General features: G+C 43.6%; 2 protein-coding genes across 6 annotated transcripts in view; both read right to left on the reverse strand.

Moving 5' to 3' along the window:
* Window positions 1-38798: 38798 nt before the first annotated feature.
* NDUFA13 (NADH:ubiquinone oxidoreductase subunit A13) lies at window positions 38799-46333 on the reverse strand. The gene is made up of 5 exons (XM_063455366.1): window positions 46201-46333; window positions 44927-45005; window positions 44420-44491; window positions 40760-40829; window positions 38799-39042 (listed from the first exon to the last, which is right to left on the reverse strand). The coding sequence occupies exons 1-5, from the start codon at window positions 46292-46294 to the stop codon at window positions 38923-38925; spliced, it is 435 nt and encodes a 144-aa protein (XP_063311436.1). The 5' UTR covers window positions 46295-46333; the 3' UTR covers window positions 38799-38922.
* A 21270-nt stretch (window positions 46334-67603) lies between these two features.
* The window catches only part of GATAD2A (GATA zinc finger domain containing 2A), a 69792-nt gene continuing 65306 nt past the window's right edge, over window positions 67604-72089 (reverse strand). For 3 of the 5 annotated variants that reach the window (XM_063455358.1, XM_063455355.1, XM_063455354.1), the window contains exons 7-11: window positions 70929-71196; window positions 70194-70483; window positions 69760-69943; window positions 69391-69462; window positions 67604-69007 (exon numbers count right to left, since the gene is read on the reverse strand). In XM_063455358.1, the coding sequence (XP_063311428.1) occupies window positions 68880-69007; window positions 69391-69462; window positions 69760-69943; window positions 70194-70483; window positions 70929-71196 (942 nt within the window). In that variant the 3' untranslated portion in view covers window positions 67604-68879. The remainder of the gene's footprint in view (window positions 69008-69390; window positions 69463-69759; window positions 69944-70193; window positions 70484-70928; window positions 71197-72089) is intronic. The other 2 variants (XM_063455359.1, XM_063455357.1) reach the window with 1 other exon arrangement.

A 72089-nucleotide genomic window follows, 5' to 3' on the forward strand; every position in this document is an offset into this window, starting at 1 on the left:
TGTGAGTACCACGTACCGGCCTTCAGTGTCAGTATGTGTGCTCGTGATTTGGATGGGGCACCTTTTATGTATGAGGATCTCCACTCCATTCTTTTTATAAGGAGCTCTGGAGGTGTATGCTTTCGTGAAAATATGGTTTGTTAGCTGCGTTTTAGCTGAGCGTGGTATGTGGGATTCCTGTATGAATGCGATGTCTGCTTGTTGTCTGCGTAGCTCCCTGAGAAGTAGCCTGCGTTTGTTAGGAGCATTAAGTCCATTAGCATTTAGTGAGGTCAGTTTGAGGTCCATTTTTTGTCAGTGTGCGTCGTAAAAGTGTACTCACTCTGTGCCTGGTTGCTTACTGTAGGTCCGAGGCTCGTCCGTCTGCGTCCATGTTATCTGTGTCTTTTCAGGTGTTGTAGCTCCTCCGTAGGGGAGATGGTAGGGGAGGGGGGGGTGAGAGAGAGGAAAGCAAGAGAGTAGTAGGAAGAAAAAATATGAAGAGAAGAGGTAGTAGACGATAGGTTGTCTGCTACCTGAGAGAAAGCAATATACAATTTAGTATTGATCTGTGCGTTTACCGTTCACAATTCTAAAATACAACCCCCCAAGTGGTGGGTCGGTATAACAATGTATAAATACGATACTGTAACAAAATAATAATATAACAATTCCGGGTCTTACCAGTCGCCAGGAGCTATGGGGGTGTGCATCCACCGCGCTGAGGGATTCGCCTCAGGCGGGGTGGAGGCCTAGCCGCCTAGCACCCTGACGAGGCTCCCATTTATAACAAATACAACCTTAGATAGTAGGGTTCACCGGCTGTAGTTGGTGGGCAGGGTAGGACCGGGGTAGGCATAGGGCCTTTCGTTATCCTTCAAGGTTTTAGTATAGAGTTTGTAGGTGGTTGGTGTTATGTATGCTTGTTGTTGTTTTTTTTTTTTTTTTTAAATCTTTTTTATTATTATTTATTTATTTATTATAATTTATTTATTTATTTTTATATATATATCTATATATGTTTTTTCAATTATTTTTTTTTTTTTTGGGGGGTATGCTTGTGCTGGTTCTCCCATATCATGCCCGTGAGACACCGCTGTCCAAGGGCTGTGGTTAGGCAGTTGTGACTAGGTTGCCCCCCGCAGGGTGGGCGCCCAGGCCGCTCCCTGCGCTGGTATGGCCAGCAGGCCAGTGGGCGTCCCCCTATGCTGGTGGCTTATTGCCATGTGTTTGGGTGATAGGGGTTCCCATATAAACCCCTGTCCGTACGTTAGGTGGGCTGGTGCTTATATGAGTAGCCAGGTCGTCTCCCCCTCCCCCCCCCCGCCCATAGTAACAAAGTACAAATTACCCCCTTACTATCTTGTGTCCCGAACATAATGAGCTATCTTAAGTGCAATAATAATATGACAATGTAAAACTTAGGGTTATCAGCTGAAGCTTGCGTGTTTCATGTATCCCCGTTTTGTCCTTCTCATCTGGAGTCCCCTGTGCTGGGGTGGCGTGAGCCGCCAGCTCCCCACGCTTCTGGTAGCAGGGTTAGTCCCTCCATGTTGCTTGTGGGGATGTGGAGGTCCGCAGGAGCCGTGATGTCGACGCTCTTCAGGAATGCATGAACGTCCATAGAGGGTAGGAGGACGGCAGGCTTCGCGCCATGAAATGCAATTATCTTAAATGGATATCCCCATGCGAACCGTATTCCCTTTGCTCTGAGGAGGTCTGTGATCGGTTTCCATTCTCGCCTTCGCTGTAACGTGGCCGGCGCTATGTCCTGGTATAGCTGCAGCTCTACTTCGTTCCATTTGTATATTTGCGTTCTGTTGCGTTTCAGTATGGCCTCTTTTGTTTGGAAATAGTGCCACTTCATGATCACATCTCTGGGCGGGCTGTTGTTGGGGCCCTTGGCCCGGAGGGCTCTGTGGACTCTGTCCACTAGCCAGAGATGATCTGGTATGTCAGGCAGACCTTGGCGGAGGCAGTGTATAAGGGTAGTTTCCAGTTCAGCATCTGGTACAGACTCAGGTAGGCCGCGGACGCGCAAGTTATTTCGACGCGCTCTGTTAGAGATATCTTCTATCTCGAGTTCCATGTCTGTGATTCGCTGTTTCATGGCGTTGGAGGCTACTGTGGAGCCATTGTGTGCTATAACTATGCGGGCCATGCGTTGCTCTATGGCCGTGGTGCGGGCCCCAATGGCGGCGATTTCGGCCTTTACTTCTGCCGCCGTGCGTGCGATCTCTGCTGCTAGATACCCCTTTACCTCTGCCAAGGATTGTAGGATGGCAGCGTTGGAGGCTTCTGGGGGGGCATCCGACCATAGTTACATAGTTAAATAGTTACATAGTTAGATAGCTGAAAAGAGACTTGCGTCCATCAAGTTCAGCCTTCCTCACACCTGACCATGCGGGCGGGCTCTCGTCTCCTCTCTGAGATGCAGTCTGGTCTCTGTGTGCGCCACGTGCGGCGGGCCTCGGCGTAGTGAGCATTTCTGCTACTGAGACTGCCTCTCTGCGGCTGTGTTTGCCGGTTTTGCGGTACGGGGGTGCACCTCCTTGGGCTGAGTCAGGATCGGGTTTTTTATCGTGGTAAGTTGATGTTGCAGCAGGTTACAGGGCGGTATTGGGAGTCTCGGGTGCGGAGCTCCTTCTCTAGGCGGCCATCTCGTTCAGCGCTCAAACCACGCCCCCACAATTATTCTTTTAAGTATATTTAAATGTGGTCTGCATTACTATCATTCAATTTTGATATGTATCTTAAAATTAAGGTTACAATGACGTCATTTTGGCAGGAATATTCGAATTCCAATAATATTAATGTATCCTATATAAAGCATTGCAAGTCAGGTTTATGTTTTTACTATATTCTACTTGAAGAAGCCTGTTGTAGGCGAAACGCGTCTAGAAATTGTTTTACATTTTTTTTTTATAAATTATTATAATAAAGGAACTTTGGCCCTAAATACTTTAGTTTCCACATTCCTTTCCTATTTTTATTTTACTTTTTATTATTTTATCTCTAAGCGTGACTTTTTTGGTTTTCATCATTCTAAGAAACGCCAAAAGAATCCTTAGGTGGGGATTGTACCACCCATACATTACACACCGAGCAGTAAGGCCTGCTCAACATATTGTGAGTACATTTCATACTTTTTAATTTTATACTCCAGTAAATACAGTGAGCACTATATATTTTATTCTTTTTATTTTTCGGCTGGAACCATCGCTGGACTACTGAATTTCAAGTTGCACTCCATAAATCCTTGAGTGGGGATCATTCCACTTCACGCATTTCATACCAGAGCTGGGTTTTAGCTCTGGAAATTGTGAGTAATACTTACTTATATTTAGTTATATCCATATAAACTTACCTACTGTACCATTGGATTGACTTTTCTCTGCTTCTCTTCCCATATGGCTCACTGAAACTACAAGTCTACCTCTGTGACGAATTACCGCTGCTCTACAAGAATTTTACTTATTAATTGTGGACTATTATCCTGGACTTGGTTTTAGTTACTTAACTATTTTATGTGGGGGGCGGAGCCTGACCGCCGAGCCGCGCGGACGCAACTTACACAAGCTCCAGCCCGGCGGACAGAATTCGGGGCAAAAACGACGGCTGCTAAGCCAACTTACACCCGAGGGTGCACCACCCACGTCGGGGGTGCCCCAACGAACCCATCGGTACCACCCCGGGACCGATTGGGACCGGGATCACGGAGATCTAATCGCGGCCTACTAGGGCTGAAGCTGAGGAGAGGCGGCCGCTCTCCTCGGTGCAAAAGCCCACAAGCGAAGTATCAGCATACCTCCCCCCCCCCTGGACCGGTGGGGGACATCCCGGTCCCCACAGGACGTACTGACCTGTCGGGAAAGCTAGCAAATTGGCAGCAGAGCATAAAGGGGCAACAGGCCCACAACAACCGGCCAAAATGGCCGCCCAGCCTACACCTGGAAAGAGCACTCGCATTAAGACACACGTGTCCCCTCTGCAAATCTTTGACCTGCTTTGTGCAGGCTTTAAGGAGGCTCTAATCACCCGGGGGGCATCCCACCGACAAGCTGAAACAAGGGTGGCTTCGTGGATACGTCCAGCAGCGAGGCGCAGCCACTATATGCAGGTACCTCGAGCCTCCAAGATGGCCGTTCGGCAACGCAGATACCGCCGAGCCTTGAGGCAGGGCACGGGACCAAAACCCTCGGGCACAAGCTCACACCAGAACACAAGAAGCACCGGGATTATAAACCAAGCGACACACACACATCTGCTACCTGACCCCGGCGACCAGCGCAACTTGAAACACATCACCCCAGTTGCAGCAACATCACAAACGGCCACACAGCAGCACAACAAGGGGGGAACTACCAGAGCAGACCTCCGAGCCGGAGAAACCGGGCCGGGCCGGGCGGCCGAAAAGACGGGACTAAACATTACAGCATACTGGACCCACAGAAGCCACCAGCCCACAATCCGACCATAACTAAACTGGGCATCGGCTGAAACAAGCACTGGACTGAATACCTGTGGCAGGCGGACGCCGGCTGCACTGGACACTGAGAACTGTAGAACGCACACAAAAACCGGTGATATCCCCCCCCATTGACTCTCATATCTGCACTGTCTAGATAATTAATTATGGCCTGGAGGTTGTTGGTAGGATGCTTATGCGCCCGCAAGGTTTTTAGGGTATAAGCTGAGCATCTAAGGAAAACCGTTTAGGGTGCATAGTGAGTGGTGAAGGTCGACATAGGTCGTGTGCACACCTAGTATTTACTTGGTGGTGATCAGTAGGTAGTTATATCAGCTAGGTATGCTGATTGGTGTGCCCCCGGGTATCAGCTCGTTTGTTACAGGAAGGAGCACGTTAAAGTAGACGGGAAAAGGGGCAAGGGGGGGAGTAAATAGCAGGGCCTGGTAACTGATAGTCAGCTTACGGAGCCAGTTATTGGTAGCGGTCATATAGCAACTGAGATTGAGAGTACATAACATGTGTGGGAACACGCAGAAAAATAATACAATGGCAATATAAAATTATAAAATTACGAAATTATGAAAACAGTATCAAACATTGTTTGGTAGGTTTATAAACGGCAGCTGGGGCTGCAGTCCATGGTGTCGTCAGGTGGGTGAGTCAGGTGTGCCCGTTCTCGATCCTCTGGGTACAAATGGATTGATGTTAGCGACAGTCCAAGAATGGCTCCTGTCCGTTGGGGCCTTCTCTTTTGGTAGGCCGAGGGCCTGAAGGAAAGCCGGTGCTTCTGAGTTGTGTGTCAAGAGGTGTAGTTCGCCTGCTTTCTCTGCAATCAGTCGGTTCTGCCCCCATCTATATGTGATGGTATGTTCACAAAGTTGTTGTGTAATTGGTCTGAGAGACCTTCTCCATGTCAGGGTATGCCTGGAAATGTCTCTGAAGAAAGTTAAGTGAGCCCCTTCAAAGGGAACAGTGGGCGAGCTTTTCGTGGCACCCATGAGAGCCCCCCGATCAGAGTCCCGGATAAGTTTAATCAGTACATCCCTGGGAGCCCCAGGGGTACTTTAGGCGCTTTGGGGAGCCGAAAACAAGAATCCACTCCTATTTGCTTAGCTTGTTTAGGTAGCAGTAATGTGGCTATCAGCCTCCGGCAGTAGTGGGGTAATTCAGAGTCAGTGACTGAGTCAGGCACCCCTCGGATCTTCACATTCCGTGCCTTTGCCTTGTCTTCCAGAGTGGCTAATTGTGTAGTCAGGGTGCTGCATTGCTGTTGTAGTGAGCTCAGGGCCGCATCTGTTGCAGCCTGGGCCACCCCAATACTTTTAACATCGTCTTCTGCCATTTTCACCCTCCCTGTGAGCTTGGAGGTTTCCTCCCTTATCAGGGCCATGTCAGCCTGGAACATGGCTTGTATCTCCCTTACTAGAGCCTTAATATCAGCCTTCGTGGCTGGGGCTGAGTCGCCTAGCTCTGTGTGAGTCGCGGGCTTCGCCTGTACCTTAGGTGGAGGTGAGTGGGAAGCCGTCTGGCTCTCGTCGTCCAACGAGGGCGAGGTATAGGCCCCAGCCGGCGCCATCTTGCTTGGGTCCAGCCGCATGGTCGGGCGCAGAAAAGCTCCGATATCTCGGGAGCCCGAGCCGGGATCAGCCTTATACTTTTTCGTTTTCTTGCCCATGTTGAAGGGCACACCGGGGGCGTTTTGTGGCTTTGTAGAGTTGCCGTTTTCGTCGTTATGTAGAGTTTAGACGAGATTCCCGGAGGAGCTGCAGCAGGACGCGTCTAGCTCGCTCGGGTGCTGGCTCCGCCCCCCCGGAACAGTTTTTTTAAAGGCAGTATTACCTTCTAAACTCCATAATAATTAAAATAAAGTGTATAATGTTGTGTGTCTACTCTACAGCATTAAAAGTAAACACCTTGCCACCTGTGTATATATACTCCCAATATTTATTTCAAGAATTGTGTTAAACAATCCAAAATTCACAAAAGAATTAAAACAAAATATGCAAATGCTACTAACAAACTTGTTTTTTCTTGTTTCATATATGTGTATTCCCCTCCATCAATAAGTGTAACCATAGAAAAAGAACAAATATAAAAAGCACAAGTTTTATCAGTAATGAAAATCGAAATGTGATAATTCTAGTAGGAACTCACTCAATATATATAGAGCTATTATATAGAGCTAAATATTCCTGGCTCAAGAAAATTGGCAGATGGCGTCGGTAAAGTTTCACTACACCTCACAGCTTGTGTGCACAGTATTGTGGAAAGTCCTCAAAAAAACAACAAAAATTTAAATCTAGAACAGCAAGTAGTGTTGCCTGTAGGATAAGTAATATATGGAGAAAGCAGTAAAGAGATAATCACAAGAATTCTAGCCTACCGACCTGGTTCAAAGTGTATTAGTGCTCTGGTACAATGAGGTAACACTACCCATTCAAAGGTAGAACTGGAACACCAGCTAATGCAGTATAAAAGTACTTTATTGTAGCCAATAAAATAAATGGGAAAAAATGGTAAATTAACGAATCATAACAAATAAAAAAACAAAAGTACAATAGTATAGCTGCCCTCCAAGATGCAACTCACCATTTTCCTGCGGAATCTTCATTTGGTAAAATCCAGTCCACCTACATCTGTATTTAACTTTGCGTCCGTGCCTGAGATCTGTCACATGACCAATCTGTACACTATACACTACCTTCATACCTCCCTTCCAGTGGTGTGCTTACTTCTAGACATGTGCAATTCGTTTCGGTTCGAATTAAAATTCGGCCGAATTTCAGGTAATTCGGACATTCGGGTGCTTCAGAATGTCCGAATAGTTGGAATGCCGATGTGCCGAATTGCCGAAATCCCGAAGTGGCAAAATTACCGAATTTCCAAAGAGTAGTAGTGCTGAAGTGACGAAGCGACGAATTGCTGAAGTGCCGAAGTTCCGAAGTTGCCGAAGATCCGAGGTGTCAAAGTGCCGAAGTTCCGAAGCACAGTATTGCCTAAGTACGAATATACTTACCCAGTGAAAGAAGAAGAATTTTACACTGTATACAATTTTAAATAAAAAGTATACAAACATAGACAGGATTCAGCTGTAAGCATTTGCAACACTTACAACAATCAAGTAACATACATTCACATAAAATGTAAGTTACTTAGCCAGTCAGTGTAATGACAGGAAATTCCCACGGTATTAGGGAGCTATCTACTAAGAGGCTGAAAGAGCTAAATTGGCCTTTCAGCCAAATTTACTAATACTAAGTAAATATTACTTAGTATTAGTAAATTATGCCCCTACTCGCTAAACCGCGAGTAGGGGCATGTCTATTAAATAGTGAGAAGCCTGTTGCCCCCCCCGCCCCACCCCTGAGCGGCGGGTAGGGCCCTAAAGTAAAAAAAGGGGGGAGGACCTATTGTCCTCCCCACCGGCCCCCACCCCTGAGCGGTGGGTAAGGGCCCTAAATAAAAATTGGGGGGGGACCTAAAGTCCTCCCCCCTGAGCGGTGGGGACCCTAAACAAGAATAAGGGGGGGACCTAATGTCCTCCCCCTGGCCCCCACCCCTGAGCGGTGGGTGGGGGCCCTAAATACAAATTGTGGGGGGAACCTAATGTCCTCCCCCCTGGCCCCCACCCCTGAGCGATGGGTGGGGGCCCTAAATACAAATTGGGGGGACCTAATGTCCTCCCCCCTGGCCCCCACCCCTGAGCGGTGGGTGGGGGCCCTAAACAAGAATAAGGGGGGGACCTAATGTCCTCCCCCTGGCCCCCGCCCCTGAGCGGTGGGTGGGGGCCCTAAATACAAATGGGGGGACCTAATGTCCTACCCCCTGGCCCCCACCCCTGAGCGGTGGGTGGGGGCCCTAAACAAGAATCAGGGGGGGGACCCAATGTCCTCCCCCTGGCCCCCACCCCTGAGCGGTGGGTGGGGGCCCTAAATACAAATTGGGGGGGGACCTAATGTCCTCCCCCTGGCCCCCACCCCTGAGCGGTGGGTGGGGGCCCTAAACACAAATTGGGGGGGACCTAATGTCCTCCCCCCTGGCCCCCACCCCTGAGCGGTGGGTGGGGGCCCTAAACAAGAATAAGGGGGGGACCTAATGTCCTCCCCCTGGCCCCCAGCCCTGAGCAGTGGGTGGGGGCCCTAAATACAAATTGGGGGGGGACCTAATGTCCTCCCCCCTGGCCCCCCACCCCTGAGCGGTGGGTGGGGACCCTAAACAAAAATAAGGGGAAGACCTAATGTCCTCCCCCCTGGCCCCCACCCCTGAGCGGTGGGTGGGGGGCCTAAATACAAATTGGGGGGGCCTAATGTCCTCCTCCACGGCCCCCACCCCTGAGCGGCGGGTGGGGGCCCTAAATACATATTTAACCCCCCACCCCCCAGGTGACTAGGGGTCCAAAAAACTCTAGTCACCCCCTCCCCAAAAAATAAACTCCTACCTAGCCCCCTCACCCTAAAAATAATGAGAGGGGACCTTTAACTAAATACCTGTAAAAATAAATAAAAATAAACTTACCATTCAATGTTTTCTTTCTTCTAAAATCTTTTTTCAGCCCCAAAAAAGGCCAAATAAAAATCCATAATAACCGACGCAATAATTTTTATCCCCATATTGGGCAATAAGAACATGCACCTTTGGTAAAACTACCAGCTGTGCCATAGGTTCTTCTTTAACCACAAAAATGGTCTTGAAATGCTTAGATATAAATGCCTTTCTTGCAGAAAATTTCCATTCCCTTAACATAAGCTGTTGAATAGATGGATGAATGGGAAAGGATTTAAGTTCTCTTTTTTCCTGTTCTCCCGAAGATGATTGTTTCAAATCCATGAGGCTGTAAATGTCTTTAATGAGTTTAGACAGATACTGCTCCTGAAAGCATTTTTCCTTGTCAGAGGAATCACTAGATTCTTCAGAAGAATAGGCATTAGAAGAGGATTCAGAGCTCATATCTGGAACCTCTAAACATGCCCTCTTTTTAGAGGGAGGAGAACTTGGTTGAACTGAAGACTGAGCTGATAGCAAAGCGGCAACAAAAGGTCTGTTGTAAGCTGCTCTGGAACCAAGTCATGAAGGATGAGACTTCCACTTTTTTGGTTTCGTCTGAAGCTTCCTTAGCACAAATACCACAGGTTTCTTTTTTATACCAGTCTGGTAAAAGTCGGGTACATGAGGAACATATAAAATGCCTTGTTTTAACCATGCATTTTCCTTTTTCTCAAGGCTTATCCGTCTGCTCAAGGTTAGACATACTAGAGAAAGACAATAATAATGTAATTTCTTGTTGGATAAAGTAAAAATTGAATCAGGAAAGAGAACATTAAGGGATAAACTAAAAAGTCTTACCTTAATGGCCGCTGAGTGTGCTGGAGGGCAGGTGAGAGCACACTGCAACAGAGACTGCAGGTACCTGGCAAGCAGGAAGTTGCTGCTGGGTTTTATAGGGCTACCAGGTCCTAGTTCGCGAATGAAAAAAAAAAAGAGTGCAAAAAAAAAAATCCATCTTCACCCATGGAGGGCTCCGCGCAGACTGAGCTCTGCAGGGCGGGGGAAGGCTTATAAAGCCTTGCCCCGTCCTGCAATTAGGCTCAGAGCACTCTGATTGGTGGGTTTAAGTCATCCAATCAGAATGCTCTGACAGGTAAATGAAGAGACTGACAGGTAAGTCTCTACATTTACCTGTCACAGCACTCTGATTGGTTGGTTTGAAATCCACCAATCAGAGTGCTCTGTGTCATTTTACACAGCGTGGGAGAGTTCTTTGGAATTTTCTCACGCTGTGTAATTTGACTCATAACACTCAGGGGTGGGGGCCAGTGGAGAGGACAATAGGTCCCCCCCGTTATTCTTGTTTAGGCCCCAACCCACCGCTCAGGGGTGTGGGCCAGGAGGAGGACATTAGGTCCCCCCTCATTATTATTTAGGGCCCCCACCACCGCTCAGGGATGGGGGCCGGTGGGGAGGACCTCCCCCCTTTTTTTACTTTAGGGCCCCCACCCGCTCAGGGAGGGGGTACCCTTATTTATTGATTTTTTAACAGTGAGCAGCCACAGGCTGCTCACTGTTTAATAGACATGCCCCTACTCGCGGTATTGCGAGTAGGGGCACAATTTACTAATACTAAGTAATTTTTACTTAGTATTAGTAAATTTGGCTGAAAGATCAATTTAGGTCTTTCAGCCTTTTGGTAGATAACTCCCTAATACCGTGGGAATTAGGGAGTTATCTACCAAGCGGCTGCAACAAAAGTCCCGAAATGCCGGAGTTCCGAAGTTGCAGAAGTGGCGAAGTTCTGAAGTGTTCAAGTGCCGAAGTGTCGAATTGCCGAAGTCCCGAATTGATGAAGTCCCGAATTTCGGAATGCCAAACCGAGCCTAATATTTTCACCATGCACATGCCTACTTACTTCCACCAATCACAGTCCTAAATGGGCTTGCATTGTTTCAATATACAGTACTAAGCATATCATATTGTCATCGTTACCTGGGTGTTGATAAGAGAGTGTTGATAAACAAAGGAAAACTTAAAGGTTAAAATCTCCACTAACCAATGATTATAGTAATAAAAATATATACTATGTAATCACAATTACATACTCTATTATAAAGGGAAATAACATAAATATTTACAGTTGCAAGAAAAAGTATGTGAACCCTTTGGAATGATATGGATTTCTGCACAAATTGGTCATAAAATGTGGTCTGATCATCATCTAAGTCACAACAATAGACAATCACAGTCTGCTTAAACTAATAACACACAAAGAATGAAATGTTGCCATATTTTTATTGAACACACCATGTAAACATTCACAGTGCAGGTGGAAAAAGTATGTGAACCCTTGGATTTAATAACTGATTGAACCTCCTTTGGCAGCAATAACTTCAACCAAACGTTTCCTGTAGTTGCAGATCAGACGTGCACAACGGTCAGGAGTAATTCTTGACCATTCCTCTTCATAGAACTGTTTCACTTCAGCAATATTCTTGGGATGTCTGGTGTGAATCGCTTTCTTGAGGTCATGCTACAGCATCTCAAATCGGGTTGAGGTCAGGACTCTGACTGTGCCACTTCAGAAGGCGTATTTTCTTCTGTTTAAGCCATTCTGTTGTTGATTTACTTCTATGCTTTGGGTCATTGTCCTGCTGCAACACCCATCTTCTGTTGAGCTTCAGCTGGTAGACAGATGGCCTTAAGTTCTCCTGCAAAATGTCTTGATAAACTTGGGAATTAATTTTTCCTTCGATGATAGCAATCCGTCCAGGCCCTGACGCTGCAAAACAGCCCCAAACCATGATGCCCCCACCACTATACTTCACAGTTGGGATGAGGTTTTGATGTTGGTGTGCTGTGCCTCTTTTTCGCCACACATAGTGTTGTGTGTTTCTTCCAAACAACTCAACATTGGTTTCATCTGTCCACAGAATACTTTGCCAGCACTGCTGTGGAACATCCAGGTGCTCTTGTGCAAACTGTAAACGTGCAGCAATGTTTTGTTTGGACAGCAGTGGCTTACTCTGTGGTATCCTCCCATGAAATCCGTTCTTGTTTAGTAGTTTACGTATTGTAGATTCGCTAACAGGGATGTTAGCATTTGCCAGTGACTTTTGTAAGTCTTTAGCTGACACTCTAGGATTCTTCTTCACCTCATTGAGCAGTCTGCGCTGTGCTCTTGCAAACATCTTTACAGGACGGCCACTCCTAGGGAGAGTAGCAGCAGTGCTGAACTTTCTCCATCTATAGACAATTTGTCTTACCGTGGACTCTTTCTGGCCACAATAGTGATGGAAAAGTTGTTTCAAGGGGACTAACACCTGGACTGTGGCATGCCGGAGGGGGATCCATGGCAAAACTCCCATGGAAAATTACACAGTTGATGCAGAGTCTGGTTTTAATCCATAAAGGGCAAAAATCACCTAACATTCCTAAATCACAATGGATATGGATTGACACCTGACATATGACATATTGACACCTTGACATATGGATTGACACCTGTCCTCAGAGACCCTGATACACACTGACACAGAGCAGAATAGGGACTGTTCCCCCTACATAGGGTCACTTGGCAGATATGGATTGACACCTGCCCTCAGGGACACTGATACACACTGACACAGAGCAGAATAGGGACTGTTCCCCCTACATAGGGTCACTTGGCAGGTATGGATTGACACCTATCCTAAGGATCCCTGATACACACTGACACAGAGCAGAATAGGGACTGTTCCCCCTACATAGGGTCACTTGGCAGATATGGATTGACACCTGTCCTCAGGGACCCTGATACACACTGACACAGAGCAGAATAGGGACTGTTCCTCCTATATAGGGTCACCATTTTTAGCCCAAGGCAGCTCATCTCATCAGGCCTTTTTTAGTTGATGTATCGCCCACTGTCAGTCCCTTCGGGAACCATCCCTCATTCATCTTAATAAAGGTGGGGTAATCTAGACTTTTTTGACCTAGGCGACTTCTCTTCTCAGTGACAATACCTCCTGCTGCACTGAAGGTCCTTTCTGACAGGACACTTGAAGCAGTTCAGGCCAGAAGTTCTATCGCAAATTGGGATAGCTCAGGCTACAGGTCAAGCCTGCACACCCAGTAGTCAAGGGGTTCATCGCTCCTCAGAGTGTCGATATCTGCAGTTAAGGTGAGGTAGTCTGCTACCTGTCGGTCGAGTCGTTCTCTGAGGGTGGATCCCGAAGGGCTGTGGCGATGCGTAGGACTTAAAAAGCTCCGCATGTCCTCCATCAACAACACGTCTTTAAAGCATCCTGTCCTTGCCGGCATGGTCGTGGGAGGAGGAGGATTACTTTCACCTCTTCCCGTTGTGCTGTGACATCACCCTTATACGCTGTGTAAAGCATACTTTTTAATTTTTTTTTTTGCAAATGCTGCATCCTTTCCGACTTGTTGTAATTTGGTAACATTTCAGCCACTTTCTGCTTATACCGGGGGTCTAGTAGCGTGGACACCCAGTACAGGTTGTTCTCCTTCAGCCTTTTTACACGAGGGTCCCTCAACAGGCACGACAGCATGAAAGACCCCATTTGCACAAGGTTGGATGCCGAGCTACTCATTTCCCATTCCTCCTCCTCAGTGATCTCAATCCCCCCAGCCACGTACAACACCACGGGTACCAGATAGGTGACAACGAGCACCCTGGGATGCCTGTTGTGGTTGGTCTTCCTCCTCCTCCTCAAAGCCACATTCCTCCTCTGACTCCTCTTCCTCACAATCCTCTTCCAGCGTTGCCGCAGGTCCAGCAAGCGATGCTGATAAGGCAGTTTCTGGTGGTGATGGTGACCACAACTCTTCCTCTTCCTCTTCACGCTCATCTACGGCCTGATCCAGCACTCTTCGCAGGGCACGCTCCAGGAAGAAAACAAATGGTATGATGTCGCTGATGGTGCCTTCGGTGCGACTGACTAGGTTTGTCACCTCCTCAAAAGGACGCATGAGCCTACAGGCATTGCGCATGAGCGTCCAGTAATGTGGCAAAAAAATTCCCAGCTCCCCAGAGGCTGTCCTAGCACCCCGGTCATACAAATATTCATTAACGGCTTTTACTTGTTGGAGCAGGCGGTCGAAAATTAGGAGTGTTGAATTCCAACGTGTCGGGCTGTCGCAAATCAAGCGCCTCACTGGCATGTTGTTTCGCCGCTGGATATCTGCAAAGTGCGCCATGGCCGTGTAGGAACGCCTGAAATGGCCACACACCTTCCTGGCCTGCTTAAGGACATCCTGTAAGCTTGTGTACTTATGCACAAAGCGTTGTATGATCAGATTACACACATGTGCCATGCACGGCACATGTGTCAACTTGCCCAACTTCAATGCCGCCAACAAATTTGTTCCGTTGTCACAAACCACTTTGCCGGTATCCAGTTGCTGCGGAGTCAGCCACTTTTCCACCTGTGCGTTCAGGGCGGACAGGAGTGCTTGTCCGGTGTGACTCTCTGCTTTCAAGCAAGTCAAACCCAAGATGGCGTGACACTGCCGTATCCGGGATGTGGAATAGTACCTGGGGAGCTGGGGGGGTGCCGTTGATGTGAAGCAAGACACAGCATCAGAAGAGGACTCAGCCGAGGAGGTTATGGAAGAGGATGGAGTAGGAGGAGTAGAGGAGGTGGCAGCAGACCTGCCTGCAAGTCGTGGCGGTGTCACCAACTCCTCTGCAGAGCCACGCATTCCATGCTTGGCAGCCGTCAGCAGGTTTACCCAATGCGCAGTGTAGGTGATATACCTGCCCTGACCATGCTTTGTAGACCAGGTATCAGTGGTCAGATGGACCCTTGCCCCAACACTGTGTGCCAGACATGCCATTACTTCCTTTTGCACAATCGAGTACAGGTTGGGGATTGCCTTTTGTAAAAACAAATTTCGTCCGGGGACCTTCCACTGCGGTGTCCCAATAGCTACAAATTTTTTGAACGCCTCAGACTCCACCAGCTTGTATGGTAAAAGCTGGTGGGCTAATAGTTCAGACAAGCCAGCTGTCAGACGCTGGGCAAGGGGGTGACTTTCTGACATTGGCTTCTTACGCTCAAACATGTCCATGACAGACACCTGACTGTGGGCAGATGAGCGGGAACTGCTCAAGGCGAGAGACGGAGTGGCGGATGGTTGAGAGGGGGCAAGGAGGACAGCAGTGGTTGACGTGTCTGAAGATGCTGGACCAGGAGGAGGATGGTGGCTTTGAGTTTGTGTGCTGCTTGTACTCGTGTGTTGATCCCATAGGCGTTTGTGATGTGCGATCATGTGCCTACGCAAAGCAGTTGTACCTAGGTGGGTGTTGGACTTCCCACGACTCAGTTTCTTTTGGCACAGGTTGCAAATGGCATCGCTGTTGTCAGAGGCAGACACACAACAAAATGCCACACTGCTGAGCTCTGCAATGACGGCATTCTGGTGGTGGACACAGCATGCGTTGATTACGACGACCTCCCCCTGCTTCCAACTCGTCTCTCCTCCTCCTCTCTGTCTTCCCATCTGAACTTTCGCCCTGTTCTTCTTCTTGCCGAGCGGGCACCCACGTGACATCCATGGACGCATCGTCATCATCAACCACTTCACTTGTATCTGACAACTCAGCAAAGGAAGCAGCAGCGGGTACAACATCATCATCATCACACCATACGTCCATGTGTGTAATGCTGCCTGACTGAGACAGATCCCTGTTATCTACATCCTCTGGCAATAATGGTTGCGCATCACTCATTTCTTCAAACGGATGTGTAAATAACTCCTCTGACAGATAAAGTGAAGCGGCTGTGGTGGTGGCGGCAGGCGGGTGAGTGGTATCTTGAGAGGTGCCCGAAGCTAAGCTGGAGGAGGATGGTGCGTCAAGGTTCCGAGCGGAAGCTGTAGAAGATTGGGTGTCCTGTGTTAGCCAGTCAACTATGTCCTCAGAACTTTTCAAGTTCAGGGTACGTGGCCTCTGAAAATTGGGCATTATTCTAGGGCAAAAGGGAATCACAGCACCACGACCACGACAGCCCCTGCGGGGTGGCCTGCCTCTGCCTGTCATTTTTTGGGGGATTAGTGGTACTATGTGTGCAAGCTACTGTGAGACCAGATATGAGTGGCACTGTGCAGTGGCAGAGGTTGGCAGAGTACACGCTGTAGGCCTGACACCCGCTTGAAGACAACTAACTGCTATTCAATCTATAACAGTGAAAAAAGTTTTTTGTTTTTTAAATGCAATCTATTGCGACACCAGATAAGAGTGGCAATGTGCATTGGCAGAGGTTGGCAGAGTACACGCTGTAGGCCTGACACACCCGCTTGAAGACAAGTAACTGCAATTCAATCTATAACAGTGAAAAAAATTTTTGGGTTTTAAATGCACGCTATTGTGACACCAGATATGAGTGGCAATGTGCACTGGCAGAGGTTGGCAGAGTACATGCTGTAGGCCTGACACACAGACGTTTGCAGACAACTAACTGCTATTCAATCTATTACAGTGAAAAAAATGTTTTTGTTTTTAAATGCAAGCTATTGTGACACCAGATATGAGTGGTGGCACTGGGCAAGTGGGCACAGTATCCACTGTGAGCCTGACACAGAAGCTGGCAGGCAGGCAACTGCAATTACATTACACAGGAAAAAAAAGCAGACTGATGTTCTAGCCTTAAAAAGGGCTTTTTGGGGTGCTGTCCTTACAGCAGAGATCAGATGAGTCCTTCAGGACTGTAGTGGACACTGAATACACTAGCCTAGCTATACATTTCCCTATCAAATGAGCAGCAGCTACACTTTCCCTCCTCTATCTAAGAATGCAGCTTCAGAATGAATCTAAAATGGATGCTGTACAGGAGGTGGGAGGGTCTAGAATGGAGGGTCTGTTGCTGATTGGCTGGAATGTGTCTGCTGACTGTGAGGCACAGGGTCAAAGTTTACTCAATGATGACGAATAGGGAGCGGATCGAACCGCGCATGTGTTCGCCCACCGTGGCGAACGCGAACATACTATGTTCGCCAGGAACTATTCGCCAGCGAACAGTTCGGTACATCACTACTGATGAACAGCAAGGCTTTTGGAGATACTTTTATAACCCTTTCCAGCTTTATGCAAGTCAACAATTCTTAATCGTAGGTCTTCTGAGAGCTCTTTTGTGCGAGGCATCATTCACATCAGGCAAAGCTTCTTGTGAAAAGCAAACCCAGAACTGGTGTGTGTTTTTTATAGGGCAGGGCAGCTGTAACCAACACCTCCAATCTCATCTCATTGATTGGACTCCAGTTGGCTGACATCTCACTCCAATTAGCTCTTGGAGATGTCATTAGTCTAGGGGTTCACATACTTTTTCCAACTGCACTGTGAATGTTTACATGGTGTGTTCAATAAAAACATGGCAACATTTCATTCTTTGTGTGTTATTAGTTTAAGCAGACTGTGATTGTCTATTGTTGTAACTTAGATGATGATCAGATCACATTTTACGACCAATTTGTGCAGAAATCCATATCATTCCAAAGGGTTCACATACTTTTTCTTCAACTGTATGTACAACAGTGCTTAAGACAATAAACTATTTAGAAGAAGGCTCACTTTTTTTCCCTTGGGTCATGCAACCGCATTAAATGTATTAATGTCCTAAAGATCATATATTTAAGTCCAAATAAAAATAGAAGTAGTTATAAATAGATCTGAGGGTCGTTGCAAGTTCAAAAACGTGTGTTGTGACAAAAGAGTAACAGGAAAAGCACTAACATTACAAAAGACTATAAACTCTCCTAAGAGCTACTCGAACTAACATTACTGGAGTTCACCTTGTCCGAACACACATGCAAACACTCCACGTAAATGTCAAAGAATAGCCGCCAAGGAATTCCAGAGAAAATTGTCTTTTAGCAATAACCAGTACCTTGTACTTGGTAATTCTGTAACCTTAATACCTATGACCTCTTATGACATCCTGTACCATATTATGGAATTGCGATTTCTGGGCAAATAAAGTAGTAAGCACATTCTATAGAATGCATGCACTTATTCCCACAAATGATAGCAGGAGAAAGAGAGAGCAAAAAAAAAAGTCATACTAGGGTAAAGTTGAGGCTGAGAGAAAACAGACCAAAAGTACTGAGGACGATGAATGGTGCCACTCAGTTCTCTTCTATATTTAGAAATGTTCTGAATCAGCCTGTTTTTGGGTGGTGACCTGCTCTCTCATCTACACCAGATGATTTCGGCAAATTAAAATCTATCCTTCGCACTGCAAGCTTTTGTTTCCTTCAAATCTTCAAGCCCAAGCAGTACAGTGGTGGTGTGGCCAACATGTCCCAACTGAGCTTCCTCTATTCCTCTAGAGGGCAAAAGGAATAAGCAAGACATTTTGTATTCGTACTAAGCCTACGGAAGCAGGTGTCTATTCAATGCTTTGAGTGCTGAGTCCATAGTGTTTATCTGTTGTTGCTTTGAGTTTTAACTAGTACATTAAGCAGTATCATCACTTTACACTATCACACTCCATCATATCATTACACAAAGAGTTATTCAATGAATAGGGAATTCTCATGAATTTATAACGGAACTGTACATGTTAGTCCGAAATAACAAAATTGAAAACCTTCTCCAACTCAGTTATTTTGGCCTAAAATTTGTAATTTCCTTGGCAATTGCTGGTTTAATGAATAACACTAATAACCTATTTAGAACATTGCCCAGTACAACATACATACGGACTTCCCATATCTTTCTAATATATTCTTCAATCTATCACACAACCTTGCTAAATGATACATGCAAGTAAAGCCTTTGCAAACATATATTCACCTGTCATTTCAGTGACTGTCAAAAACACTCTTTGCCTGTAATTACTTTGTCACAAGCTGCATAAATTAGTCTGTTGTAAGTTAACGTTAAGTAGTCATAAAAGAATGTTGAAGCATAAAAAAAATAGTAATAATTATCCATGGCAACATTATAGAATATCCACTAAGGAAAAAATATATTTTTCGTTCCTCCAGTATCTTCAAAACTCTTACAAGCCCAGTGCTCACTTCATACAAAGCATTTTTTTTGTGAGCTTATTTTGCTTGCAAGTTGCAAACACCTTTTCAGTTACAAGATTTTTCAATAAAGATCACAAGCCCCTGGTCAGGATTTGCAGATACATCCGGCCGCAGTCAAATTGCAAAATCTGGACATTGCTCATAATAATATCAATGTTCCAACTGTGCAAAGCAGCATTGACTTGAGCAATCAGTCGACATTTGTATCCATATTAAAATAATTAAATAAATAATTTAAATGGTTTGACTCCTTACTATGGAGACTACTGGAACCAGTGCCAGTGCTGCAATGATGATGGAGCTTGGAATGTTCCCTTAATTTTATACTATCCTATGTCGCCAGTCAACACGCCACCACCAACAGTCTGTCTCCCCTGGAGGTATTGGTAACCTAGAGATTACACTCTGCATTAGCAATACCAATTCATACCAGCAAATGGCAGCTGACTCTCTCAGCCATTCAAAGTCCCCTATTGCTGCTTTGGCTAATACTTCTTCTTTATTATTTTTATTACCAGCACAAACCAAGAAACTTATGGTGGGGAAAAAAGTGAATGAAAACCCCTCCACCTGAAGTCAGCGGACAGTCAATAAATTGTTAAATACAGATCTGCACACCAGTCAGGTCATAAGACTTGCTTTTCCCAAATCTCAATTTTGCAGTGATGTTACTAACGCACAGGATTCTGGGTGGGCATAAGCAAATTAGTTCAACAAAGAATCCCAATTTTGCCTCATAATCCATTTTAAACATGGATTCCTTGAAGTTTATGTTTGCTGCATACAACTGCTTTGAAAAAAAAAAGTCAGTGAACCACTCACGGATAGTTGTTTCATTGTTAATGCAAATCATCAGCATAAGGTTGGTTAATGGCTTGCTTTTGAGGCATGGCATTACGTCCTCTTCCTCAGCCTAAGTAGCATATGGAAGCCGGCTACTGGCGACTATAATTTCTGTTAAACCACAAAACAGTTTACCAGTGAACATAAAGATGGCACCAAGGAATTCCAGACAATATAGCCACTGGATCTCAACTAGATGAAGTCATGACTGTGCCTCGAGTGTCCCTTTAATATAATGGGAATAAGGGGGAACATGCTCTTATTCCTCCACTCACTGCCCAGCGTTTTAGTGGTAAAAATAACTAGTGACTAGGCAGTTATTGCTGTCCAGTTGAAAAGGGTCCCATCCCATTAGTGGTGGAATGGGGGTTGTAAATAAATGGGGGGAGACATGGCACTGACCCTCCCCATGGTCATTGGGACATAGCCACATAGTTATAAGTGGGGAATGACATGTCATTGCCCCCCTCCCCCCCTTCACATGGGTGTTGAGGAGGAGCATTACTATAATAGTGAGGGGGTGGATATGCTTTTATCCACCCCTTGCCCCATCCATGGTAAGTAGGTGAAGGCTAAATATTATAGCTTGTGTAGGTAGGAAGCATGCCAATTATCCCTGTCCATGTCCCCTTAATTGATAGTTATTTTAACCTCTAAACTGCTAAACAGTGGAATCCCCAATGGTTACATTGGTGTCAGTCTGATCAGATTTTTTTTCTAACTTTTTTGCTGCAACTGGCTAGCAAGAGCAGGCAAGCCCACCCCCACACACGACCCCCCACACTCCCGATGGCTTCTTCTTTTGTTTAACAATTTGCCCATCAGCTGCTAATGCTGCCATAAGGTAAATAGTTCAGATTTAAATAAATTCACAGGTTAAATAGCAAGTTAATTGATTTACCAGATTTGCCAGTATCTGGGCAAGATCCATTAGAAATCAGGCATACATTTGTTGTTTGTAAATATATGAATCCTGTATTTTATTTAAGATTCCCAAGCAAAAAATAACTGATTTAAAAAAAAAAAAAAAACGCTGAATGATGCTCATTTTGGTTGAAATGGCTGAATTTTAGTGGGATTTGCTGTTAGTAAACATGAGAATGGTAGGAAACCCTGACATTTTAAAGGAATTGTGTTCATTCAAACAAAATATGGTGCTTAGTATATAGCTCCCCCTAGTGTTATTTTTTTCCCCCTCTTTGCAAAATAAACTGTGAATAGTATTTCAAGTTACAGTTCAACTACTATAATTTTCAAAGGGGTTTAAAAGCACTTTTCCCCCCGTGTACAACCAATGAGTTAATTGGGGGAACATTCCCTTCATTTTCACCAGTGTGATTTTTTCTAGTATCATAATAGTTGTTGAGAGGCAGTCCTGCTGCTACTTACTACCTTAAAAAATGCAGCCTTGTATAACTATGAGGGAGAAAGCCCCTCCCCTTGGTTAAAACCATATCTAGCTAGCTGAGTGCTTGGAGGCAGTTCAAGTGAAGGCTAGCTACCCTCCTAAATCTCTGGCAGGCAAAGTAAGGAGACCCTAAGTAAAACCTAAAGCATCCGACCCTTCAATACTATTGCTCCAATCACTATCCTCTAAGCAGAATGGAATAATAAATACCAGTATTAGAAAAAGAGTTCAGGCACTCCAATGTCTTCAGGCACCTTTATTAGAACATGTGGAACACTGCAACGTTTCAATTCCCAATGGAATCCACAAAACACGCCAGGCGAACTGTTTCACTCTCATCTAAGAGACATTACAAAATGACGAATGCTTACATTAAGGAGAACAATCCTATTTTAGCGAACAAACTCATTCGCTAAATAGTTTGCACAAATATAAGGAACGCGTAATACACAGTGGAACGCACGCCAGGTCGGTCATCAGCTTGGCTGCAGTGGGTGGACCCCTTGAAGCCATCCCAAAGACCGCAGTACCTGCTTCCATACTGGAGTTTATCCCCTATTTGGCTTTTTATCACTTGAAAATGTTTTTTTTTTTTTTTTTTTTTTATTCCCAGTACAATCAAGTGTTTAATTATACAGTAAACACTATAGGGTGTATTTTATGTTTTTAGATATGCTGAGGCACATGGTCAATTTCTTAAAAAGATATTAGCGTGTACGCTGAGGCCACCATGTAGACACTTATATTAATGCATATGGTCATTTTTTTTGTATCGTTACAGGTTTCATGTACTTCTTGAATTTATTTTAAAAAATATGTAAGTTTTTATTCCCAGTACTTCATAAAGTGTTTAATTATACAGTAAGCACTATGGATTGTATTCTATGTTTTTAGATACGCTGAGGCACATAGTCAATTCCTTAAAGACAGATTGTCTTTCACAATTTTAAGGTACGCCGAGGCCACCAAGTGGGCACATATTACTACATATGGTCATTTGTTTTGTATTTGACTAAATTACAGGTTTCATGTACTTACCTGTTGAATTGTATTTATTATTCTAAGTACTAGATCAACTTAGCAAACAAGCCAAGATTCAGCAACCATTCTCCCCTTGATAGTTGTGCTGCTGCAGCCCCATTGAATCCAACAACACCCACACTTGATTTGGACTTCATGGTACTTAGACTCCAATACGTATTTGGATTTGTTTTCTAATCTTTTTCTTTATTTATCCTATTTTAGCTTTAGATTGATTTATAATTTTACACTCTACTCCTCAATTCTGTCCCCCCCAATCATAAAATAGATGATTTTATTTCACGATATACCAACTGCCACTTTATTATTTTATCTCTTTCATACTCTAAATACTAGCTCCTGGATATTACACTAACTTTAAGCACTTAAATTGCGTTATTACCAATAGAACCCATGGATATTCTTCTTTCCCAGCTGGCATCAAAATGTTCTATCCCTCGCCTTTTGACAATTTTTTTTTTTTTTAAATCTTTCTTCCTTCTGGTTCCATGTAATTCAATCTGCCAGGATGTTTCATTGTAGAGGGCGCATTGTGGTTTTTGCCCAATTTACTATTGGAATAGCAACAAGTCATAAGACCAAGGACTCTCTTGTTGCTTCTCCTTTGGTGCAAATGTTCATCTTTTCCAATGCAAGAAGAGCTCTCAAACTTCCCCATCTTCTCTGGAGGAAGAGATTTTATTTTTATCTGAATAGAGGAAGCCTTTAGAAGCCAATCGTTCAGATACAGATGATGCATGGAATCCACTACAGAATCTGAACAAGACTCACTAGATTCGGGTTTCCATTCCACCACTGTACTCACAGCAGTGCTTAAAGACACATTCTTGTCCACTCTGGCACCAAGCATCAACTTAGAAGCCCCCCACCCCAGTACAAGAACCTAGCAAAGCAGCGAAAAACCCAGTAAATAAATACAAAAGCCAAGTAACTGCCAAACATTATTTTAATAAATTGGGTGGGAAATACATGCATTCCCTCTAATCCTAAAGGAAAAAAATACTTTATGTTAAGTAAAGTTTGAACTTTTCCCTCCAGATTAGAGGTAGTGCACAACAACTGGGATAAACAAGCCATCCCTTAAGGGCGAGTAAAATCTCACTTCACCACAGCTTGCAACACCTTACGCCCAAAAACAGAATCCTCAAAAGGCCTGTACGTCTAACCGACAATGCCTTCAGAAGGTACGAAGCGAGGACCAATTTGCTGCATTGTATATCTGGGAAGGCGATGATGAAGCTCTTAAATCCCATGAAGTAGCCACACCTCTGGTAGAATGATCCCGCCGTTTCAGAGGAGGAGATGTATGCCAGTACAATAGATTCCTTAATATTACTTGCTAATAAAGCCTTCAAAGCCATAAGACTCCTGTTTTTTCCCCTGGAAAAGGATGAACAGCCTGTCAGATTTACAAAATGAATAGATTTCGCCATGTAGAAATGTAGGCAGTGTTTAACATCCAGGCAATGGAATTTACGCTCAATCAGATTTTGTGGGTTCTGACAAAATGTGGGGAGAACAATTTCTTGATTCATATTAGATGAATTAGTCACCTTAGGAAAAAAGGAGGGATAAAGTTTCGGAACTACTATCCAAATGAAAAAAACAGGAAAGGTGGAGAAAAGGCCAAAGCCTGAAGTTCCCTCAGGCGTTTTGAAGAAGTAACCGCAAACAACATCTTCAGGCTGACTGAATCCAAGGGTTCAAAAGGAGGTTCATACAAAGCGGACAGGACAATGTTTAAATCCCAAGAAGGAACCAGTTCCCGGATGGTAGGAAGCAGTCTAGAAATTGCTTTAAAAAAACCCTGAAGATAAGAGCATCTGAAGCCAAGTCTCGAATACTAGAAAAAACGAATAGCCGAGATATGTACTTTAAGGGTAGCAGGATGGAGGCCTTTAGCAAATCCTAGTTGAAGGAATTTCAAAATCTGAGGAACAGAGGCAGACAGGGGATGAACCCCCACACCAAGACACCACAAGCAGAATTTCTTCCAGATTCTAGTGTAAACCGTAGAAGTGGAATCTTTCCTAGCAGCTAATAGGATATCGATCACTTCAGGACTCAGTACCCTTGAATAGGGATCGACCGATTATCGGTTTTACCAATATAATTGGCCGGTATTCGGTATTTTCGGCAATATCGGTATCGGCCAATAGAGATACCGATATTGCCGATTATACCTCCTAGGAGCGCCGGGCTCATTACAAGCCCGGCAGTCCTGGGGGGGCAGCAGGAAGCAGTTTCTTACCTTGCCAGCAGCTCCTGCAGCTCCATGTCTAAATCTTGCGAGACCCGCGGCCGCAGAGCGTTGGCAACGGGCCGCGAGATTTACACCGGGGAGCTGGCAAGGTGAATAACTGCTTCTTGCCAGCCCCCCCATAGTACTTTCCAAGCCACCGGACCACCAGGGAATACTATATCCCCCTCTCTGGTAAGAAGCAGGGAGTGGGGACAACAACAAAAAAAACCAAAAAAAAAAACCATTTAAATATTTTAAAAAAATGTAATACAAAAATGCCCCCCCCCCCCATTTTACACAAATTACATCACTACACAAACACTGCATTACATATACACACACTACACAAACACACACTGCATTACATATACACACACTACACAAACACACACACTGCATTAAATATACACACTACACAAACACACACACTGCATTCACTATATATATATACACACACACACTACACACTCGCTGCATTCACTATACACACACTACACAAACTCTGCATTACATATACACACACTACACAAACACACACTGCATTCACTATACACACACTACACAAACTCTGCATTACATATACACACACTACACAAACACACACTGCATTCACTATATATACACACACACACCACACAAACACTCACTGCATTCACTATATACACACACTACACAAACACTCACTGCATTCACTATATATACACTCACTACACAAACACACTGCATTCACTATATATACACACTACACAAACACTCACTGCATTCACTATATATACACACACACTACACAAACACTCACTGCATTCACTATATATACACACACTACACAAACACTCACTGCATTCACTATATATACACACACTACACAAACACTCACTGCATTCACTATATATACACACACTACACAAACACTCACTGCATTCACTATATACACACACTACACACTCACTGCATTCACTATATATACACACTACACAAACACTCACTGCATTCACTATATACACACACTACACAAACACTCACTGCATTCACTATATACACACACATTACATTCACTATATATACACACACTACACAAACACTCACTGCATTCACTATATATATATATACACACACTACACAAACACTCACTGCATTAAATATACACACTACACAAACACACACACTGCATTCACTATATATATATACACACACACTACACACACTACACAAACTCTGCATTACATATACACACACTACACAAACACACACTGCATTCACTATATATACACACACACACACACCACACAAACACTCACTGCATTCACTATATATACACACTACACAAACACTCACTGCATTCACTATATATACACACACTACACAAACACACTGCATTCACTATATATACACACACTACACAAACACACTGCATTCACTATATATACACACACTACACAAACACACTGCATTCACTATATATACACACACTACACAAACACTCACTGCATTCACTATATATACACACACTACACAAACACTCACTGCATTCACTATATATATACACACACTACACAAACTCACTGCATTCACTATATATAAACACTACACAAACACTCACTGCATTCACTATATATACACACTACACAAACACTCACTGCATTCACTATATATACACACACTACACAAACACTCACTGCATTCACTATATATATACACACACTACACAACACACTCTGCATTCACTATATATACACACACTACACAAACACTCACTGCATTCACTATATATACACACACTACACAAACACTCACTGCATTCACTATATATACACACACACTACACAAACACTCACTATATATACACACACACACACTACACAAACACTCACTGCATTCACTATATATACACACACTACACAAACACTCACTGCATTCACTATATATACACACACTACACAAACACTCACTGCATTCACTATATATACACACACTACAAAAACACTCACTGCATTCACTATATATACACACACTACACAAACACTCACTGCATTCACTATATATACACGCACTACACAAACTCACTGCATTCACTATATACACACTACACAAACGCTCACTGCATTCACTATATACACACTACACAAACACTCACTGCATTCACTATATACACACTACACAAACTCTGCATTACATATACACATACTACATTCACTATATATACACACACACACACTACACAAACACTCACTGCATTCACTATATATATATACACACACTACACAAACACTCACTGCATTCACTATATACACACTACACAAACTCTGCATTACATATACACACTACACAAACACACACTGCATTCACTATATATACACACACACACCACACAAACTCACTGCATTCACTATATACACACACTACACAAACACTCACTGCATTCACTATATATACACACACTACACAAACACTCACTGCATTCACTATATATACACACACTACACAAACACACTGCATTCACTATATATACACACACTACACAAACACTCACTGCATTCACTATATATATACACACACTACACAAACACTCACTGCATTCACTATATATATACACACACTACACAAACACTCACTGCATTCACTATATATACACACACTACACAAACACTCACTGCATTCACTATATACACACTACACAAACTCTGCATTACATATACACACACTACACAAACACACACTGCATTCACTATATATACACACACTACACAAACACTCACTGCATTCACTCTATATACACACACTACACAAACACACTGCATTCACTCTATATACACACACTACACAAACACACTGCATTCACTCTATATACACACACTACACAAACACACTGCATTCACTCTATATACACACACTACACAAACACACTGCATTCACTCTATATACACACACTACACAAACACACTGCATTCACTATATATACACACTACACAAACACACTGCATTCACTATATATACACACTACACAAACACACTGCATTCACTATATATACACACACTACACAAACACTCACTGCATTCACTATATATACACACTACACAAACACTCACTGCATTCACTATATATACACACTACACAAACACTCACTGCATTCACTATATATACACACTACACAAACACTCACTGCATTCACTATATATATATATATATATATATATATACACACACTACACAAACACTCACTGCATTCACTATACACACACTACACAAACACTCACTGCATTCACTATACACACACTACACAAACACTCACTGCATTCACTATACACACACTACACAAACACTCACTGCATTCACTATACACACACTACACAAACACTCACTGCATTCACTATACACACACTACACAAACATTCACTATACACACTACACAAACACACACAGCTCCCCTGTCTAAACACACTTCATCCACTACATGTGGCATGTATATTTTGTGCATTTACCTTTAGGATTAGTTTATTTTTTCAAAATGGTAAATATACAGAATATCGGCAAGTTATCGGCTATTGGCCTGAAAGTTTATAGATTATCGGTATCGGCTCTAAAAATCAATATCGGTCGATCCCTACCCTTGAACTCAGGATCTGGTGTTCAGATACCAGGCTCTTAGTTGGAAGGTCTGAAGGGTTTTCAGAGGAACCAGATTTTGTTCCAGAATGTCTTCTGACATAGGCAGTTTCCAAAACACATTGTTGGATAGGTTCAACAGGATGGAAAACCAGAAGGGGAGAATTGCAGTTATCCTTGTTCTGTCCCTGGTGATCTTTTGAAGAATACGAGGGATGAGGATAACCAGAGAGAATATGTATGCCAGTGAAAAATTCCACTGAATTGACAAGGCATCCAGGAAGTCAGGAGCATCTGTTGAACTTATGGATGCAAATCTTTCCGTCTTCTTGTTCACTCGAGGCCATGAGATCTATCACTGAATTTCCAAATTTTGCCACCACCAACTGAAATAGAGAGACCAAATTCCCTGTTTCAGATGGTTCCTGCTGAGTGAGTCCGCCAGAACGTTCTTTACTCCCTTTAAGAGTACCGCAGAAATTGACAACAGGGGTAGTAGTTCTGACCAATGCAAAATGTGTGTATAGTTGTCCCAAAGGAACTGAACGTGTCTCTCCTTGCCGGTTCACATAGGCTACTGCCGTTGAGTTGTCTGATCTTACTTGTGTGTGATGACCTTCCAGAAGATCTTGTAAAGAGAGAATAGCCATACTTGAAGCGTCTATGAATACGAATACAATTTTTTTCATTGGAAAGACAGACCTTCAGATATGAAGTGAGAGGTCATCCATCAATGGAGCTTTGGAGAGCTGAGGAACTGGTCTAAGACAGTACTCTTCCGGTTCCAGGAAGAGAGGATGTTCCTTTGTAATATGTGCTTTGGCACAGTTTACGGCTGGGATTGCAGCCATGAAGAGACCCAGAAGTCTCATCGCTTCTCTTACAGTGCAACACTTCTTCTCTTGAAAGGTAGCCCTGAGTTTGATTATCTTGTCACCTGGTAAGAAGATCTTCATTTGAAATGAGTCTAGAATGAGTCCCAAAAACTGGGTGGTATGTGAAGGAATTAGTTCCGATTTTTCTTTGTTTATGATCCAACCATGATCCCGCAGTGTGATAAAAGCCCTTTTGACGTCTTTTAGATGTATTTTTGAAGACGAAATAAGGAGCCAGTCGTCTAGATAAGGGACTATGTTGAGACCTCTTGTTCTCAATTTTGCCGTGATGACCACTAACATTTTGGTGAAGATTCTTTGAGCTGAAGAAAGGTCAAAAGGCAGAGCCCTGAATTGGAAATGCCATAGATGTTCCTGATCTTTTAGGGCAAATCTTAAAAACCTTTTGCTTTATTCTGCTATAGGCATGTACAGATAAGCATCTTGCAAATTGATGGAACATGAGCCTGGTTATATTATGTGGGAAGCGGAAATGATGTTTTCCATGCGAAACTTTCGCTAACCCACTAACTTGTAGACTTTTTAAATCCAGAATTGGACAGAAAGAACCACCTGTTTTTTTGACCAAAAAGATTGAGTAAGACCCCCTGAATTCTTCTTTTGGAAGAATTTCTACCACATTTTTCAGCTACAAAGCCAGAACTTCTTGGAGAAGCACTGCAGCAACCTCTTTGGACTGAACTGTGGAACAAAGGAACTTGCTTGGAGGAACGTTGAGAAATTCTATCCTGTATCAGTTTTGGATTACTGACAGGAGCCAGGTGTCTGTAGTAGTCTTCTGCCATCTTTAAAAGAAATGCAGAAGTCTGCCAACTACTGGCATGACGTCAAAATCTGTTCTTTTTCTCCGGAAAATTCCCTTTTCTTGCCTGAAAAATGGTCTTCTTTGAATTCTCTTGTATGAGAACCTATGAAAGGAATCTCTATAGGGCTGTTTGTTTCTGTAAGAAAAAAAGGTCTGCTTCCTGAAAATCTTTTCTTTCCTTCAGGCAAGGCCTTGTTACCTTCGTATAGTGGCAGTACTCACAAGTGGGATGTTCCTTCCGGTCTTGGACAAGAAGCTCCCCCTTCTTTTAGATTTATCTCTGTGCTCCGCCTGCTGCCTCTATAAAGCCTGTAAGTCCTGACCACACACCAGTTCTTCTTGTCCCGGCAAACGGGACGGACAGATTTCCCCCGGTCTGGTGGAGAATGGTGCGATCAGCACAGGCTGCTGATCGAGGAGGTTAGTGCCCGATAGCTCCCCGGGCGGGATCTGAGTGGCACAGTGCTTCCGGTTTCGCGTTACGGAACGCGACCGGTTTACTGCTCTTTATGTGGCTTGCTCGTTGAGTTCCCGGGCGGTCTTTCTCGTCGCTTCACGCATGCGCACAGCGGTGGAACGCACGCCCGGGAGGCGTTGCGTTCCACCAAACACGGAATCGCGCTACTGCGCATGCGCAAGACTGTGTTGGCACCAAATTCAAAAAATTTTGATTAAAAGCTGTGCAGAACCTTTCTTACCCCAAGGGTGGGTGTCCAATTCTGGTTCTCCGTGTCTCCAGTGGTTTAAGGTGAGGTTTAATGTTTTAAACTCTCCTTTTATTTCACCTATGCTTATGCATGCTTCATTAATGTATTTTATTAATTTTACTATTCTGGTATTCCACAGATATGTCCAGCCCTATATCTCCGGATAAGGCAGATAAAGACAAGATGTCAACATCTGTTCCCAAAAAAGCCACAAGCAAGTCTAAGCATTTATCTTGTCTGGAATGTGCTGTAACTCTACCTGACGGATGTCGCAAAAAGACATGTAATCAGTGCGCTTCAGAATTACTGGAGAAAACAAAACAGACGGATATGGCATCCTTCCTGGGCTGGTTTCAGGAAAATTTGTCCCAGACATTTGAGTATTTTAAAGATTCTGTAAAGAAACAGCCGGCTATTCAAGATAGTCTGCCTAAAAAACGTAGGAGGAATAGATCTCCTTCTGTGTCTGACGTCTCGTCAGGAGAATGTTCTTTTTCTTCCCCTTCGGATATTTCCAGCCTGGCTTCAAGTGTGGCGGAGGGCTTCCCACCAGAAGAGCTGAAGAAATGTATTAAAGAAGTAACGATGGCTGTACAAGAAACTGAACCTACCAAGGGTAAGGTTAAAGGTTTCCCAATGCCTCCTAAAATTTTGGATGTCCTACATAGAGAATGGAAGAATCCGGAAAGACGGGCATTTATTTCAAAGCATTTTAAACTGATGTTTAAGCTACAGTCTGAAGACAAATGGGAAGATCTTCCTAAAGTGGATATTCAGATTGCCCAGCTGTCAAAGAAAACCACTATACCCATTGGAGAAGTCTCAGGTCTTAAAGACCCAATGGACAAACGAGCCGAAACTTCATGCAGAAGAATTTTCCAGGCCGCAGGATATCCGTGCAGAGCTGAAATTGCAGGTTCAGCGGTTCTCAGAGCTCAGAGCGTGTGGCTTCAAGCACTGGAAGATTTCCTTATGGGAAAATCCGATACAGATCCTTCCCATCTCATGTTCCTATTGAAGCTATCCAATGAATTCCTTTCAGATGCCTCTGAAGAGTTTCTTCGTCTATCAGCAAGAATCATGGGGTTGTCATCAGTAGCCAGAAGAGCACTTTGGCTACGAACATGGACAGCTGATTCTGCATCCAAGGCAGCCTTATGTGAATTACCCTTTGAGAGGCAAAAACTTTTTGGTACTCCTTTAGAAGACATTATTAAACAGATGTCGGATACGAAGAAAGCCCTACCTCTGGAACCAAGAACCCAGGGATATAAAAGAATTCACCTTTCGTTACCAAGGGCGGTTTCGCAGGTTTCACAAACATGGTGGGAACAACAGCCAGTGGTCTAGACAGGAATACAACAGGCCAGACAAAAAGAGGAAGTTTTGACGCCAAAAGAGTGGGAGGACGCCTTCAGTCTTCACTCACGAATGGAAAAAGAGTACTTCAAATGGGTGGATTATAAGAACCGTTTCAGAAGGTTACAAGATAAAGTTTTTGTCAAGACCTCGTCCATCCTTCCTTCTGTCAAGCTATCCTTCAAGGGTAAAAACAGAGGCTCTCCTAACAGAAGCACTCCTTTTAAGAAAAGATGTGGTAGAGAAGGTACCCAAACGTTGGGAATTTCAGGGTGTTTACTCACGCCTTTTCCTGGTTCAAAAACCAGATGGATCCTTTCGGCCGATCCTAGACCTGAAATGAGTCAACACCTGCATACCGTACCAGAAGTTCCGTATGGAAAGTATTCTGTCGGTAACGCACATTCTACAAAAGGGAGATTACATGGCAAAGTTAGATTTAAAAGATGCTTATCTCCATGTACCAGTTTCAGAATCTTCCCGGAAGTTTCTCAGATTTGCTGTTCTAACAAAAAAGCGAAGGATTCTCCATTTACAATTCAAGGCTCTTCCCTTTGGCCTGTCCTCAACTCTATGAGTTTTTACAAAGATCCTGGCACCCATAGCAGCAGTTTTACGTCTCAAAGGTATCTCGATTGTTCCTTACCTGGACGATTGGTTCCTGAAAGCTCAATCAAGGCAACTGCTAAAACTTCATCTCAAAATTGCTATGAAGGTTTTAAAAGATCACGGTTGGATCCTGAACCTGGAAAAATCCAAATTGACTCCGTCTCTGAGTCTAGAATTCTTGGGGCTTCAGGTAGAATCACATTCCCTATCTCTTTTTCTACCAATAAAGAAACAATTGAGGATTTTAAGAGCCGTTTCAAAGCTGCAAAAAAACCTAAGCTCAATCAGGGATGCTATGAGGTTACTAGGCCTCCTCACTTCTGCAATCCCAGCAGTGGCCTGGGCAAAGGCAGAATCAAAACCATTGCAATGGGACATCCTTTCCCAATGGACACGAAAACAGGAAGATCTAGACTCTGCCTTCCACCTATCCGAGGGGGTGAAAAGACAAATGAACTGGTGGAAAGACAGAAGCAACATCTCAAAGGGCCTATAGTTTGCACAAAAACAGTGGATTACAATAACCACAGATGCCTCCCAGACGGGTTGGGGCGCCCATCTAGATTCTCAGTTCCATCAAGGTCTTTGGAACAGAGAAGAGGCATGCGCATCCTCAAACTTCAGGGAGTTAAAAGCGGTTTGGAAGGCTCTGGTTTCCTTCAGCACGGTCATCACCAATCAGCCAGTACGGATTCAGTCGGACAATGCCACTACGGTGGCTTATTTGAATCACCAAGGGGGCACAAAGGTAAAAGCTCTACAAGAGCTCTGCTAACGCATAATGTCCTGGGCCCAAGCGAATCTTCTCGCAATATCAGCCACCCATATCATGCAGACGACCTCAGCAGAAGCCATTGGTCTCAGGCAGACTGGGCACTATCAAACCAAGTTTTCTTGAAGCTGGTTTCTCGCTTCGGCAGGCCAGAGATAGATTTGTTGGCCACAAGGAGAAACAGAAAAGAAACAGAAAAGTTCAAAGGTTTGCTTCTCTCAGTACAGGAGCTTACCCAGATGTCCTAGATGGTCTATCGATCCCTTGGAACTTCGACATGGCTTATGTTTTCCCTCCTATCACTCTTATACCACGGATTGTTCAGAAAATAAGATGGGAGAAGGCAAGAATTTTGGCAGTCCTGCCCTTCTGGCCGAACAGAAGTTAGTTTTCAGAAGTGGAAAACATGACCATCTCACGTTGGCATCTCCCAATTTCTTCTCACATTTTAGAGAATGTGACTCTTCCCGTAGAAACCCTGGAGATGTTTCATCTGACGGCATGGTTGCTGCAAGGATGATCCTTCAAGGTCATGGTCTTTCTGACCATTTATGTGATGTTTTGCTGTCCTCTGTCCGCTTGTCCACTTCGAAAATTTATTTCAGGGTTTGGATGAAGTTCAGAACCTGGTGTTCACTTCGTGGTTCAGATCCTGCCAAAGCCTCGATCCCTGTTATTATTTCTTTTTTACAAGAGGGGTTTGAAGCCGGCCTAGGGGTTTCAACGCTCAAAGGCCAGATTTAGGCTCTTAGTCACTTCCTGGTTCGTGACTTGGCCTCAAACATGCTTGTACGAACATTTATTAAGTCCATACGGTTGAAGAACCCAAGCTGGTTCCTTTTCCTACCTGGGATTTGTGTCTGGTTCTTCAAGCCCTTTGTGAACCACCGTTTGAACCGTTACTTCAAGTCCCCATCAAGCTGCTTACCTTCAAGACGGCCTTCCTGGTGGCTATCACCTCCGCTAGGAGAATAGGTGAGATCCGAGCTCTATCTTCTTCTCCAGAGTTCACCATATTTCATCAAGAAAAGGTGTTACTGCATCCCAGGCCTTCCTTTCTGCCCAAGGTTATATCAGGTGCTGCGATTAACCAGCCTATTATTCTGCCAGCCTTTTGTCAATCACCTACATCAGATCTGGAAAGAAAGTGGCATCTCCTGGATGTTAGGAGATCCCTGAAGATCTACCTTTGGAAGTCTCAGGAGTTTAGATCCTCAGATCATCTCTTTGTCTACTTTCAAGTCAAATATAAAGGTGGTGCTGTCTCCGGACCCTAGTTAGCTAGATGGCTGACAAATACCATCAGGTTGGCTTATCACTCCAAAGGAATTCCTCTTAAACTCCCATTAAAGGCTCATTCTACTAGGGCTATGGCAACCTCCTGGGCTGAAAGAGCAGCAGCATCACCTGAAGACATCTGCAAAGCGGCTACTTGGTCTTCATTACATACCTTTATCAAGCATTATAGGCTGGACATATTCTCATCATCTGAGGCTGCTTTTGGGCGTAAGGTGCTGCAAGCTGTGGCCTGCTGAGTCCCCACCCTTTATTTGTTACAGGGATCTTGCTATATCCCACTTGTGAGTACTGCCACTATACGATGGGAAAAACAGTAATTTTACTTACCGTAAATTCCTTTTTTCTTTGTATAGTGGCAGTACTGGCTTTCCCTCCTCTTTGTGGATTAAATGAATTTGCATTACTCGGTCTCCGTTTGGTTCTTTTTTATTACTGGTGTGTGGTCAGGACTTACAGGCTTTATAGAGGCAGCAGGCGGAGCACAGAGATAAATCTAAAAGAAGGGGGAGCTTCTTGTCCAAACCCGGAAGGAACATCCCACTTGTGAGTACTGCCATTATACAAAGAAAAAAGGAATTTACGGTAAGTAAAATTACTGTTTTTCTTTCCTTCAGGCAAGGCCTTGTTGCCTTCCGCCATACTCTTTAGTAGGTCATTTAGCTGCGACCCAAATAGTGTACCCTGCTCAAAGGGAAGGTCACACAACAAATTCTTTGAAGCAGAGTCATCGGACCAACTTCTTAACCATACTGCACTTCTGGTTACTTTAGCAAGCCCCATCGTTTTAGCCGAAAGCTTTAGTGCCTATGATGAAGAGTCGGACAAAAAAAAAATCTGCAACCATCCTGATATACCTCAAACGTTGAATGGGATCCTCCTTAGAATCCCCCAAATAAACTTTCTCTAAGTTGTCTAGCTATCATCTTTGGGCTTTAGCCACTGAAATAAGAGGCTTACTTTGGGCTGTTGCAGTGAAAAAAAGCTTTTTTTAAAGAAGACTGTGCTCTCTTATCCATCACATCCTGGAGACCACTCAAAAACTCCAATAGGAAGTGATTTTTCTCCCCATATTGGGCAATAAGAACATACACCTTTGGTAAAACTACTAGCTGTGCCATAGGTTCTTCTTTAACCACAAAAATGGTCTTGAAATGCTTAGATATGAATGCCTTTCTTGCAGAAAATTTCCATTCCCTTAACATAAGCTGTTGAATAGATGGATGAATGGGAAAGGATTTAAGTTCTCTTTTTTCCTGTTCTCCCGAAGATGATTGTTTCAAATCCAGGAGGCTGTAAATGTCTTTAATGAGTTTAGACAGATACTGCTCCTGAAAGCATTTTTCCTTGTCAGAGGAATCACTAGATTCTTCAGAAGAATAGGCATTAGAAGAGGATTCAGAGCTCATATCTGGAACCTCTAAACATGCCCTCTTTTTAGAGGGAGGAGAACTTGGTTGAACTGAAGACTGAGCTGATAGCAAAGCGGCAACAAAAGGTCTGTTGTAAGCTGCTCTGGAACCAAGTCATGAAGGATGAGACTTCCACTTTTTTGGTTTCGTCTGAAACTTCCTTAGCACAAATACCACAGGTTTCTTTTTTATACCAGTCTGGTAAAAGTCGGGTACATGAGGAACATATAAAATGCCTTGTTTTAACCATGCATTTTCCGTCTGCTCAAGGTTAGACATACTAGAGAAAGACAATAATAATGTAATTTCTTGTTGGATAAAGTAAAAATTGAATCAGGAAAGAGAACATTAAGGGATAAACTAAAAAGTCTTGCCTTAATGGCCGCTGAGTGTGCTGGAGGGCAGGTGAGTGGACACTGCAACAGAGACTGCAGGCACCTGGCAAGCAGGAAGTTGCTGCTGGGTTTTATAGGGCTACCAGGTTCTAGATCGCGAATGAAAAAAAAAAAGTTTCTCTTTAAAGTTCTCACCTGAATCTAGACGATCGTTTCCCGATGGAACGCAACACAACCTGTGCGATGTGTTCCATCCTAGGACCTCACAGCATGTGCGCTATGCGCACCCTCGCCATTTCTGGCTCAGATGTTAGACGGTATAAAGCACGGTGGAAGGCAGGCGCCCAGCTTGCTTTCCAGCTCTAAGGAAATAAGGAAGGACAGAGCCCACCTTGGTTCACACAGACTCACCTTTGTCCTGCAAATAAGTCACCAATCTACCCTGCAGAAGGCAGGCAGAGAAATTGGGTTTTGCTGCCTTGCTGGGTTCTTGCACCTATGGGAGAAAGAGTCAAGGAGTGTTTGATTTTTTTTTTTAGGTTCCCTGCTTGACTTTCCGATCCAGATTAGAGGAAATCCCAGTTGTTGTGCAGTGAATAGATTGCCAAGCGATCTGAAAAAAATGTAAATACAGAAAAGCAAAATAACTGTGGTAATTACTAAATGCACGAAGATAAAATAAAATAGTTTGTGTGTTAGTTTACAACCATAAACTCTGAATACTATTGTGAATAGAATTATTCATAAAACATGTGAACAGCAGAGAGGCTCGACGGCACTCTTCAGGGAAAATATGACGTTGTAGTGCAAGAGGTAAAATATTTTGTTGGATATATTTCAACATAGGACCGCAAAGAATGAAATGTTTTGTGTTTGAGTTGAGGATATATCATAATACAGCAGAGACATCAGGATTGTAAGAGTAATACACATTACATTGATAAAAGAAATTTGAAAAAAGGGACAGCTCAATGAAGTGGTCTGGGTGCTAGGTCCCTCAGGTTTTAACCCATCAGATGCAAACATAGCAGTTTCAGAGAAACTGCTATGTTTACATTTGGGGTTAAGCCAGCCTCTAGTAGACAGCCACTAGAGGCGCATCTGCGACGCTGGAGGCATATTATGCCTCCATTGCGCAGAGCGTCCATAGGAAAGCATTGACAAATGCTTTCCTAAGGACACTTTGAATGTGCGCGCGGCACTTGCCGCGCATGCGCACTCGGCTCCTGTGATGTCGGCCGGGGGAGCTGACGTCGGAGTGGGAGGAGAGGTCACCAGAACCGAGGGAGCCCGGCACTGGAATAAGGTAAGCTGCTGAAAGGGTTTTAACCCCTTCAGCGCCACGGGAAGGGGACCCTGAGGGTGGGGGCACCATAGTGTCAGGAAAACCGTTTTCCTGACACTATAGTGACCCGTTAAAAAAAAAATAATAATAATAATAATAATGGTTCAGTGACCAACATGTCATATACCTGATAGAGTGGCATAGGAAAAGAGATACCCTTTGACCAGGATTGGTCGGCAGGACATATGGAACAAGTTTTCCTCTGTTGTATTATCGCCCCTTTCTCTCCAATCCCTGCATGCGGAACTTCTATATTTATTGAACAAAGAAATTACCCCACAGGGGTGTAATATCATAGAAACCAAATGAGAAAAGAAAAAGGGGAAGGTGGAGATGGTGCCATGGTGATGAGATCGTTCAACTGCTCTATTTACTTAGAACACGTCCATTTGGATTCACATGTTCTTTCCATATAGACCATTTTTTGTGAAAAGGTGGGATAGTATCTCTCAGTCTGGCAATGAGCGGATTAATTATTTTATTGTCTATTATCAATGCTTTCACCTCCCTGAGAGTGGATACTTCTTGTTTGAGCCAGTTGGTCGCCTAGCATGGCTATTTTTCAATTCAAGTTTATAAAATAGCAGTACCTGAGATAATTGCTAACCTAATTGCTATGATTCTAATCCTTGCATATGGGATTTTGCTGCTCACCTCCACTTACACCAAAATGGGTTCACAATATCTTGGTTATAAAACACATTATAAGCTCCAGAAGAAGAGACATGAGTGACCACAAAAATGGTACTTTCCCTGTGCCTTTCCAAATGCACTATTTAATCCAACAAAGTATGAAAAAGTAACTACTCTCCATATGACAGTATTATAACAGTCAACCTGTGTTTTGATGTATACATCATGACGCAGCCATGTAGCATGATTTTTACTTTGGGAATGCTGCTGAAAATTTCACAAACTGACATAAATCCTGCAAATATACACAAACTAAATCAGCTCTCCACTACGTTCACATATATTTGTGTTTTCCCCCCAAAAAACATTTAACCTTAGTGATTTGTTTTACTGTGCAATATTGGCCACTTTATGAACATGTTTACGGCTTTTTGACTTAAAAATGCATCATCACCATTTAATACAGATATTGAATTCTCCATAATTGCACAAATGTATTTAATAAACCGAGAGCCATTCCATTAAGGATATAAAATTGTGATTATTTATTTCAAAGACAAGCATTATACCCCTTAGAGTAAGAGTTCAATGTCCGATAACACACGTTTAGAGAAAGTGTTAGCGTTGTGGAGTGGATGCCATTGTTTAGACATACCACTGAAAACCATACTTCTTCTTTAGCAGTTCTTCCTTTGGTTGAAGACTGAACAGCTCATTAAGCGTTGGGGTAACCCAGCGGTCTGTGTGGAAAGGGGACTCTCCAACCTGCAAGACAAAAATTCATAACACTTTAAAGTAAAGGAACGGAAAGGGTAGGTACCATTGTTTCAGTTATGGAACATTTTAACGTCTTGCCTATATTTGTGCCAGGCTAGTGGGGATATTTTAAACCACATTCCACAAGTTGGACATACAGCACAGAACACTGGTTAAAGAAACACTCTAGGTTCCTAAAGCACATCAGCTTGTCTCTCTTTTACCCCCATTTTACAAAAAAAGTGCAGATCTCAATAGAAACCGTCACTTTTATAAATTAACTTTGTTACACCACCTGGCTGTCAGACAACTGGCCTTGTTGCTTCCTGGTTGTTTAGCTCAATGGTGCTAAAATCAAGAGGCAAGAAATTGCACCTGCCTTACAAAGACTTCCCATTGAACTGCATTGGGAAGTCTGGGATTGGACAGCCACAGAGAGTCTGGGCTGGGGAAGAAGGGGGAGGAATGCAAAGGCTGTATACATGAAGTGCAGTGTTTGCAAGCTGTTTTTAGACATACACCAAACAGAAATAAAGCATAATTAAATGCATGCATGTTATCATTGGGTGTATATCTACAAGACAGTGATTTTCATTTCGGCAGTGGAGTGTCCCTTTAGGGTATTTAACCCCTTAAGGGCCAAAATTGTGGAATAAAAGGGAATCATGACATGTCAGGTGTCCTTAAGGGGTTAAGCATTGAACATTTCCTTTAGCTTATTGTGATCTAACCAATCAAAAAAAAGTCTACACACCAGGAGAGCAAAAGCAAAACAAACAAGAACTCATCAACACTCACTTAAAGGGACACTATAGTCACCAGAAGAACTACAACTTATTGAATTTGTTCTAGTGAGTAGAATGATTACCTTCAGGCTTTTTGCTGTAAACACTGTCTTTTCAGAGAAAAATGCAGTGTTTACCTTACAGCCTAGGGATAACTTCACTGGCCACTCCTTAGATGGCTGTTAGAGATCCTTCCTGGGACATGGCTGCCTAAAATCCATCCAAATATTCAGTATCTCCTCCCTCTGCATTCAGACACTGAACTTTCCTTATAGAGATTCACTGATTCAATGTATCTCTATGAGGAGATGCTGATTGTCCAGGGCTGTGTTTGAATCATGCTGGCTCTGCCTCTGATCGACCTCTTTGTCAATCCTATGGGGAAACATTGTGATTGGATCAGGCAACCACTTCTGCTGATGTCAGCAGGCAGATCTAAAGGATCTAAAGGAAACCGTGACAAAGCCAGTAGATTTTACTATTTTAGGGAGGCATGAGGGGACCAGGGTGGCTAGATGGTGATTTTAACCCTATAGGGTCAGGAATACATGTTTGTGTTCCTGACCCTATAGTGATCCTTTATTATATGTACAATGTTTTTTAACATTCAAATTTAAATATAGTTTTAAATACAATTGATTTTTAAACACTTTACAACAATAATTAGTTAACAACACTATCTGGATAACAACAATAACTGGAACTAGATCACCACCGATTTGTGGTGCCCTGCAGATAATGGATATGAACACAATTCCCCTAGTCCTTTTTATGGTGATGCCAATGCATCAGTCATTGCTAATACATTCACATGAGCCATGTCAGCATATAATTTTATGAGGTTGCAACATTGTGTCCACATCATTTAATGCGTTTAATTTCATAGACAACCATGGTTATAGTTGTAGGAAGTCAACGTTGATGGAACCATCACCCCTTACCTTCCATCCTGGTACATCTTTCATTATAATGGCCTCTTCTTCCAAATTCTGCCTCAACTGTCGTAAGGTACTGTAGAAGAAAATAACACTTTTTTATATATATATATATATACACACACACTAAGATATAGGAGCACATAATTGTGTACACTTTTTATGGTTACTCGCTATCCTTTCTATTACTCTCTTCTGCTTGATAAACTCTTTTTGAAAACTATAGACATATTGGGAATTAACAGGGATATTCACTAAACACAGGATTTTCACAAATAATATATTAAAGTGGCACCGTCACCTCGATCTTGTCTTTCTCCAATTGTTTCCACTTCAAATCCTCTTTCGGAACCAGTCTTTTTTTTCTGATCTATTTCTCTTTAAAACAGACTTTGTCTTGTGTTTTTTTCCCTACTTGATAAAGATTTGGCAGTCTTGATAAAGGGTTGAGCTTAAAATAACACTATCTTAAGCAGGTTACATGTATAGATCCTGCTCCAGCAGTCTCACTGCAAAATTCTTGTCTATTTAGGAGTTAAATCAAATAACTTTTGTGATTGCCCTAGCCACACCTCCTCTAGCTGTGACTCACGCAGCCTGCATGAATAAAAAAAAAATGGTTTCATCATCAATCAGGTGTTAACTTACTTTAAAAGTTTTGATCTCCTGCTTTGTAAATTGAACTTGAATTACACACAAAAGGGTACCTGCAAGGTCTAGCAGGCTACTAGCACTGCAGGAGATAAATGCTAAATTAACCCCTTAAGGACCAAACTACACTATAAGTTACCCAGTTGCTCAACTATTATTTTACTGAAGTGTTACACTACGAGAGTTTTCTTTTCCTCTTATCTTCATTTTAGGATATTACCATATTTAGAGATCTACTATATTTCTTTATGATATCGTAAAACACTGTGTGCGCTTTTCGCCTGGTTTTGTTTATTTGGTTTTGTGTAGGGAGTTTAAAGTGGACACTGGGTTATTTTAAGTATCAATAGCACTCATTGACTCATTGTTTCTGTATAATCTGATTTGTAATCCAGAATCATTCCCAGAAGAGTTATTCTTCTTGATGGAAACGGATTGGACTTCTTGAAATTGGTAAACTCTGCATGCATTACATTAATACAGTTTGCCTCCTGCTGCATGGCCACCTGGGTTGGCCTTTCCTGAAAACTGGTGAAACCCAACTGCCCTTGGTGTGTTCCCCACCTGACAAAATCAAAGGAAATATGGGTGAGAGAGAATACTCAGTTTAAACAAATGAAAGCGCAATGGCCATGCCATGCAAATATGTTTAACAATTTCAAAAAGTCCAATCTATTTAGAGGTTTGAAATGTAATGTATAGTTAAGGGTGACACTACAGTCATCAAAACAACTTTAGCTTAATGAAGCAGTTTTGGTGTATAGATCATGCCCCGGCAACCTTACTGCTCAATTCTCTGCCATTTAGGAATTAAATCACTTTGTTTATGCAGCTGTGGTCATACCTCCCAGCCAGTAACATGCACAGCCTTCCTCAACACTTCCTGTAAAGAGACATCTAATGTTTAAACTTCCTTTATTGCCCATTCTGTTTCTCTCCCTTTCCTCTGGCACATTTCCCTCACCCTTCAAACATGCAACCATAACCCCAATTCTGAAAAAGCCCAACCTTGATCCCAACTCCCCATCCAACTACCGCCCTATCTCGCTGCTGCCACTTGCCTCCTCGAGAGAGTTGTGTACACCAGATTGACGGACTTTCTTAAATCCAACTCTCTGCTTGACCCCCATTTAGTCTGGATTCCGCGCTGGTCACTCTGTCGAAACTGCTGTGACCAAAGTATCCAACGATTTAATAGCTGCTAAATCTCACGGCCAATACTCTATCCTAATCCTCCTTGATCTTTCTGCCGCCTTTGACACTGTTGATCATCAACAGCTTCTTCACAGTCTTCATAACTTTGGTCTACGGAATACTGCTCTCTCCTGGTGCTCCTCCTACCTCTCCCAGTGCTCTTTCAGTGTTTCTTTCTCTGGTTCTCCCTAACCCCTCTCTGTCGGCGTCCCCCAAGGTTCTGTCCTCGGCCCCCTACTGTTCTCTATCTATACTGCCTCCCTTGGTAAACTCATCAGCTTCTTTGGCTTCCAATATCATTTATATGCAGATGACACACAATCTACCTGTCCTCCTCTGATCTCTCTCCGCCCACCTTGAATCGTGTTTCTGACTGCCTCTCTGCTATTTCCAACTGGATTGGTCCTCACTTCCTTAAACTCAACCTGTCCAAAACAGAACTTCTAGTTTTTCCTTCCTCAAGTGCTGCTACTCCTGTGTCTGTCTCCATCCAAGTCAACGGCGCTACTATCACCTCTACCTCGCAGGCTCGCTGCCTAGGGGTTCTTTTTGATTCTGACCTCTCTTTTACTCCCCATGTCCAATCGATAGTCAAATCCTGTCGCTTCCAACTCAAAAACATAACGCGCATCCGCCCATATCTAACGCCAGACGCGGCTAAGATACTGGTTCATGCTGTTGTTCTCTCTCGCCTCAACTACTGCAATCCCCTTCTCACTGGTCTTACATGTTCCCAGCTTGCACCGCTGCAATCTATAATGAATGCGGCTGCGAGGCTTATTTTCCTGTCCGGTCACACCTCCCACGCCTCTACGCTTTGTCAGTCCCTGCATTGGCTTCCAGTTAGATATAGGGCCCAATTCAAAATTCTGGCGCTTGCTTATAAATCCTTACATAATGCTGCTCCAACATACCTATCCTCCCTCATACACAAGTATGTCCCGTCGAGACCCCTGCGCTCAGCCCAAGACCTAAGCCTATCCTCTGTCCGGATCCCCACCTCTGATGCTCGCCTTCAAGACTTCTCCAGGGCTGCACCTATTCTGTGGAACTCCCTTCCCTCCTCAATCAGACTTTCACCCAGCCTGCACTCCTTCAAAAAAATCTTTGAAAACTCACTTCTTCATTAAAGCGTATCAATTAAACGGTCAGCAGGTTTCTCAACCACCACCCCATGACTCCTTTCCGGCAACCGGCAAAAATGACCTACCAAGCACTCAAACCCTTCTCTAACAAACTATTTAATTCCCCTACTTTAACCTTTTGTGTCACTATACCCCACTCCCTCTGGCATGTAAGCTCATCGAGCAGGGCCCTCAACCCCCTCTGTTCCTGTACATCCAGTGGTCTGATCTCAATTATGTGTGTTAGTCCACCCATTGTAAAGCGTTACGGAATTTGTTGGCGCTATATAAATAATAATAATAATTTAAAAATTTATTATCGCCTGCACTGTTAATAGCTTTCAAGACCTTGCAGGAGCCCCCTGTCTGTGATTATAGTTGAATTTACAAAAAAGGAGATAAAAACTTCTAAAGTAAGTTAACATTTGATTGAAATTAAACCATTTCATTTCTTGCAGACTGAGTCACAGCCAGGGGAGGTTTGGCTAGTGCTGCATGTACAGAAAAAAAAAAAAACAACTTAACTCCTAAATGGCAGAGAATTGAGCAGTGAGACAACAGGGGCATGATCTATACAAAAAAAAATGTTTTACTAAGCTAAAGTTGTTTTGGTAACTATAGTGTCCCAGTAATGCTTTTTTATCATCTTAATGTTTACAAACTCACTTTATCAATAGAAAATAATTAAAATACTTGCCGTCTGTCTGTTTCTGCCTGTAAGAGTGGAAGAATAGCAATACGAGCCTCTAAATCTTCAATCTGCAGCCTCCTAGAAAGTAAATACAACACTTTCAGTATTCTGATACACAAATTTAAATTGAAACTCTGCAAGGTTATTTCCTCTTCAGTATATTATCTGTATGTAGTTTTTAGATAAACCAGTAAATAAAGCACAAGGATGTAAATCACATTTTATGTTGCTGGATCATAATGAAGGGAGGTGTAGGCAGAGAAATATATGTATACATGCGGATGCATTTTCGGAGATGATCAACCACAAAACAAAGTAGAAAATAAGATGAAGAAAAGAAACAAGAAAGACATAATAAGAAAACCACTCAGTGAAAGAGAAAAGAGTTATGAAATGGAAAATGCTGAAACATAAATAAAAGCTGGGAAAAGTATAAACTCACAAGTATTTTATTTTTTTCATTACACTGTACAAAACATGTACTGTAAGAGGTTAAGTATTTAATACATATACCTTCTTTCTCTATTCCAGCGGAAGAGGCGCCAGTAGCCAAATAGCATGACACCAATACCCAAAGCAAACATAGAATACCCTAGAAAGAGAGAGAGACCAGTTAAGACTAAGCTCTTAAAGCAGCACTGTCACAGTCTGGGGACAAGATCCCTGATGGTGACATTGCAGCTGGTGGTCCAGTGGCTGGGTGAAGCAGGAAAAGGTCAGTTTTACTTACCTAAACCTGTCCCTCGCAGAAATCCTCTACCGGCAGGTCCTCCTCTACACATTTCGCTCATGTGTGGATTACAGCAGAGACGTCTATAGAAGATACCACAAGACTGCTGACGGCTGGAAATTTGACACTTCTGGTCACCGGTAGCTCCGCCCAGTGTCAAGAAATGTCAGGTGTAGCAAAAATACTGAGACAAACTACTCCAAGGGAGCGTGTGTTTGAGACAGTGCTGTTTTAAGTCCGGAGGAGAAGGCACTGCTAATACTTGGGTGAATCTGTATTGTTCATCTATTCAGTTGGTCACTAAATAACAAAGCATAATTCTATTGTACAAAAAAGACACCACATCTCTAAACCCAAATTTGAGACTGTGTAAAGGGTCTACTATTAAACTTGTTTTCCTAGCACTATAGTGCCCTGATTGTGCCCCCACCCTCAGGGTCCCACTCCCGCCGCGCTGAAGGGGAGGAACAGGGTTAAACACTCACCTTTCTCCAGCGCCGGGCTCCCTCAGCGCTGGGGACTCTCCTCCTCCTTCGGTCGCAGCGCGCATTCAGCCAGTCAATAGGAAAGCGTTCTCAATGCTTTCCTATGGACGCTGGCGTCTTCTCACTGTGAAGATCACAGTGAGAAGCGCGGAAGCGCCTCTAGCGGCTGTCAATGAGACAGCCACTAGAGGCTGGATTAACCCTAATATAAACATAGTTTCTCTGAAACAACTATGTTTACAGCTGCAGGGTTAACCCTAGATGGACCTGGCACCCAGACCATTTAATTGAGCTGAAGTGGTCTGGGTGCCTATAGTGGTCCTTTAATGACATGAATATCCAGAGATTAGATTTACAATAAGGCTGTCAATGGAGGAAGCAGAAAGAGGCTCCTCTATTAATGTATTGACACTATCTCATCCTAGGCTGAGCCCCCTCCTATATAGCCGGCTCAGAGATTTCCCTTATTTCAATGATCAGTAACAGACACTGTGCACCCCTGTTACAGTAACCCTGATGAAGCTTCTCCTCTTACAGATGTATTTCACCTCCTCCTCCCTCTCATCTCTCACCGCTCAGACCACGGCGGGGAAGGTTCCTTTTGTAATCCACCGGTCCATAACCCCCCGGCGGAGGCATGTCCTGCTTCACCTTGGACGCCGACATCTTCCCCACGTCCGTCTCCCTGGCTGCAAACGGCGGGGAGAACATTGTGCGACGTGACGTCACCGCGGCAGAGAGCGTCCTCGGTGGAGAGAGAGCGCCATCTTGAACGTGGCACAAAGTGCTATAGAAAGGAGAGTTTCTGCCTGAGATCGTAGGAGGAACAGCTCCTCAATAATGAAAGTACATTTATTTTGGCCTCACATTTAAAGCTCCCATGCCAAGTTCCGATTTGTGTTAATAAGTCTGACGGAAATTGAACGTTTTAGCTTGAGAAACATCAGAGTTGGAAAAAGAGTGACACTCCAGGCACCAAAACAACTTCATCTAAATTAACTTGTTATGGTGCCAGGAGGCCCCAGGCACATTCTACAGTTTAACCCCGAAGTTGCCTCCAGCACTGGTCAACTGACGCTGTTAGCCAATCAGTCGCTCCCCTGCCCGGCGCACTCAGTGCTTTCTGAATCAGAAATTTCATAAGCTAGATCCTGCCGGTTGGGAGCCAAGATCGGCACTTGAGGCACCTTTGGGGTTAAACCTTTTGAGAATATATTTAGATTAAGTTGTTATGGTGCCATATGATACTAAACTGTCCCTTTAATTATAAGGGGTAAGTGTTGCCATGACGGTCAGTTGCTAACTGTCCCGGGCAATTCACTGTCCCTGGACAGTCCCGTCAACTTGCTGGGCCATGTGCTTTTATTATATTCCCGTGGACTGTAACAGCCTGTTACAGTCGGAGGGAATTCAAAAGAGTGATGCTGGTAGATGCTGTGGGATGGCGAGTGGTGTGTTGGGAGATGCTGGGGGCTATAGAGAGATGCTGGGGGTCGGAGGGAGCACTGACAGTCTGCCTTCCGATTTCCCAGCAGCTTCCCCTGCCCACAGGCTCCTGCTCTGCCCCCACCTCCTGCCCCGCCTCCTGTCACCAAGCTCCACCCCCACCGTTAAGCAGGAGTCCTTGCTCCAGTACCGGGTAGTCTTTATATACTCAGATCTGTGTGTGTATGTGCCTGCTACTGAGAAAGCTTGTGTGGACAACTCACCACCACCAGGGCACAACGCAACACACACACACACACACACACACACACACACACACACACACACACACACACACACACACACACACACACACACACACACACACACACACACACACACCACACACCACACACCACACACCACACACCACACACCACACACCACACACACACACACACACACACACACACACACACCTCTCTCACAGGCAAAGCACCCCTCACAGGCAAAGCACCCCTCACAAGCAAAGCACCCCCTTACACACACACTGCAACTCTGACACACATACACAGCACCCGTCACAAACTGCACCCCTCACAGACACACACACAGCACCTGTCTCACACACACACACACACTGCAACTCTGACACACATACACAGCACCCGTCACAAACTGCACCCCTCACACAGACACACACACGCAGCTTCCGTCATACACTGCACTCCTCACACACAACACCCCTAATCAAAAACACATACATTGCACCCCTCACTGCAGTCTGTGTGTATTCATCAGTCTGTGTGTGAGAGAGAGAGAGAGAGAGAGAGAGAGAGAGAGAGAGAGAGAGAGAGAGAGAGAGAGAGAGAGAGAGAGAGTGTTCGTTCAGCAGCGAGAAGTGCGGGCGCCATCTTGGACCGGTCGCCGCTTTACTGAAGCTATTGAAGAACCCTTGGAAAGTCCATCTCACAAAAGGTAAGTGAAGGACTTGGGGCACTTATAGTCCTTCATAACGCTACCCCTAATCCTTAATACCCCTACACACACAGTGTTTATACCCCTACCCCTACAGTGTTAAAACCCCTGTGCTGGGGTAGGGGTATTAAGGACTATGTTTCCTGGGATAGGGGTATTAACACTGTGTGTGTGTAGGGGTATTAAGGATTAGGTGTGGAGGTATTAAGGACTAGGGGTAGGGGTATTAAGGACTATAAGTGCCCCAAGTTCTTCACTTACCTTTTGTGAGATGGACTTTCCAAGGGTTCTTCAATAGCTTAGTAGAGCGGCGACCGGTCCAAGATGGCGCCCGCATTCCTCGCTGCTCAGCACGTAATGCGGCGTCTATGTATTCTATGTCTATGCTCCCCTTGCTGGCAATGCCTTGCGAGGACCTCGCGATCACATGGCCCAGAGGGGCCGAAGAGGAAGGAGTCCCCATACCGCGATCGCCGGTGTGGGATCGCCGGCGATTGGGTAAGTACATAAGATCGCAGGGCGTTCTTAGAGCCACTTCCTTAAGGACGGCTTAGAACACCCTGCGGTCTTAAGGGGTTAAAGTTAAAAGAGGATATGTCACTTCCAAGGATGTTTATATAACTATATCCAGTTGCGACTGGTGAATTTTTAAGATGGTGAGACTCCAGACTCCTGACTATAAAGTACAGAATGTTGTCCTCCATATACAGTACAGAGATACTCATACAGAGAGCTGAGCATAATACAGAGATGCTCGTACAATAAACAATGCAATAAAACAAGCTGGGCCCAACAGGTAGATATCTACCAAATACACAGTGCTGAGTACAATACAGATATAACCATACCACAAAGCTGAGAAATAAAATGGAAATATAATACACAGAGCTGGGCATAATACGAAGATACCAATAAAGTACACTGAGCTGAGTAGACTACGCAGTGTTCCCCAACCCAGTCCTCATGGACCACCAGTAGTCCAGGTTTTGTCAGAATCTCCATTGGAATAAAACAGGGAAATACATAAATCCTGGACTGTTGGTGTCCCTGAGAACTGTGTTGGGGAACACTGGGTCACTACAGAGATATAATAACACACAGCACTAGCACAATAAGGAGATAAGATAACTATCCCACACAACCAGGATCACTGTGATCAGGGTTGTCATCAGGGTGTGACAGCCATGACAGTTGTCACAGGCCTGGGAGGCCCAGGCCTCACATTCCATATGTTCACACATATATATATATATATATATATATATATATTGCGATTATTGATAGATATATATATTTATATATGCCCTAGCACCGGTGGAACTACCACTGGTGCAGCCAGTGTGGCTGCACTGGGGCCTGCATGCTGAGGGGTTCCATCGGGTGGCCCATGCACTTAGGGCCACCTGATGGGCATATGTCTTAAGTAGCTTAATCGTGCGCTGTGGTTTTCCAATAGCGTGACCTGACTCTTTTTAAGTGATCATGGCAGTGCTGGCAGGAAGGGGACATTGGTCACTTCTTCCCAGCTAACACCTGCAAGGGGGCATAGGAGAGCCAGATTCTGACTAACAACAGCCCCAGCCAGCAGTGGTCACCAACCTGTACCCAAAAGGTAAGAAACGAGGGTGGGTAAAAAGAAAATGATCAGCATGTGTGTGTTAGTGTAAATGTATCTGTGTGTCTGTGTACCTAAGTGTATGTGTGTATAACTGTGAGTGGGCAAGCAAGTTATTGGCGATTTTTACAGTTTTATTTAATTATGTAGCTATCAGAGTAGTGGAAGTTCCCCTTTAATGAATAAACTGATTAAAGCAAAAAAAAAACAGCAATTTAGTAATTCTAACCCAAAGAAAATGTCGCAATTATTTTTTCATGTTTTTTTTAGGGGTAATGAAAACTTAGCTGGCAATAGCTGCAGATCTAGTATTTGCAGCTACTGCAAGCCCACCCTCCATGGCACATAAATTTTTGCGTACATATAGTGGTCCAGTCTCAAGCTTCTTAGTGACAATCGAGGCACAAACCCTAGGCATCTAGGCAAAAAACTAACAGCAGGTAAGGTGTAAATCATTACTTTAAATAAAAAGAAAACAAAAACGACACGCTAACAACTTAAAGGACCACTATTGTGCCAGGAAAACATACTCGTTTTCCTGGCACTATAGTGCCGTGAGGGTGCCCCCACTCCCATGGCGCTGAAGGGGGAGGAAGGGGTTAATCCCTTACCTTTTTTCCCAGCGCCAGGCTCCCTCGACGTGGGACTCTCCTCCCTCTTCTGACGTCCCTGGCTGAATGCGCATGCGTGGCAAGAGCTGCGCCCGCATTCACCCAGTCCATAGGAAAGCATTCTCAAAGCTTTCCTATGGACGCTGGCGTCTTCTCACTGTGAAAATCACAGTGAGAAGCGCGGAAGCGCCTCTAGCGGCTGTCAACGAGACAGCCACTAGAGCGGGGGTAGGCAACCTTTTAGCAGCACTGTGCCGATGTAGGATTGTGATGTCCCGTAGCGTGCTGGTCCTATTTTTTTTTTTTAAATTGAGGTGTGTATGCTGCCGTATTCTGCTTGTGCTATTTTTACTGTAATTGCTTTGTATCCTTGTATTTGTGCGTATTTGCAGGGCCGTCTTTAATATTGACTGGACCCTGGGCAAAGCATTTGCTTGGGGCCCCCTGGACCCTGTTCCCCCTCCCCAGGTGTGCAATCACGTCCTCCACCCCAACGCAGTTGCGGACCTAAAGTAGAGAGGTACAAGAATTTTTGGGTGCCTCCCTGTCGCACGGGTGATTAAAAGGTAGATCCCCATCTGTCGTGCAACTCCAGAAATGCATTGACAGCTGGGGCTCTACCATTTACCCATGTTTGCAGGTTTGTATTTATCACTAAGTAGTTTTTGTGTGTTTGAATGTAAACAGGCTTTTGTATGGAATATGTTTGTATGTGGTGTTGGCGTGATTGCAAGCATGTATTTGTGTAGTGTTGGTTTTTGAATGCAGGGGTGTATTTACATATAATTTTGGTGTGTAACACAGACATGTGTTTGTACATAGTGTTGAATATTGAATGCAGGGGTGTATTTGTGTGTACAGACATACTGACATACTGAAACACACACAGATATACTGAAACATACACAGATATACTGACACACACACACAGATATACTGACAGACATACTGACACACACACACACAGACATACTGACACACACACACAGACATACTGACACACGAACACACAGACATACTGACACACACACAACATTTACACTTTAAAACCCACCCTCCAGTTTCCTACCTTTCCTACTGGTGGTTGAAGGTGTTGGGAGTTGGGGTCGGTCTGGCTCTCTCGGCTAGCCCCCTCTACTCTGCCTACTCTTCTTTCCCACGCGCGCCTCTATTTGTGGGAGGAAGTGATGCGCGGCCGTCACTTCCTCCCAGCCGGCTGCCAAAAAGCAAGGGGCCCGCTCGCACTGTTAAAGCGCCTCAGCGCGCTACCGTGCCCCTACTGACAGAAGCCCACCGCATGGCCCTTTGTGCATGGGCCACCCGGGGGGCCTCCTTAGTGTGCGGATTACCGGCTGAGGGGTGAGAAATAGTTGAAGACAGCGGGGCTCACGGTGCAGCTGCTTCGGGCCCCCCAGGAGTAACTGGGCCCGGGGCAGCTGCCCCGTTTGCCCCACATTAAAGACGGCCCTGCGTATATGAGCTATTATATTGTATATGTTCATGAGTAGTTTATGGTATTGTGTATGATACATATGAATGTGGGCTGTGTATGGGGTCTGCTTGTGGAATTGTGTGTGTGGGTGGATATGTCACATTGTGTGTTTGGTAGTGTGTGGGGGCTGTTTGGGGTATTGCATGTGAGAAGCTGCGTGTGGGGTTGTGTGCATGTATGTGGATTGTTAGTGGTGTTGCATTTGTGTGTGGGCTGTCCCTATTATTTGTATGAGGGGAGGGTTATTCTGCATTTCTGTGTATATCTAGCAGTTCCAGTGGGACCAGGCCGGCCAGGTACAACTGCGAGCTGCTCTACTACTGTGTGGATTCCCATTCACAAGTGCTGGGAGGAAGTGATCTGAGATCACTTCCTCTACGTGCTGCAATGTATAAATTGAGGATTGTCCTTCAACTCCTTTTCGGATTAGCAGATATCTGAAGTTTTACTGGGACTCCTGATAGGCCAGAACCTGTTTGGCTCTAGCAGCCTTGAGTGCCGTGCAAAGGCACCTCGAGTGCCATGCATGGCACTAGTGCCGTAGGTTGCCTACCCCTGCACTAGAGGCTGGATTAACCCATATGTAAACATAGCAGTTTCTCTGAAACTGCTATATTACAGCAAAAAGGGTTAAACCTAGCTGGACCTGGCACCCAGACCACTTCATTAAAGGACCACTCTAGGCACCCAGACCACTTCAGCTTAATGGAGTGGTCTGGGTGCCAGGTCCAGCTAGGGTTAACCCATTTTTTTTTATAAACATAGCAGTTTCAGAGAAACTGCTATGTTTATTAATGGGTTAAGCCTTCCCCAAATTCCTCTAGTGGCCGTCTCACTGACAGCCGCTAGAGGCGCTTGCGTGATTCTCACTGTGAAAATCACAGTGAGAGCACGCAAGCGTCCATAGGAAAGCATTGTAAATGCTTTCCTATGCGACCGGCTGAATGCGCGCGCAGCTCTTGTCGCGCGTGCGCATTCAGCCGACGGGGCGGAACGGAGGAGGATCGGAGGCAGAGATCTCCCCGCCCAGCGCTGGAAAAAGGTAAGTTTTACCCCTTTTCCCCTTTCCAGAGCCGGACGGGAGGGGGACCCTGAGGGTGGGGGCACCCTCAGGGCACTCTAGTGCCAGGAAAACGAGTATGTTTTCCTGGCACTAGAGTGGTCCTTTAAGCTGAAGTGGTCTGGGTGCCTATAGTGGTCCTTTAAAGGATGTAGTCCACAAAATCTGGAGTGCCAAAGGTTGCCTATCCCTGCCCTAGTTCATCAGTATCCACCACAAGGAAATACTCTATCCACATAGAGGAGTTACTCAGAACATATCTGAGGAGGCCATTTCTGAACAGAATTCTGCTGCTCTGTAATTAAACTATACTGGACATGGCTAGCACACCGTCGGTGCACCGAGCACAATTTGTGCTGGTAGGGATACATAAGTCTTCCAGGCAGAAGAAGGGAATTAAGTTGTAATGTAGACCATAAGGTGAAGGCACCCCTTAGCCTTATGTAAATACCATTTTCCCACACAGTGCATGGTACATGCAATTTGCTACACAATGTAAATTAGTCTGTTTCAAATCTTGAGAAGATATATTTTTGCTGCTTGGTGTACATGTGTACAAATCCCTGATATCCAATGCATTGTAGAATCTCTGCTATTTGGGACATTTCCACAATGTTTAATACTGCGTTCCCAGATGTTACTGAACTACAACTCCCATGATCCCCTGGCTATGTGTTTTATTCAAAGAATCATGGGAGTTGTAGTTCAGCAACATCTGGAGGGCCGCAGGTTGGACAGGCCTGCTTTAAAGGATCACTTCAGGCATTAATAACTACTACAGCTCAATGTAGTGGCCTTAGTGCCAAACACTTCCTTTCCCCCACCACCCCAATTGTAAGGAGACAAACCATTTTTGAATGCTTTAATTTCTTGCCTGGGGTACGCTGGGCTCTAATTGTGGCTCTTTACCATCCAGAGTGGGGAGCAGCACCTGGTGGACCCCAGGTAAGAAAGTCAAACCTTTCTAAAATGGTTAGAATTCTTTCAATGCAGAATGCCAGGGCACTTCTAGCATCATAACTACTAAAGCTTTGAAGATAATTTTACAAATGCTGGATGCCTCCAATTTAATGTTGCAGTTTGTTTTGTTTTTTTTGGTGGTGTTTTTTCTTTTCCTGTCTGATTTGTTTCAGGAAGGAGGGTTTGGGGTTTTTAGAGCACTGGGCCGACTTTGCTTTTGGGTACAACCTTTATAGAAGTGATGGATTGCATCTAAACAGGGCAGTGCTGGGGGACAGGATGGCTAGAAGGTTGGAGATGTTAAACTAGTAATGAGGGGTTGAGGGGGGGTTCATAGCAATCTAGAAAATCGAGATAGGACAGAAAGGAGATAGGCTTTAGCTCAGAATAGGGGGGAGGGGCAAGCTCAGAACAGAGGAGGTATGTAATATTGATAAAAATTCACAAAAAGTACAAGTGACTCATGATAATATTAAATGTATGCTTACTAATGCAAGGAGCTTAAATAACAAAATGGGGGAACTAGAGGCAATAGCATACACTAAACAATATGACATAATAGGCATAACTGAAACATGGTGGGATGAGACACATGACTGGGCAGTTAACTTAAATGGGTACAGACTATTTAGGAATGATATAAAAAAATAGGAAAGGTGGTGGGGTATGTTTGTATGTCAACCATGAGTTAAAGCCAAATCTTAAACTAGTGGAAGGTGATGAGGAAAATGTGGAAGCTTTATGGGTAAATATCTGCTTGGGGCAAAAGAAGGGAAATCAATCAGGGGTCAAGTCCTGGGGAAAAAAGTGTGGGAACTCACCCAAGATTCCGCCCCCCCCTCCCCCCCCCCCCCCCCTTAAAAAAAAAATACACTCCTATGCATATAGTGCAGTGCAGGGTGTGTATAATGAATGTAGTGTGTTTGTAGTGAATGCAGAGTATGGATAATGAATGTAGTGTTTGTAGTGAGTGCAGTATGTATAATAAATTTAGTGTGTTTGTAGTGAGTGCAGAGTGTGTATAATGAATGTAGTGTGTTTGTAGTAAGTGTAGAGTGTGTATAATGAATGCAGTGTGTTTGTAGTGAGTGCGGATTGTGTATAATAAATGTAGTGTGTTTGTGGTGAGAGCAGAGTGTGTATAATGAAGTGTTTGTAGTGAGTGCAGTGTGTATAATAAATGTAGTGTGTTTGTAGTGAGTGCAGAATGTGTATAATGAATGTAGTGTGTGTGTAGTGAGTGCAGTGTGTATAATGAATATAGTGTGTAGTGAGTGCAAAGTGTGTATAGTGAATGTAGTGTGTTTGTAGTGAGTGCAGAGTGTGTATAATGAATGTAGTGTGTTTGTAGTGAGTGCAGAGTGTGTATAATGAATGCAGTGTGTAGTGTGTTTGTAATGAATGTAGTGTGTTTGTAGTGAGTGCAGAGTGTGTATAATGAATGCAGTGTGTAGTGTGTTTGTAGTGAATGCAGAGTGTGTGTAGTGAATGCAGAGTGTGTGTAGTGAGTATAATGAATGCAGAGTCTATATAATGAATGCAGAGTGTGTATAGTGAATGTAGTGTGTTTGTAGTGAGTGCAGTGTGTATAATAAATTTAGTGTGTTTGTGGTGAGAGCAAAGTGTGTATAATGAAGTGTTTGTAGTGAGTGCAGTGTGTATAATGAATGTAGTGTGTGTGTAGTGAGTGCAGTGTGTATAATGAATATAGTGTGTAGTGAGTGCAAAGTGTGTATAGTGAATGTAGTGTGTTTGTAGTGAGTGCAGAGTGTGTATAGTGAATGTAGTGTGTTTGTAGTGAGTGCAGAGTGTGTATAATGAATGTAGTGTGTTTGTAGTGAGTGCAGAGTGTGTATAATGAATGCAGTGTGTATAATGAATGCAGTGTATGTAGTGTGTGTAGTGAATGCAGAGTGTGTATAATGAATGCAGAGTGTGTATAGTGAATGTAGTGAGTGCAGTGTGTACAGTGAATTTAGTGTGTTTGTAATGAGTGCAGAGTGTGTATAATGAATGTAGTGTGTTTGTAGTAAGTGCAGATTGTGTATAATGAATGCAGTGTGTGTGTGCTGGATTATGTGTGTGTGTGTGTGTGTGTGTGTGGGTGGGTGCTGGATTGTGTGTGTGTGTGTGTGTGTGTGCTGGATGATGATGTGTGTGTGTGTGTGTGTGTGTGTGTGTGTGTGTGTGTACTGGATTATGTGTGTGTGTACTGGATTATGTGTATGTGTGTGCTGGATTATGTGTGTGTGTGTGTGCTGGATTATGTGTGTGTGTGTGCTGGATTATGTGTGTGTGTGCTGGATTATGTGTGTGTGTACTGGATTATGTGTGTGTGTACTGGATTATGTGTGTGTGTGTGTGTGTGTACTGGATTATGTGTGTGTGTGTGTGTGTGTGTACTGGATTATGTGTGTGTGTGCTGGATTATGTGTGTGTGTGTGCTGGATTATGTGTGTGTGTGCTGGATTATGTGTGTGTGTGCTGGATTATGTGTGTGTGTGTGTGCTGGATTATGTGTGTGTGTGTGTACTGGATTATGTGTGTGTGTGCTGGATTATGTGTGTGTGTGCTGGATTATGTGTGTGTGTGCTGGATGATGGGGGGGATGCATTTGCTTTTTAACTTTTATGTGTTTGTTTTTTTTTTCCTTTACTCCCCCCTCCCTGCTTCTTACTTTGTCAGGGAGGGGGGAGATCGCCTGGTGGTCCGGTGGAGGGTAGCAGCCGCTGCACACAGGAACCCATCACACGCGGCGTTCTTCTCCAGCTCTCTCAGCTTCAACTCTCGCGATACTCGCCTGTGCGAAGCGTTGCCATGGTAACCCGTGGCAACGCTCTTACAGCTGCGGGTCTTGCGAGAGTTAAAGCTGAGAGAGCTGGAGAAGAACGCCGCGTGTGATGGGTTCCTGTGTGCAGTTAGCAGGGCAGGTCCTGCAGGACTGGGAACGGCGTTCCTGCTTTGGAAAAAGTGCAGGAACGCCGTTCCCATGCGTTCCTGCAGGACTCGAGCCCTGAAATCAATTATTGGTTGGGATATGTTATAAACCAGCTAATGTTAATATTGATGAGGAGCAAAAGCTGTTTGAGCAAATTGAGAAAGCTGCAAATCTGGGTGACACGTTAATTATTGGAGATTTGTAGTTCAGCAGAGGCAATAAGGTTTTTGAACTTGTTAAATGACACCTTCATGTCACAACTACAAGCACCAACTAGAAAGGACGCCTATCTGGTCCTGGTTCTAACAAACAGCTTTGTTCTTTTGACCAACATTCAAGTAGGTGAGCACTTGAGAAATTGTAATCACAATATAGTGTCCTTTGAAATAAACTAAAAACAAAACAAAAGCACATGGGGTATACTAAAACATATAATTTTAAAAAGGCCAATTTCAATAAGTTAACCCCTTAAGGACCAAACTTCTGGAATAAAAGGGAATCATGACGTGTCACACACGTCATGTGTCCTTAAGGGGTTAAGGGGAGCATAACAATATATTGATTGGCATAAACTCTTTAATGAAAAGAACAATGAGGATAAATTGAATATATTCTAACAAATATAAGAAAGGCACATTTCTCAGTATGTACCATTGGGTAATAAATATAAAAGAAACAAATTGAAACCAATGTGCCTTAGTGGGAACGTGAATCAAGAAAGGAAAAAATAAGAAAAGGGCATTCAAAGCCTTTAAATCGGACAAATCAGAGGCAACTTATAAAAGATAAGGAAGCCAATAATGCGTGCTAAAAGGTGATTAGATTCGCTAAACTTCAAAATGAAAGCCAAACAGAGCAAAACCAACCCCATAGCATTTTTTTTTTATTCTTTATTTTATTGAGGTAGTAGCTGGAAATTACAAAGAATGCAAATAATGTTTAAGTGGTTCCATAGGTACAGCAACAAGTCTGATATAAAACCATTAGTGTACAAATTACCTAGTTTTTATTATAACAGACAAGTTGAGTCTGCTAGGGGGCGGCATTGTGCAAGTCAGTGACCTAGCTGCAATTCAAGGGAGGGGATCAGTATGTGTCTTGCGCTACTGTGACGTGGGCCTCCGAAGTCCAAGTGTTATGGCAGTTTGTCGTGTGTTCAGGTCCCCTGGGAGACCCCCTAGGGTGGCCAGCAAAGTCGTGTGTATGCAGACATCTCCAATAGGTAGCCCTGCTAGTGTGAGATCAGGTGTCAAAAGTTGTACCTGTGTTGTGAGACCTGCCCTCTGAATGTGGGCAGTGAGTGTTTCGGTGGGTCTGGTTGGCGTCTGCCTAGTCGAGTTGGTGTGCCAGATATGTTTGCTGGCAGTTTGAGTATGTCAATGCCGGTAACGGCGCTAGGGTTGTCATGAACCTGCGTATTATTATTATGTTATTTATATAGCGCCATCAAATTCCGCAGCGCTTTACAATGGGTGGACGAGCAGACATGTAGTTGTAACCAGACAAGTTGTACACACGGGAACAGAGGGGTTGAGGGCCCTGCTCAATGAGCTTACATGCTAGAGGGAGTGGGGTAAAATGGCACAATAAGGTAAGGATAGTATTAGACTGGTGACAGTTGCAGAAGAGAAATCAGTCAGGAGCTATTAACAGTTTAATTGATACGCTTTTATGAAGGAGTGGAGACTGGGTGAGAATCTAACAGAGGAGTGAAGCGAGTTCCACAGGAACCGTGCAGTCCTCAAGAAATCTTGAAGGCGAGCATCAGAGGTGGGAGTACGGATAGAAGATAGACGTAAGTCTTCAGCAGACTGTAAGGGCCTAGACGGGACATGCTTTTGTATAAGGGAGGATAGATAGGTGGGAGCAGCATTATGTAGCGATTTGAAAGCAACAACCAGAATTTTAAATTAAGCTCTATATTTTATAGGAAGCCAATGTAGGGACTGACAGCAGGGTGAGGCATGGGAGCTGCGGGCGGACAGAAAGATGAGCCTCGCTGCCGCATTCATTATGGACTGTAACGGCGCAAGTTGGGAGCACGTAAGACCACTGAGAAGCGGATTACAGTAGTCAAGGCGAAAAAGGACAGTGGAATGGACCAACACCTTAGTCGCATATGGCGTTAAGTAGGGGCGGATGCGCGCAATGTTTTTGAGATGGAAATGACAGGATTTGGTGATAAATTGAACATGAGGCTTGAAGGAGAGGTCGGAGTCAAAGAGAACACCTATGCAACGAGCCTGCGTGGTGGAGCTGATGGTAGCACCGTTGACTTGGAGGGAGGGAGACACATGAGTAACAACACTTGAGGGAGGAAAGACCAGAATTTCAGTTTTGGTCAAGTTTAGTTTAAGGAAGTGGGCAGCTATCCAGTTAGAAACAGCAGAGAGGCAGTCAGAGACACTAGTCAAGAGGGACGGGGAGAGGTCAGGAGAGGATAGGTAGATTTGCGTTTCATCTGCATAGAAATGATATTGGAAGCCAAAGGAGCTAATGAGTTTACCAAGGGAGGCAGTGTAGATGGAGAACAGTAGGGGACCAAGGACTGAACCTTGGGGGACACCAACAGAGATGAGTTGGGGAGAAGATGCAGAGCCAGAGAAAGAAACACTGAAAGAGTGCTGGGAGAGGTAGGAGGAGCACCAGGAGTGAGCAATATCTTGTAGACCGATATTGCGGAGGATGAGAAGAAGCTGTTGATGATCAACAGTGTCAAAAGCCGCAGACAGGTTAAGGAGAATTAGGATAGAGTAGTGACCACGAGATTTTGCAGCGAGTAGATCATTGGATACTTTGGTCAGTGCAGTTTCCACAGAGTGCTTAGCGCGGAAACCAGACTGAAGCGGGTCAAGCAGAGAGTTGGACTTGAGGAAGTCTGTCAATCTCGCATACACAACTCTTTCAAGGATCTTGGATGCAAAAGGCAGTAGCGAGATAGGACGATAGTTTGATTGGGAGTTAGGGTCAAGATTGGGCTTTTTTAGAATTGGGGTTACAGTTGCATGTTAGAAGGGCGATGTAGTCGTAGGATGACGTCCCCTGACCAAAGGGTACAAGGGGGGAGGAGAGTATAAGTGTGTGTGTGAGACTCTCGTTGCTGGTTAAAGCCCATATTGTGTAGTGAAAAATCCACTGGGGCTATTTAAAGTGCCTGGCTGGATATGGCCCGGCATAGTTTAATAATAAGGTAACATAAAAGGAACTAGTGTGCTAACTACACATGAACTTTGTGAAACCGAACAATGCGCTTGCATAAAAATAAAATGTCTCAAGTCGGTGCTCCCCGTTCATCCTTTCCTCTGGGAGTGTATGGTGTAATTGTCTCCAAGTCCCAGGAGTGAGAGGTTGAAGGGGGTCTCCGGGATCACAGGTGTTGGGTGGATCCCCAGTGCCTGTAGAAATGAGTCTGCCTCATTAAGTGAGGAAAGCCGCAGAGTCATTCCCCCTTTGTTCACCATCAGGGCTCTGAGTTGTATCCATCTGTATTCGATGTCTGCTTCCTGCAATCTTTTCCTCATGGGTCCCAAGGGCTGGAGCCACAAGAGAGTGTTTCCAGTGAGGTTCTGGTAGAAGGAAAGTTGGGAGGCCTCAAAAGGTGAGTGGGGTCTTCCCCATGACAGCAACTAGAATGCGGGTTTTTTCTGCCAGGGTTTGACAGCAGATAAAAATGTTTTGGGAGGTCGTGGGTGGCGCCTGCCTGGGTTTTTTGATTCAGAAGGATCCTTCGAATACTACCTTTTTCACTTGGGCGTGCGGTAAGAGCATGCTGATGAGGTGCCTAAGGTATTGGGCTAGTTAAGTTGCGTCGATAGAGCCAGGGATTCCCCTGATTTTGATATTAGTGCGTCTGTTGCAATCTTCCGCTAGGTCCACTCTTGTGGTTATAGTAGTTTGGGAAGCCATTAATTGTTGGACAGTGTCTTTTTGCCAAAAGTCTAGTATGTCTTCCTCCAAGGCCTGTGTTCGGTCCTCATCAGGTCCATGCATCTGCCGCATTTCGTGGAGCAGGTCAGCAATATCCTGCTTGGTGGCAGAGGTCAGTTTATCTTGGGTCATCAGATCTGCTGCAGGGTCCGGTCTGATGACTTTCCACCAGCACTGCATGAATCTCGTCTGAGCCATTCAAGCTGTATTCGCAGTCTGGTGAGATCGCGATTTTGGAGGCCGCCGGGCGTTGCAGCATGGTGCTTATGTCTTGGGAGTCTCTGATGGCTCCTGAGACCTTCTACCCATGTTGCTTGTATCCTGTTGAGGGAGTCCTACACTGGTCTGTGGCGGACTCGACAGGGCGGCTGTCAGTGCCAGTAAGTCCGATGCAGGCCTTGCTGTGTGGTACTCCAAGTAGGCGTCAGATCTCAGTCTGGGTTTTTTGCCCGATTGCGGGAACAGGAATGGCATCGGTGGTTGGCTCACACCCGAGTGGTAGTAAGGTAGGTTGTCTGGGGTGAGTACCAGGGACCCTGGTTTCACACAATGACATACAGTCCTCAGGAAAAAAAGTTACTAGTGGAGACAGCACGTTATTGCAAATCATAATTTATATATTTTCTGGGGGTCATGGCAAGACTTTTATACTAATTTTTTATATATATATATATATATATATATATATATATATAATATGAAAAAAGCAAACACATTGTTTAGCATTGCTGTCTTCACAAAGAGCAGCTGGGATTTCATGTTTAACCCCTTAAGGACGACAGCAATTGTACAAGTTCTGGTCCAAAAACAAAACCTGGAATTTTACTATAGGTCTTTACAACAATAATTCACCTCTTTCAAGTGAAGTGCACCTATACTTACTATATATTATTTTGTTCAGGAGAAATACGGCTTTTGTTTTACATCAAATATTTATACAAAAAACAATTTTACATGAATAAAATCTAAGAAAATGTGAGAAATTAAAGGGACACTACAGCCTATTGCATTTATTCTGGTGAGTAGAAGCATTCCCTTCAGGCTTTTTACAATCAACACTGTCTTTTCAGAGAAAATGCAGTGTTTACATTACAGCCTAGGGATAACTCCACTGGCCACTCCTCAGATGGCTGCTAGAGGTGCTTAGTGCGGCAGTGCTGCAGAGTAAGCAGTATTGCCATTCAGTTTTTCCACCCTCTGCATGGAGACACTGAACTGTCCTCATTGAGATCAGGGACGGGCTGGCCCAGGGGGCAGGGAGGCAATTGCCCCCCAGGCCATCCTAAATAATATGAAAAACAGCCGCTGCAGGACCGACCCTGTGCCAGGAGGTGGGGGTGCCGCGCGGACCATGCTGATGTCCTGTCACAGGGAGCCAAGCAGGTTGCCAGCTCGTCACCTAAGGGCGCCCCTGTAGCAAGGTAGAGTAGGCACCTGCTTGTCCCAGATAGCAGGTGCCTACTCTTCAGTAATATACTGGCCGGCTGATGAAGGAGGCAGGCGGCGGCGAGGGAGCGCTGACTATCTTCCTGCTCCCTTGCGTGCCCTTTCTGGTCATTCCAGCCCCGCATCTCTAAGCAGTGCGAGGGAGCAGGAAAATCATGAAAGCCACTGGACCCCAGGGAGAGGACCCAGTAGGAGCAACAAGGAAGAGAGGAAGAGAGGAAGAGAGAGAGAGAGAGAGTGTGTGTGTGTGTGTGTGTTCTTTCCACATAGGCATGCTGGGCAGTAGCCCAGTGTGCCCGGCTGACAGGGGAGATGGCCCTGTTTTATGGCTGTGGGTCCCCTTGGGCCGGTGAGGGAGATCTCCCTTCGATCGTTGAGAGAGGGAGTTAAGACCCAGGGCTGCAGGAGAGGCCGACCTGTAAGGCAGATTGCTCCTCCTGCAAGCGTTGCCGTGCGTTACCATGGCAATGCTCCACACCGCATTCTGTGTACAGGGGGACAGGAGATAGCCTGCAGCCAGACGAGCTGTAGGCTGTACAGAACGCACAACTGGACCACCAGGGCTTGCTTTGTCCCCCCCTCCCCTTCCCTTCTTTCACCAAAGGTAAGAAGAAGGGTGGTGGGGGTGGGGACACATAGAGATGTTTACTTAACATTTGTACCTGCACCCCTCAAACTTTGCAACACACACAGCACCCCATAAACACCTAGTACTACACACACACCCCACACTCACAAAAACACTGCACCCCTCACTGCAGTATTTGTGTATTCAGCCGTCTGTATGTATGTATATAGCACTCTGTGTGTATGTATTGTATTTGTTGGAGGTACTAATAAATATAAGTTTAATTGTATCTATAATTTAAGTTTTTATTCCTGTGAGCTGTGTAGTTAGGGTCCCAGTGCACTGCTTTGCCCAGGGGCCCATAATGTTGTTAAGATAGCACTGGTGTCTGTCAATAAGTGTGAGTCTGCGTGCGTGCGTGCGTGCGTGCATATGTATGTGTCAGTCAAGTGGTTGTCCGTAAATTTGTGTTTGCCTGTGGGTTTGTGTGTGTTATTGAGAGTGAGTGCCAGAGTGTCTGTCAGCAGGGCCAGCCTTTGGGCTGTGCAAGCTGTATGGTCACGCAGGGTGACATGACAACGGAGGCACCCAGCGGTCAAAACAACTCGCAAGCTGGGGACACCAGCATATTCAATTTAAAAGATTCCATGGTGCACACCAGCAGTAGGTACCTTAGATCATATCCTCTCCCTCATGGTTCCGGTGCTCAGTTAGTGAGTCAGAGCACAGGCTCAGAGATTCTCAGCCTGCACTCTGACAGCATTGAAAGTCGCAGCCACGAAGGAGTGGGTATGGCATTGGCAGAACATCAATATCCGTTATAAAACCAGAAAAAGGTGGGCATAGATGGTGAGCTGATTCGGTGGTGCAATTAGTCACTTGACTGGATTTGCCCTCCCCTGATTGATTCAATTATTTTCTATGAGGACCTGCGGATTGGCAAGGGCTGTGTTTGAATTGGGAGGGAGAGAGACTCACTCGCTCTATAGTGTTCCTTTTTCAAAAGTTCCAGGGTAAAATAGAACATGTTAAATGTGTCAGTTTATACACATTGACATTGTCAGACTTGTTATGTTGCCTTGGAGACCATATGGCAGCCCAGGAATGAAAACTACCCCCCATGAGATATAGTCCCCAGGATCACAACCAGCAGCTTGGGTTCGTCCGGGACCCAGTAAGTGCCCAGGACAGTGGGGATGTTCTATGCCGCCTTTAGGAATGCCCACCGGCCTTAAGGAGTTGGAGGACAACTGTAATAACAACAATATATTATTTTTTTTCCTACCCCCCAATTTAGAATATGGAAGAAGAAAGAAAAAAAAAAAAAAGACAAACCAACAACTCCTTACTACCGTTCGTATAGAACAGGATCCTTCAGCCATATACCTGCATTTTTCGTCAGACAGTTTGAAAACCAACAGTTCACTATGGTCTTCTCGGCTTCACTTCCTGGACACAAGCAAGGAATACCATAGAGATTGTTGTTTTTCAAACACCGCTGACTCAAAGTGTATGTATATGGCTAAAGGATCCGGTTATATACTAAAGGTAGGGATGTGGATTTCTAATTTTCTTCACATATACTTAATTTTAAAGCCTGATGAAGAGATTATATAAAAAAAAAAAAAAAAAATAGAAAAGAGCTTTGAAGTGAATGTTGTCCTTTAATAATATAAGCCTGCCTCCTTAGCCACACCCCCTCTTGCCAGAAATAATTCCTTATCACAGGGCTGTCCAGGGACAGTAGGGGGAGCAGCCCAATGGCCTTTCACACCAGGCAGACCCTGGTATCACTCAAAACCTGAAGCTCCTCTTTGGCTGGGACCGTACTATCAAATGTGCTGTTTGCAGTGATTAAAGGAACACTATATTCACAAAAACAACTTTAGCTCAACAAAGCAGTTTTAGTGTATAGATGATGCCTTCGTCGTGTCACTATTTAATTATCTGCTACTTAAGAGTTAAATCAGTTTTGTTTCGGTCTATGCAGCCATAGTCACACCATCCCTGACTGTGGCTGACAGCCTGCATTGGTGGAGGAAAATATACATATTTTCAATCAAATGGTTTCCTTTTCAATTAAAAGTTTCTCCTGCTCTTTAATTACACACAGGATGCTCCTGCGGGGTCTAACACGCTATTAACAGGGCAGGAGATAAGAAATGCTAAGTTAAAGAATCACTATAGGGTCAGGAACACAAACATGTATTCCTGACCTTAGTGTTAAAACCACCATCTAGCCCACCTGGGTCCCTCATGCCTCCAAAAATCTTACTGTATTCAAGCCAGAAGCTGTAACTCTGCATGCTGTCTGCCTCAGAAAAAACAAGCAGTCTGCTGACATCAGCAGAAGTGGTAGCCTGATCCAATCACAATGCTTCCCCATATGATTGGCTGAGACTGACAAGGAGACAGAGCCAGCATGATTCAAACACAGCCCTGGCCAATCAACATCTCCTCATAGAGATAAATTGAATCAATTAATCTCGGAGGAAAGTTCAGTGTCTGAATGCAGACGGAGGAGATACTGAATGTTTGGATGCATGTTAAGCAGCTATGACCCAGGAAGGATCTCTAACAGCCATCTGAGGAGTGGCCAGTGAAGTTATCACTAGGCTGCAATGTGAGCACTGCATTTTCTCTGAAGAGAGATTGTTTACAGCAAAAGGCCTAAAAGGTAATGATGCTACTCACCAGAACAAATTCAATAAGCTGTAGTTGTTTTGGTGACTATAGTGTCCCTTTAAAGGGCCACTATAGGCAGCCAGACCACTTCAGCTTAATGAAGTGGTCTGGGTACCAGGTCCCTCTAGGCTTAATCCAGCCTCTAGTGGCTGTCTCATTGACAGCCGCTAGAGGCGCTTCTCACTGTGATTTTCAGTGAGAAGACGCTGCCGTCCATAGGAAAGCATTGAGAATGCTTTCCTATGAGACTGGCTGAATGCGCGCGTGACTCTTGCCGCGCATGCAGCAGATGACGGCAGGAGGAGGAGATTCCCTAGCGCTGAGGGAGACCGGCGCTGGAAAAAGGTAAGTGTTTAACCCCTTCCCTAGCGCTGAGGGAGCCCGGTGCTGGAAAAAGGTAAGTGTTTAACCCCTTCCCTAGCGCTGAGGGAGCCCAGCGCTGGAAAAAGGTAAGTGTTTAACCCCTTCCCTAGCGCTGAAAAAAGGTAAGTGTTTAACCCCTTCCTCCCCCTTCACCCCGAGGGTAAGGGGGGCCCAAAGACTCTATAGAGCCAGGAAAACAAGTATGTTTTCCTGGCACTATAATGGTCCTTTAAGCAAAATTTGCAATAAAAGAAGTGTAATTATTAAATAACTCTTTAGAGGAAGTGTAAGTCACAACCAGGAAGCTGTGACTAAGGCTGCATTAACAAGGTGATTTAACGCCTAAATGGCAGAGAATGGAGCATATAGACTGCAGGGGCATGATCTATACGGCTTCATTAAGCTAAACGTTTTTTGGAGACTACAGTCTCACTTTAAAACCTGCCAGCACTGTGAGGGAGACTTTCAAGGTAAAAAAAACTATTTTAAAATGCAGCATTCTAACTACCTAGTGGCTACTACAGAGCTAATCACAGACACGCATGTTATATAACTTTCTTTGATGCAGTTAATGTCAGTCTACACTACTTTTAATTAAGCTTACTGCCTTCCCACTCTCTGACACAACCTGTATTATTAACCTGTTAGTTACATAAAAATGTGCAGTTCTCTTATATGTCACAGTATAACGCCTTGTGAATTGTCTATAATTGTTACCGTGACAAAATAAGCATGTGTCAAATTTTTGCACAACAAAAATAAAGAAAAAAAAATAAAAATGCAGCATTCCATTACTTACCAAAAGAGTCTTTACGTTTGGTGTTATTCGAGTCATTACATCACCCACGAAATAAAGAGACGAGAGTCAGGTTGGCTTAGTTATTTATTAATATTATTCAGAAATGCGTTTCTGGCCAGTGTGATTAAATAGAAACTGCTAGTTCTATCAGTGATGGAGAATCCCAAATAACCACGCACTCTGGCAGGCACACACTATTTCCCCACAGAGTTGCAATACTGCACCCATACAGCTAGATGTGCAATCAAAAAATGCACTCTAGTATTAGTCCTGTTGCACGAGGTTAGGAGGGAGACAGCTGTGGAAGGATTTAAAAATGTGTAAATAATTCTTAATTTCCCAAACCGTTTGACTCCTCAAGTTGAAGGACTGAGGGACTTGGCAAAGAAACAAAATGGCCACCAGAGTGCATGTATAATAGGCTATGGAATTATGTCCATGAGAAAGGGGAAGCTCTCCTTTTGACCAGCAGAACCAATTCTCCCCCTTTAAAGAAGTTTGGAAAGTTAAGGGTATAAATATGTTTTTAGGAACTCAGAGAGAGGAGGAATGAAAGGAAATGTTTAATGTTTCTGGCAATGCACCCATGTAATTAAAATAAAATATATAATATATATTTATATCTGAGGGGCCAAGAAAATGCAATACGGCACTCAGAAATTGAATATCACATAAAAATATTGGATATTGCCTGCATAGATGTCAATACCTGGGCACCCTATTGCAGAAAAAATGAGGGATAAAAAAAAAAAAAACTCCCAAGAATATGATGTGAAACAAATGCTCATCTCTGCACACTTATAAAGGGTAAGGAGAATGACAAATTGTCGTCATTTAAATCCTCCCCTAAAAATAGCCATCCATTGACGAATTGGGGAAAAAATAAAATATATGTATATATAATATTCTCTCACCCTGTCTATCTTATCATACACACACACACGCAAAAAAGTCAAGTTTAAATTCTATACTTTTTTTTTAGACAAAAAAAAAATGCCCTTACCTCCCCCCTACCACCCCCCCAAAAAAAAAAAAAAAAAAAAAGCCTAAGCAACTGCATATATAAAAAAAAAGGATCTAAACATTTATATCAACACAACAGAAAGGATTAAAATTAACATTTTTATAAGGGAAGTGAGGATTTCATGTTTATTAACTTTAATTTTTTTTTTTTTATTCATTTATTTTTCCTCCATCTCCCTTTGCCTTAAATAGCAACATGATTTTGCAGAGAGCAGGGAGGAAGCACTGTTGGAATATGGAACATGAGAATACAATGATGCAAGGAATTTGATGAAAAATGTAAGACTGTCCCAACTTTGCTCCCCTGTTATATGTGCACTGAGAGGTGTAATGGGGGTTGTAGAAAATATTTTGAAAACCACATTTTGGAATAATGCAGCATTTTCTTCCTAAAGAAACAGAGTGGGGGTTAACATATAAACCTCCCAATCACCATTTTGTCCTCTAAGTCTTCACAAATTGCATCCAATGAAGAGAAAAAATAAAAAACAATTTAATAAATCAAGCTAGACAGGTTTTAGAGGAAATACAAAATGTTCTATCCTCTTCATTACGATATTCTTCTTCAGGTGTAGAATTCTATGTTACTGCACAGTCCGTAGAAAAGGCCAAGATGGGGCATAAACTTTGTATGTATATATTTATATATATATATCTATATCTATATCTGTTGTGTTCAACAAATTCTTTGTTCCGACTGGATTTGTGCCTCCAAAAATCGGAAGTGGACCTGATTTATTTAACCATGCGGAAACAAAAAGAAAAAAGAAAAAAAAAATTAAGATCAATCCAGTTACACCCTCAAAACCATGCTCCAGGAAATGAGAACTTTGCCTCTTTTAGGGATTGGAAAGGGGGTAAAGCACTTATTTGTCTATTAAAAAGGACTTAACATTTTAAAGCAGGGAGTGGAGAGGAGAGAGAGATTGAGGGTGAAAAATACACCATTTAAAATAAGAAATAGTAAAGGATTTCAAGATGTAAGCCAAGTCTACCCAGAGGCATAAAAAGTTTTTTTTTTTTTTTTGCTTTTTTTTTTTTTTTTTTTAAGGTCAAGAGGAGTTTGGGAAAAGGAGAAAAAAAAATTAAATCCTGCGATATTCCTGTGCACGATTTCTCTGGAATGCTGCCACACCTTTGAAATAGTGCTACCCAGATTCCCATCTGCAGAAGAACTGTTGGTATAAATAGGAGCAGGAATGGGAGGGTGGTGGAATAGGGCCGTCCTTCAATGCACGGTGGAAGGTGGGAAATGGGAGGGATACAGTGCGGGGAAAACTGTCCTCTTTTAGTTTCTCTCACGTTCTCTGGGTTTGCGCATGTAATTTGTGTGTCTGGTTTTTCTGTCATTACTGCATTCATTATTTCCACGTTGAAGATTGGGTAAGGGAGCGAGATGGAATCATGTCTAGGAGGTATTCCCGTTGGCGGTCCACAGCTGCCGACTTATGCACAGTGAGGCCAGGATTCACAAAGGTTAAAGTTCCTCCTAGGATAAAAACAACCCCAAAACACATTTGTTAGTATAGGACTCGATTCTTCATAACTTGCAAGATGTTAAATACTCTCTATACACACACAATACTTTAATTTATACTTCTAACCGCAAAGACTATATTAAATATCCTTAATATCTGCAACCCACACTTTCGTAGATAAGCACCATGGGAAAATTGTTTACCTCTGGGTTGAACATTTATTTATCGTTTCTCGAGTAGGTCATCTGAATGTAGGAACTTGGGGAAACTAGGAAGTTATGCAGGTTATTTTATTCAAGTGAAACTTATTAATGTATTTTGTTTTATATTTAAACCGAGGCTAACAAACACCTAAAAAAATAAATTTAAAAAAAATAAAATAGAAAATTTATACCTTTACCACAATTTTTTTTTTTTGGAGGTGCAGGTATCATCCCATTGTACAGCGCTGCGGAATTTGTTGGCGCTATATAAATAATAATAATAATAATAATTTATAAGATAACCATAACTTTTAGAATGGACATTTATGCATTACTTTTAAAACGTTATTTACAGTTTCGTCATGCAAATAGATTTAGAATTTCATGGCAAGATAGCCGATTTAAGTCATCTTGCTTTTCAGCTCAATTATAGAAAACTAAACCTTAAATTTCTGACAATTCACACAGCACTGATTAACCCTGAATGAGTTTTGTTAACAAAACTAGTCTCTAAATTTTATCCCTTGTAATGGTCTCTGAGATGGTATGATTACACCTACCTGCATTGATTGGGCTCTTCTTCCAGTTTCCTGATGCCATGTTGCCCTTGTTGATGGAACGCTCTCCAGGTTTAACAGTCCGGTTGGCAAGGGTGGCTGCATTAGTCAGCTTGGTCGTAGAAGGAAACGTGTGCAGAACGCCTCGTGTGGTCCCTGACAGTCCTCGAGATATTGGTGTTGGACTCTTAAATAAATAAATAAATAAATAAATAAATAAAATAGGGAAAGGTTTAGCTAAAATTCATGAATATTAACCTAGACAACATTCATAAAAAAAAAATTGTTCTACTAAAACTATTCCTTTCAGGGACCATTTGGAGAGATAGACTACATAAAGAGGTATTCCCACGATATTGTCCTGCATTCTTTATATCCATTTATCTGCCCTTTGGCTCTTTTTTGTCCTTTTCATAGTAATGTTAACCTAATTTCACCTGTTTCAAAGAATGGTGTTGTACAGGATGTTCTGGCTTTGTTTGTGCGGGTGAGGAGCTCTGTTGCAATATCCTCTGCTCAATCTCCTGCTCCTGCTGGAGAGCCTTGACAAATGCAGCCTTCAGACGGTTTGTATGCTCAGCCTTCAGTGCCTTTTTCTGGTTGGAGGTCATGCACACCTCACACATGATGGTCCCATTCTTCTCCTGCCTCCATCGGCTGGTAAAGTCTGTCTTGCATTGAGCACAGCTATAAGGTTCATGAGAAGAAGGAGCCGGTATGGTTTTACCTGTGGAAGAGCATGTTTGGTGAATCTCAGGTCAGAAAATACATACCTTTGTGAGTTCATTTTTGACAAGAAATTTATTAGTTTGAAGAGTTTATGCAATGGGACAAATTGCATGTAAATGCCATCTCCTATTTCCTGATGAATATACAAATCATTCGTACCACTCACAAATAACTGTGTTTAAACCATAAAATAAGCCCATCAATTAAACACTTATTTTGCCAACAAATCCTTTAGTTCAGAGTTGCCAAAATGTAGATCCCCAGATGTTGTGAACTACAACTCCCATGATGCTTTGCTTGCCTTTAGAATGGCAAGGTATCATTAAAGCTGTAGTTTGAAAACATCTGTGTATTTACCATGTAGGCACTCCCTGCTCTAGTTTATGGTTGTTTTACCCTTTTCAACCCTACACTGTCCCTCTTGACCCAAAGTTCATTCATACCTTGAGTCTCCAAGAGATTTTGCACCACTTCTTCCAGCCCCACTAGATAAATGAACTCATTATTCGCTGCACTTGGCAGGAAGTTAAGCTCAGGAGCAGGTGGCTTAGGAGGAGGTATCTCCAGCAAAGTCTTTTCCAGCTGCTTGCGAAGGGCCAACTTAGCAGCAGCTTGCCGGCTGGCAGGGGAGTCATTTGAGTTAATGCTTGATGAGATGCTGGTGGCACTACTTGTTGTTCCAGCTGAACCTTTCAAAGACGTTGGGGATGCCTACAGATGAGATGAAAAATAAATTTAGTAATAGCATACTTTTTTGTAAACCTAGCGCACACACACACTATATATATATATATATCCCATAGAAAAAAATGTATCCAATTTTAGCACAAAAATTAATCAATGACTGAATATTTTTGTGGTGCAGTAAACATATGGATTCATAACCGATTAAGTTTGTGGTGCAGCAAAGAGATTTATTTTGGTTTATACAGGTCTATTGTTGGCTCACAACTACAACACTCTTTAAAACCCATAAGAATTATTTTTTATGGTTTAAACAAATGTAACATTGCAGAACAAGTTAAATAGTTTAAAGATGCTCTGTCTTTCAAGGTTTTTTGTGTATTTCGCAAAGACCCTGATGGTGACTTAGTAGCTTGTAGTTCATTGGCCCGGGGTGCAGTGGCAGGTACATTTTCCTTGCCTGCAGCTGTCCCTCAAGACTGCCACCAGGAACATCCGGTGGATCCTCTTCAGCTCCTGGTGCTTTATCTTCCAGGAGCCAACATCAGAATAAAACACTGATGTCTATGGATTACAGTTTGGGGAAATGATAAAAGACTGAGCTGTCACCTTAAAGTTTTGTCACGTGTAGGAAAAATGTATAGGACAAATAGTCGCTACTTGGTCTCAGAATATATTTTGACTGCGATGGAATTTCAGTAAAATTCAAACAGTTAATTCTAGAATTTCATAGTGGTTTTATCTTTATGAAATACTCATTTAGGAGGATGGGAAAGTGCGGGGGTGACAGAGCCACTTTAAGCTTTACTGAGTTATAATTTCATCTATAATCTATTACGGTAATCAAAAGCTTGAACCAGTGACCTCTTAATTTGTGACTAACGAACGGTATTAAAATGCAAAAAGCTATATATAGTAAA

The sequence above is a fragment of the Pelobates fuscus genome, chromosome 5 (genome assembly GCF_036172605.1).
Source record: "Pelobates fuscus isolate aPelFus1 chromosome 5, aPelFus1.pri, whole genome shotgun sequence".
Classification (NCBI taxonomy): domain Eukaryota; kingdom Metazoa; phylum Chordata; class Amphibia; order Anura; family Pelobatidae; genus Pelobates; species Pelobates fuscus.

Excerpts from the sequence above, each read along its gene's own strand:
- NDUFA13 (XM_063455366.1), bottom strand. The coding sequence starts at position 46,294 with ATGTCGGCGTCCAAGGTGAAGCAGGACATGCCTCCGCCGGGGGGTTAT. Across the intron at positions 44,492-44,926 it reads CGCTGGAATAGAGAAAGAAG|GAGGCTGCAGATTGAAGATT; the intron begins GTATATGTATTA and ends TTTACTTTCTAG. Across the intron at positions 40,830-44,419 it reads CAGGCAGAAACAGACAGACG|TACCTTACGACAGTTGAGGC; the intron begins GCAAGTATTTTA and ends TTTCTTCTACAG.